This window comes from Candoia aspera, chromosome 7 (genome assembly GCF_035149785.1).
Source record: "Candoia aspera isolate rCanAsp1 chromosome 7, rCanAsp1.hap2, whole genome shotgun sequence".
NCBI classification, from domain to species: domain Eukaryota; kingdom Metazoa; phylum Chordata; class Lepidosauria; order Squamata; family Boidae; genus Candoia; species Candoia aspera.
In genome coordinates, this window is record NC_086159.1 from 76760822 (window position 1) to 76832910 (window position 72089).

The following is a 72089-nucleotide window of genomic DNA, read 5'->3' on the forward strand; positions in this document are numbered from 1 at the left end:
TGTGTGTTGCATGAAGGATTTTCTGTTGTTGTGTCCATTACAAAAGGCACATTTCTCTATCGCAATCATTTCCTGGTACGAAGAGAAATCCATTGCTACTCTCTTGACGTGAAAAGCTGCCACAGCTCTTTCCCATTCACTCTTTTATCTTCTGTTCTTAACACATTCTTTGTTTTTGTCTTTTTAAAAAAAACACGTCCACCCATCGCTCTGGAGGCCCCTGCTTTGCCAGATCTCATTGCAATTTCTACATTTCATTCATTTCTTCAGCCCATTCAACAGCTCCCTATTGAGTGCTAACAGAAATGTGTTTAAGCAGATGAATCAGGCCCTGAAGCTGATTAAGTCATGCTGGGAGCACCAACCTCTTTAACAGCCAGCCAAATGCCAAAGCTGTAGCTGGCAAACAGGCTGGATTTCTTGTTATTCTGGCTTCTGAGCCAGCAGGGGCCCATTTCCACTTAATCAAGGGCACTGTGCCCCAACCTAACACCTTTTTATTTGGGGCTTGTTTTGTTGTTATAAAAAAATGTTCAGCCACCCACACAAACCTCCCAGTGGCTCAGGACCAGCCAGAACTCTGGGAATTCCCATAATGAAGCTTTTTCCAAGGACAGCCAGGGACAAGGGAAGAGACCCTTGCTTCCTGGGGATTCACAAGTGAAAGTCTGCATAGTTGGTGCACAGCTGTGACAGGCTGTAACTCCCAACAGGATCATTCTCCTCGACCTCCACTTCTAGGCTACAGAAGTTCTCTCTTTGACTTGCTCTGCTTGGGATCCCTTTGTTCTGCAAACTTTATGGACCAAGTTCCTGGAAAGACTGTCTTACAACAAGCAAAGCAACCAAGAAACAAACTGATGTCCAACCAGAACCAACATTAAAAATTAAACAACAGTTAAACTTACATGAAAGCAGTAAGATTAATACACAATGTGATATCTGTAACAGCATAGCAAAAATGACCCTTATACAACTACAAAATCCTAAAACTACAGTCCTGATACCCCTGCCATCTCATTTTGCTGATTAGTAACCACCATTCTCAATGTCTGCTTACAGCTGCTTCCTCCTGTCTGATGTATTCCATAAGGACATTTTCAAACCTTTCTGAGATGCATCCAGAGATTCAGGAAGCTAAGGGTTGGGAGGAAGAGAATGTCACAATCAGGGACACTTGTTCTGCCTCTTATGAAGCTGGGAGTGGGGTGGGGAGGAGAAGAGAAGATAAAGTAGGAAATAACTGCTAAGTACATTTGAACTCCAGAACCTCCACTTTTAGAAACTAGTAGTTGTGCAAGAGTGAAACACACAAAATCTCTCTGCAGAGTAGTATCTATTTCTGTCTTGGTTGGCCAGCTGATGTTTCCTGAGGTCTGACCATGTTTCTCCTTTGGGCCTCCCTGCATGGAAATTTCTTTCATATGTTCTTGAATGTAAGGACCAGGAAATGCTTGAAACCTATGTAAGTGAGCGGCAAAACAACAACAACAACAACAAAAACAGCTTAAGGCAACAGGAGAATTCATCCCTGGAGGTCTTCCATCTGAGCACTAACCAAGCCCGCTTAGCTTCTGAGCCCAGACAAGAATTGCCAGGTGCTGTCACCTGCTGAGACACGTCAACAGCTACCGCATGCAGTCTAAGCAGCAAGCTGAAAATCTTTGAAGAGACTTCAAAAGGAACTAGGAAAACAGAAACTATGTCTCATCTTCATACAAATATGCCCAGGGGTCATTGAAGCTCAAAGCTTTCAGAGATTTTAGAATAAATTATCACTTGCCAGGAGCATACTTTTATTCACAGGTAACTGGTACAACAATCACAATCCTTAGGTGTAAATTCATGAAGCTGTTATTAAACTCATTAAAGCTGCAAAAAATACCTGAATTCCCTTTGGTGTGTCTGGGTCCCCCAACACCCTTCCATGTATTTGATGTCAAACTCTGCATCACCTTTAGCTATTTATTAAATTTATATGGTCGCCCATCTCAAATACATGAGTCTGGGCAGCTAGCAATGTTAAAAATAGGTAAAAAACATATACATATACAAAAACAAAAACAAAAACCCACACAGAGCAGCCAGGAGAAATCACAAAAACATCAATTAGTACAACCAAGAAATGGGTTCCATCACACACCCGAGGGCCCACATTCGAGCGTATGAAGCTTCCAAATTTAAAACCCTGGATGGGCTTCAAAATATAAAATGAGAAATGGTGCTTCCTTGATTCTGATGGCTGGCTGGGGAATTCTGGGAGTTGAAATCCACACATCTTAAAATTGGCAGGGTTGAGAAACACTTGAAGCTGTATTTTTTGGAATATCATCTGACAATACAAGCAGAATATCTAGTTGAATAAGCAATCACTGTACCTTTTTCGGCACCATGTACTACGTGCCCAGAAGACCCTGGACACGGCTGATAATGGCAGCCTGGGCGTCTGCTGAACTGAGTATTGAACACCAGTCTACAGAGAAGAAGTTCATGTATGAATCCCTTTCTCCACACTACTGGGGGAGGGGGGGAATCTTGGCTCACAGAAGAACAGCTTGTTGAGTAAAAATGCCAACATGGAAAGGCATTCAAATGTGCAGCAAGCAGATTTCATTTGCAGCTTCCTGTGCCAAGATGCTGGAATGGCCACTCCACCTCAGGTGATTGTCTAAACTGGCATTGGTTCCAATGTGCCTTATTGTGTGTGATTGGCCCTGTCAAAGCCAATCAGGAAAAGCACTCTGGTGTTTGGATCCCCACATCCTCACTAGCCGGCATTCTTGGAAAAGAAGCCCAACAAAAGCAGGGCAATCAGAAGAAATGTTCAGGTTTACTTTGATCTCTTGCTCATTGGATTAGATGTCAGCATCACTCTAGTAGTTCCTAGGGAGACAGTTCTCCATGGCTCTGTAGATGGTTAGGTACCTCCTTCCCTGACTTTTGTAGGTCAATGAGACAGAGTAGAATTAAGGAGGAGCTGGCGTAATTAAACACATGTCAAAAAGGCCTCTACAAATCTTACCTATACTAATTGACATGCTTGGCATTGCATTTTGGGATCATAAATCAGCATGCTTTTACTCTGAAGTAGATCTACAGAGGTGAATAAGATCATGCCCTATTTTTCAGGCAGCTTTTTCCCTCTTCAAGATTATGTCTTCTTAAGGATTTTACTGTTCCTTAATTTTACCAACCTCAGGAGTCCATGTTGATAAAAGCTTATTACTCGGAAGCCACTGCAAATGGGTGTGCAATTCAAAGGGATAGGGAATCCATCAGGAAACTAGATCCTGAGTCTGAATGCCTCCTAAGTTTTATAGGTTAGTTGCAAGGAGTACAACATTTGATTGTCACGTTTGAACCAACAGTAGCTTGTCTGTCTTCAGCTTGGTGCCTTCTGGATGGGTTTAGACTATGAGTCCCAGAATTCCCATGATTAATTCTGGAGTACTATTTATTTATTACATTTATTTGATTAATCTTATATATTTATTTATTTATTTATTTATTTATCACATTTATATGGCTGCCCATCTCACAAGAAGCACCTCTGGACAGCATACAACAATCAGTAAAGCAACAAATATCTAAAAATCAATCATAAAAATATAAAAAGTCATTATTAAAAATGAAAAAAAAACACTATTAAAATTTAAAATATACAAACCACACAGAGGCAGGAAAAAGATCAACCACAATGGAGTCATCTTAGAACATCTCCAGTTCCCTGGGACTCCCAGGCCTGGTGACATAACCAAGTCTTGAGGGACTTCTGGAATAATAACAGGGATGGAGCTAATCTGACTTCAGGGGGGAGAGGGCCCGCCTTCTGGGACCCACTAGATGTATGTCCCTGGCAGATGGTACTGCAACACACCTTCTCTACCAGATCTAATGGGATAGGCTGATCTGATTTAGAAGTTTTCAGGGTCTGGAAGGCTGAGATATTTGAAATTCATATCAGGATATCTGTCCACACATGAGGGGGGTGTTTCCTTTTTTGGGGAACATTTTTTTTTGTGATGTAATCAGTAAAATCAAAGCTAATCATTTCTGGCACTTTGCTGAGGTTCCCAAGACAGCAGAGCCACAGGTGACTGATAGTGCTTTCTCCCTACAAACTGAACCATGTTTTTGGGAGCATTTGTTTGATTAGAGATCGTTGACACAGCTTGTGGGAAATTATTTGGTATGGAAATGGAACCTCGCTGGCTTCCTTGTGTTCCTAGCTTTCATCTTCTTTCCTGCTGAGTTTCATGAATGCCCCACCAAAAATATCTTACAGAAACAAAGGGTTAGGCTAGACAGATGTTTTCCATCAGGATGTTTAGTCCAGAAGAACTAAAGAGTGAAGGAATTTTGGGCTGTAGACTGAATAACTTGGTTTATCCATTGTTCTAAAACTCAGGGTCTTCGAACTTAAAATGAAGTTTTAACCAGGGTGATAATATTTAGATTATCATGAAGCCTTTGGTGGCTTTGCATTTTGGACCACAAGTGATTATTCCCAAGGACTCTCCTATTTCTGAATATCTATTTTTCTAAACCATGTCAGCTGAGAAGTTTGATGTGTTCATTCTCCCCACACCCAAAGAGCTCCAGGTCAACAAAAGCTGTAAGCATTTCCACACCATCAATATGTTCATTTCTCAAATCTTCAGGAGCAGGTTGAAGGCGATCTGGAAACTGAGAAGAAGTAAAAGTCCATGCTGGCTCCAAACCACTTCAGAATTGTCCCTCACCTATCCACCCTGTTGTTTTACACTAATGACAGAGGAAGAGAAGGAAAAAGAAAAAAGGAAGAAGTCTGGCAGCTTAGAGTTACTGTCTTGAAGAGAAGGGAAAAACCGACAATCTTCTTGTTAAGTTCATCTCAGCTTCTTTCATCAGGGCTTGAGAGGGGAAGCTGCAAAGGCAACAGCCCAGCATTGCCCAAACAATCTGAAGTCTGTGAGCCAAGAACTCTCTTCTGTTGGGACATGGAGCCTGATTTCTCTCCTCCCTTCCTCCCTCTCTTGCAGCAATTTCAGCCACACCACAGCTCAGCTCTCTAACACAGCTGATATTAAGGGACACAGGGATCTGACATAACTCTTTAGTAACAGTTCTACATGTTCACCTGCCTTGAAGATGGAAGACTGGATGTTACACCTGCAAGCTTTCCTACTGTAGGCTGTTGTATGATTATGACCCACATTCCTGCCCTGATTTTGCTCAGTGGTCAAGTTTGCTAAAAGCACAAATCAGATAGGTTCCCAAATAATGTAGGATCCCTGTAGTTATTCTGAAGTGATAAAATTCATCTCAATAAACCCAAAGGATTCTACCTGTTCCACCACCCACCAGCCTTCCCCAGTATATTTTGCAGCAGACCTTTATTCTATCAACCTGACACTTCCTGGTTGAAAATCTCTTTGTGGTTTCAAGGTTTACCATCTGAACTGATGCACTGCCAAAGAGGAGTGAAAGCCAAGATGTACGGTAGGAACTCTGGGAGTACCATCTGCCAGCCTTTGAACCTCTTATTTTGCAGGGGAATTCCTGGAAAGAAAAAGAGAGCCTACCACTGTGAACTACATCTTTTCTGGCCTTTCCTGATACTTCAGGGAAATTTAGTTCTGCCGTATGAGAGCAGTGAGTATGTAGCAGGTGTTATCAGGCATATTCCCAGAAGCAGTTAGAACACATATAAGGACAGAAATCACACTCTCCTTCTAGAAATGTCAAACTCCATCAAAGAGCTAAGAAAGTGCATTTTGATTTTAACAATCTCTGTTGAGTTCCTTGGAATAGCTGAAACTGTGATGGATTCAATTACTCTAACTTCTGCTGCTCTCAACCTGGTGTCACTTTGGTTCTTATGACAGAAGTCCTGAGGAAGCAAGGGAGTCCCACAGTTTGTCATTCTTTTTCCAACATAAGACAATTAAGTGCCTCTTGGAAACTCCCTTGATAGATTTGTGCTTTATCATTGGCCATCCAAATGTACTCATTCCAAAAATGGTAGCCCAGCATATCGAAAAGCCCCAAATTGGGGAAGGCTGACCTAATACTTTTTTGTAATCATCCCTGCTCCTTGCCAGTCAATTCTTAACTGATTGTTCCTCCAGGCTTCTTATAATAAAGCAGGAGATGTCCTTCTTCAGATCCAGCTGAGATATGCAATAACATCAGAGCAGGCTGGGAAATGTACAGTTGTCTTGGGCCGGCTGGCACCAACTTATCATTTGTGACCGACCAGGGACATGTATTGTCTGAGCCCTTCTTGTTGTCAAATTTAGCATATCATCATCCTAAACAGCATGGGGCATAATTACAATCAGGGAGGATGGAGAAGCATCTAAAAAAGATGATGAAATTTACCGCTGTTATTTCCCCCCTCCTGCCAACCAACATTAATCTAACTGGTAGAAACAATGCTAGCAGCTCTAAGATGGGTCTAATAACTATAAGGAAATAGGCCAGCTTTTAAAGCCCTGGTGGGATTGCAATGAACTTTTAAAAAAAAAAACTAACCAAACAGTTTAGAAAACTTTATATTCCTTAATTTGGAAAGAACAAATCAAGAGCTAGAGGCTTCTGCTTCTCTTTTTCTACTTCTCACGGTCATCTGGATTTTTGCATGCTCTGATATTACTGGACTCTTGGCTTTTTCAGCAGAAAGCCAATGGTCTTATGTCCCCAACACAAACGATCCTGTCCTGGATGGTAGACTCACACAATTGGCTGAGTTTGTGTCTTGGTGTCTAGTCCTCCCAGAATGGGAGATAGTCACTTCTAGCCCTACTTTCCCTGTCCTTCCTTTCATGGTGGGCCTTACTTAATTCACTGTGGCTTAGTTTTCACCCTTTCACATAGTGCAGTGGAGGGGTGGGGAGAAAAAGCTACCAGGGAAGCCATAGAGATAGGAGTGCCCAGACAGTAGAGCTATGGTCTTTTCTATGACCACTGATGTCTCAATCTTAGGAGAGGTAACCATTAGTTAATGCTATGATGTGGACCAAAGTCATGATGGATTTTCTGTAGGGCTAAATCAATCCCTTGGAGGATTAGTTGGCTGGGTCAATGGCCATTCCCACAAGATGCTAAAACCACACTGATCCAAATAAACATGTGGGCATGGACTCACTGTTTTGCCCTCTTTTTCAAATTCTTGTCCTGAACGCTAAACAAGTGAGAGTTTGTCATTCCTTCCATGTTAAATGGGCTTCTATTCCTACATTCCCAGCATTGGCCATGAAATCTTATGACATCCCAACAGTTTGCCTTTATTCAACTCAGCTAATCATATAAATTGTGCCCAAAACTGACTGCATGTCAAAGATAATACTGTGAAATTATCAATTTGCAATTTTGAATTGCCTTTGAAGATACAGTATATTCCATCTTTCATATTGTTCTACTTGGGACAGAGTTATATTTTCAGAACTATTATGAACATCTTTTTTTTTCTGTAAGAGGAGCTTTTGGGGAAAAAGATCTCATATTTAAGCACTAGCAAGATATCAAATAATCCTATCATAATGTTTCCATGAATAACAGTTCCACTTGTTCACCTGCCTTGAAGGTGGAAGACTGGATGTTAAACCTGCAAGCTTTCCTACTGTAGGCTGTTGTATGATTATGACCCACATTCCTGTCCTGTTTTTGTGCTATTACTTCCTAACATGAAAAATCTGCCCCACTTAAATTTTGTTGGCATTCATACAATATCAGGTGTCTACAGGGGGCCACCATCTTGACATTTTTGATCCCCCCCCAACAATACACTTAATTTGATTGATAAATTAACCTCTTCTCTGAGTTAATTTTTTTTTAATCCATTCAATCAAGACTGCCTGGACAAGTCCCTGCAGTTTTCTTGGTAAGGTTTTTCAGAAGCGGTTTGCCCTTGCCTCCTTCCTAGGGCTGAGAGACAGTGACTGGCCCAAGGTCACCCAGCTGGCTTTGTGTCCAAGGCAATACTAGGACTCATGGCCTCCCAGTTTCTAGCCTGATGCCTTAAGCACTATACCAAACTGGCTCTTGAGTTAATCAGAAACTAATCAAATAGCCTAGGTTCCCACCATGTGCTAAGCCACCAAAAATTAGCCAGGTTAACAGTAATCAAGCGTCACACGTTGAACAAATTCATCTACAAAGCCTTTCCTTGACCAGTCTGTAGGAGTATAGAGCCTGGGCTGCAGAATCTTACTTTTCTGTATCTGTATGTTGCCCTCTAGTGACTGTTTGGGGTTTTGCAACCCAGATTCAACAACCCAAGTATGTTATATGAACATGTGCATCTGTGCTGCAGCATGAATGTCCTGAGTGCAAAGTAAAAAGCCTGCTGAGTTCTTTTTCTCCTGTCTGCAGATGCAAGTTAGGATAAGACAGAGAGGTCTTTAAATGCTTAGAATTGTACCACCGATTAAGAGCTTAGCACTTCATTGGCAGCTTTCTGGTTGAACGGTTGTAGGCTGTTCTCTTGCTACTGCAATGTATAGTTTTGTTCTGTGATCGTGTCATGTTTTGAGACCCTTGAATCTGGCCAGGACATGGGTGGAAGTCCATAAAGGAAAACAGAACAGTTGTAGACCACAGGATTGAGATTACTGCAAAGAAGCGGGGTGATTGTGGCTTAAATTCCAAATGGTTAGATTTGTAACGGGAATGAGCTTCAGTAGTGCATCAGATTCTCATTATATCTTGATCCCAGTTTAGACAAGAGCTAGGCTCTCACAACAGCCAAATCGTGAACTACTCAGCTTGTTTTACCTTAGTTTTGTGTGAACCCAGTCACAAAAACTGTTCTTTGAACTCAGAATTTTTTCTGATTCCACCAAGAACCACATCACAGAAAGAAGAAAAAATGGAGTTTGCTAAGAGGCTAGATGACAGAAACTTATCAGGTAGTTCAGGCAAAATAGGGATAAGATATGCAGGAATTCCCAGCAGTTTTTTAAGGAGGAGGAGAGAAAGTGCACATTGGTTGTTGATTTAGAGAAAGCAACATTTATGAAGACTATCTTTTAATTTGACAAATGTTGACACTCTGGGTTACTGAAGAAGGCACTTTCTTAGTGACCAGCAACCAGGAACCATCACCGAAGGATAACTGTAATAAGAAGTGTAGCTGCAAGGTGAAATCAACTTTAGTCCACCTTTAGATTCTTATGGAAACAACTTTGGTGGAATTTATGAATCATGAAATCTCAGTTCCTACAATCCTATCTCTAAAGGCCTATCGCTAACATCATACAGGGAGCCTGTTATGCATCTCACCATCTAGAGAAGTGATGCTGGCATGTACTAGAAAACAGGACTTTTTGGTAGCAGCACCCCAATTATAAGAAGCCAAAATGGGCTTTTTTTGAACACATTGCTAGGCAAGCATAAAATCTATCCTGCTGTATTAAGCATATTAGCTTAATATGCTTCTTTTTTTAAAAAGCATTTTCTAATTACAGTTTGATTGTGGATCACTCAGAGACCTGGGAGATAGAAGGGGATGTTTAATTAATTATTTGGAATTGAACTCACTGGCTGATGTGGATCAAATGGTTAATTACGGAATTATAGAATGCATGAGTTGAGAGACATCTAGTCCAATCCACCGATAGTATAGGTTGCTATTAAACCATCTCTCTCTTGTTACAGGGAAACAATTGTTTTATCACTTGATTTGCTTCTCCTGTTGAATTCCTACTTGTTGCACAGGAGCCTTGCCAAAAAAGTAAGGTGACAACTCCAGACAAGGGTGGCTAGGAGGCTAAAAATAATGCCATAAACAGTCTCTTTCCCTGGGAATAGCAATGAAAGCCTATGGAACAATTCCTTGGCATAAACTAGAAATTACTCACAAGGGACTATTGATTCTCTTAGTCTCAATATAGTATGTTGCTTCCACTCCTCTGGCTAAAACAACAATTTCTGCTGGGTTTTAAAGCAGCCGATCAGCATGGAGAGGTATTTTACACCCACTTTTAATGAAAGGATTTCGCTCAGCTTCTGCATGAAGCTGCCAGAAGGATGCTGAAGAGTGTTTGCAAAAGCAGAGGACTTTAAAGGCTTCCTCTGTAGGACACAACTAATCTAGCAATTAAAGCCAGCCCACGCAGTATGGAGCAGAGATTTGTAATAACAGAACAGCCAAATAAAGCCATGATTTTCATACTGCTGGCTTCTGAGGGTGACCTAACTTTCTGGGAAAGAACATTTTCCAATTGGATGAAAAAACAGGTGCCACAAAATTGGAAGGGTGGAAGGGTCACAGCCTTGGGCTGGTGTCAGCCCATCCATCCTCAAAAAGGAAGTTCTGGAAAGACCCGGGACTGTGTTCATGCAGTAGGCTTAATCAGTTCAGGCAAAGGTCAAGGAGGTCTAAGCTTTGCTTAGTGTTAACCTTGGCTTGATTTGTTTGTGGCTGGGTTGTGGTACAAACCCAGTCTTCTTGGTTAATTTATGATCCAGTGTATTCCAAGAATGCATCTAGAAGAGGGATGCATTCAGTAACCAAGCTGCACTGTATAAAAACAGTTTTTAAAAGTTTTCAGCTGAAAGCAGGGATATTCTACGATCAGTTTGTCCTATACAACCAGGAATCCTGGTTGCAGGGAAGACTGTCATCATCTTCACTGGATGCAGTTATTATCTCCTTTTGGATTATCCCTTTTCCTTTTCCCAGGAAACAGGCTGGGGTGGATGGAAGCAGCACATGTGTTGGTCCTATCCCATTTACTAATAATCCATGGCCATAGAAGCCACCATGAGATCATTCTTGTCTTGATATCACTCCACAAATGATGCAAATTTGCATAATGACATCATGGAAGGTGTGATGTCATTACCCCCCTACCTTTCCTATGGATATCCATGCACATCACTTCTAGTTTCATCCACAAACTGAAATAATTCAGACATGAATAAAAACAGTTTGAACAGGTTGTGAAATAGGCATCTAAAGACCTATGATTTTCATGCTGCAATCAGATGATTCAATTCAGTCACCCATCTCTAAACAGACTCTCTGTTTTATAGACTCATGTCTCTAATCTCATTTTTTGAGGGAAGACTTTGGATGAAGTTCGATCTCTGATAAAAGAATCCCACTGCTCACATTCTCAGGGGCATTTTCAAAGTTTCTGTTTCTCTGGGCTGGGAAGGGCTGCTCAAGTCTCAAGAGAAGCTTAAGGATATAAGACTAGCTTTGCTTGATCAGGCTAAGACTCATCTTAGTCGAGCATCTTGTTTCCAACCAGAGACCAGCATGACGTGGAGGTATACATCTCTCGCAGACAGGATAACTAAATTAGGTAACACCTGGTTCCAACACTAATTTGTCATACTAGCCTTTCAAAATGAGGAATATCAATGTAATTAATAATCAGGACATACCAAAGGTTTTTTTTAAAAAAAGATGTATTAGTTCAACAAAGATAAAAAGCAATTCCAGTACCACAAGGTTTTTCAAACTTTGTGATAGCATGAAACATTGACATTTCAAGTTGGATAGACCTTTCTCTACTTTGATAACCCAAATTCAGTAATCTGCTCTAAATAATACCATTTAACTAAAGTTGAGAAATGCAGTAGTTGTTGGGATATAAGACTGAGAGAAAAGGCTTCTAAGGACAGAATTTCTTTTGATTAGGATGGCACTTCTTGATGGTTAGAAAACTGGGCACTGCTTGCTTTACTCAGAAAATTAAAGACACAAGAAATACTGTAATGTGAAAGGATGAGTGCTCAGAGAGATTTTTTTCCTCTTGTTTAATTCCTCCCACCCTTTTTAATATTGCTGATATGTACACACTTAGATAATTAAAACCATATTTAAAGCTGTACTAGTTAAGGGGAATCAGCTGCAATCCTGAACTTACTAGCCACACTTTTGCTTGGATGTTGGCTGATGTAATACAGTTTTGTACCCTGGGTTCTATTGACCTTAATAAGCATATGCACTCATAAAAATATGATAGAAATGATAAGCCACAAATCATAAATATGCACTGGAGCTAAGATAAAAACTCACACTTCCCCCAGCTGTGTTTGAACAAAGCCTGATTCCTGTTAGATGTGCTTCAGACTTTTCTTTCTGCTGTGCGTAGATAAGCCAGCTTCTCTGAGCAAAGCAGGAAAAAGGCAGGTTTGGAGTTTAGCTGGAATGTGTGGTTCTCATGAACCAGCTAGATGAGAGCCCAGCCTCTCCTCCGTTGCTTCAATGCATGCTGCCCACAATCTGAAGGCAGCACTGAGCCTTCTGGTCTAATAGTCCTTGATAACTTGCTCTCCATGAATTTGTCTACACTTTTGGCTGGGAACCTGTTTACAGAGAGGCTAACGCTGGGTAAACACTGGTGGAAGAAAACTAAGCAAGATGGTAAGGAAAAATCATCATGATGACGCCCGAGATTCAGTGAAGGACACTATTGGTCCATTATCTGTATTGTCCATTCCAGGAGTGGGCAATCCATGGTCCCTAGGCTTCAAGTAAACCCTGAACTACTGCTTTATGGCTCTTGAAGCTTCTTCTTACCATGTTGCTGAAAATAAGTGGCTCAATTTTCTAACACGTTTAGAGAAGGCACAGTATTAAATTTACATTTCAGTCTTAGGCTTACAGCATTTAATGTTAATAAAGTGTGGTCTCCAGCTGGTGAAAAGTTGCTAACCCTGGCCTACACTGACTCACATCAAGAATTGAAGCTGCCACAGGCAACTCTCTGTATGCTCAGCCACTGATCCTGTTAACTGTAGGGCAATCTGCAAGGCAAGTTTGTCACTCATTGCTGGGGGAAAGCCTAATTGTGCAGATGAACCATCAAAGATTCATCACCTTAGACAGATGTGAACATGAATCAACTTTTCCCTTTAACACCTCAGCAGAAGTGCAATACATGTTGCCACCGACATCAACACAGGTTTGTCAATGCACTGAAGGTGGGTAAAGGCACACACCAAAGTATTTTGAAAATAAATGGAAAACAAAGCCACCTTCCTTCTCTCAAGTTTGTTTGTATCTCATCATCACTATAAATACAGAGGGATGTTTTTCATCTAATATCCAGACTAAAATCAGTCGAGTTCTGTTAAGTTCCATGGGTTTTAACTTTGAAGAACATTTTAAATGTTTCTTTTCTTAAACTGCCTTCCCTAAGGCATATATCTTTACCAGCTTTACCACTTTGGATGATGACTAACGAAGCTCTCAGTTGACACTCTACAGGGACTGAGAGAAGTGTTAATGTGTGAAAGATGGAAAATGCTTTGTGTTTCCATCTTATTGCTCTGCATTGAAACATGTTTGTTCGCTTATAAAGGCTGAGTCAGCAGCTTACCTTTGTCAAAATGGGGTACAATCAAACCTGCAGCCTGGCCTTTTAGTCGGCAGCACATGTTCCATTAAGTTCATGGAGAAGGGGACATGATAACAAGATGGTTGAGAGAGAACGATCATTTGTCCTCAAAATGGCCCCAAGTGTTTTTTTTAATCATCTCCCATGCTTCTCTCTCTCATTTCATGTACCTCAAAGAAGGGCAAACCCTGTTGATGTGATTTCCTAGTTTTTTTTTTAAAATGAGAAATGGAGAAAATCGAATTTTGGGATCTACATCTAGCCTAGAGAATTAACACCTCCAAAATAGGCCCCATAGCTTCCCAGTTTAGATGCCATTATATCATCATCCAGTCCTATTGCTTTTGGGACTGGAACAAGAACACAGAAAGCCATTTGCTGAAATGTCCCACATCTAGGAGCATCTTCTTTTTGAGCCAAAGGCTTAAGCAGAGATGGGCCTCTTATGAGTCAGGAACCCTTTCTCCTGGAGCCCTCTTCTCATTTGTTACTGGAAATTGGAGGTGGTGCATAGGACCACCAGATTAAGTAGCCTATCAGTTGCTGCTGAATGTGTGAGTAAATTACTAGGAGTCTCTCTCTTTCTCTTGCCTCTCACATTTAGGGCTGTTTCTTGAAAGGGATTAGCATTAGAGTTAGAAAGAGAAACTGGCTATTGAAAAAAATCCAGGGTGGTTTGCAAAAGGATCTTTTGAGCTACTCCAATCCATCATGCCTCTACTTAGACCAGAGTTTCTCAACCTTGGCAACTTTAAGATGGGTGGACTTCAGCCTCCAGAATTCCCCAGCCAGCATGTACTACATTTATTTATTTAACTTATTTTGATACTATCTCTCTTTATAAGTTAAACGCATGGATAGAATTCAGACTAAGTTATCACTGCATCTTATTAAAATTAATGGGACTTAGTCATTCTGATTAATTATCTTATTAATTTTAGGACTGCTTCTCATGAGTAACTTAATCTGAATGCTCCCCCATTGGGATGGGGGATGGGTGGGAAACTGTAGGAGCTTCTTCATTGGGACTTTTCTAACTTTTAGCCCCATAATTCAGTTACTGATGTTGGTGCAATTAATGGTGGCTATTAACTGTAGTTTATTAATAATTTTGAAATGCAGGGTTAAAAATAAACAACAGAACAGGATAGCAGTATAACCTCATGCAACTGATAACTGGATGGTAGGTTAAATTAAAGTTATTTTTTGTGGTTTGCAGGGCATCTCTTCTTCATGAATATTTCTGGTTATTCCTTGAAACGGTGAGAAGAGGCTTGTCATTCATGATCATCGTGTGGAAATCAATGTATGACAGATCAAAATTCACCTTTTTTTTTTGGCTGCAGGCTATAAGCAGGCATCATGATGACAACCAGTAGGCAGCCAGGAACTATAAAAATGTTTTGAGATAGACCTCCTTACAATGAACCAAGCTTTTATAAGCCTGGATGTTCTTTGCTGCAAAATGCTTGGTCTCCTTTCTACCTGTGGGAAGGTGAAGTTTTGGATCTGCAAAGAAGATTCATTAGTTATAGCACCTACCTTAGCGCAATGTACTATCAGCACTACATTTTTCAGGAAACAGAACATGATGCTTTCCAGAGCTCTGGAAGGTGACCACTGTTGCCAGTGGCTTTTCTGGACCAGCTCTAAGGCCAAAATAAAAACAAAACAACAACACAAAAAAGCATCACTGCAGTACTTGTTAACTTGAAAATGACCCCTAACTCGATTTCTAAATGAGGAACAGTTCCTTGAAACATGAAACTGAAGGCAAAGCCAGCCAGGTGGGGTGGGAAAAGAGTAGAGATTTCTTCCTTGAGACTTTTCTACCTTTTAGCTCCATAAATCAGTTGCTGATATTAATGGTGGCTATTTACACATATTTACACATTGTTCTCTGGAAAAAAAATACACCTTACACTGTAAATAAAAACCATCTAACAGAGAGTAGCACCTGGCTGACCTCTGAATTGGGAACTTAAGGACTGTACAGTAGTGACAATCCTTGGTTGAGAGACCTCCAGGGAATAATAGGGCTGCAGATTATCTTGGAAGAAGGCAAAGACAAACCATATTTGTCTTGGCTCAAAGGAGAACTTCATTTTAGAACCTGAGCAGTGCCTAGTCTGGGCAATCATTAAAATGCAGAAGAGCTACAGTCTTTTTGCTGCCATCTAGTGGTACTGTTGGTGGGTAGCTTCAAGGCTCTGGCCTTTTGCCTTTGCTACAGTTTTAGATCTTTAAGCCAGGCTGAACTGGAGTATGCTTGTTAAAGGAGGACACGTGGCTCTCCTCCATCCAATAATCGTATTTTCTATTAAAGTTCCCATTTTAGTGTCTAATGAAATCAATCACAATGAATTATGAAAAATGGAAAAGCCCAGGACTGAAGAGTGACAATGCACGTTATTTTGTTTATTTCTCACTCCTATGAATAAAACCTTCAGCAAAGGATCGTTACCTTGTCATGGTGCTGGAGCTTGAGCACCTCAATGATGCCATGAGCTAAACCGTGAAGGGCCACCCAAGACGGGAAGGTCATGACAGAGAGGTCAGACTAAATGCAATCCCTGGGGAAGGTAATGGCAACCCACCCCAGTATTCTTGTCGTGAAAACTAAATGGATCAGTACAACCAGAGATATGCCGGTATACCATCAGAAGATGAGACCCCCAGGTCGGAAGATGGTCAAAATGCTACTGGGGAGGAACAGAGGATGAGTTCAACTAGCCCCAGACGTGATGACGCAGCTAGCTCAAAGCCGAAAGGACGGCTAGTGGCCAATGGTGCTGGTGGTGAACGGCGAATCCGATGTTCTAAGGATCAACACACCATTGGAACCTGGGATGTAAGATCTATGAGCCAGGGCAAATTGGATGTGGTTATTGGTGAGATGTCAAGATTAAAGATAGACATTTTGGGCGTCAGTGAACTGAAATGGACTGGAATGGGCCACTTCACATCAATTGACCACCAGATCTACTACTCTGGACAAGAGGACCACAGAAGAAATGGAGTAGCCTTCATAATTAATAGTAAAGTGGCTAAAGCAGTGCTTGGATACAATCCAAAAAACGATAGAATGATCTCAATTCGAATTCAGGGCAAGCCATCTAACATCACAGTGATCCAAATATACGCCCCAACCACAGATGCTGAAGAAGCTGAAGTAGAGCAGTTCTATGAGGATCTGCAGCACTTACTGGACAACACGCCTAAAAGAGATGTTATTTTCATCATGGGAGACTGGAATGCTAAGGTGGGCAGTCAAATGACACCTGGAATTACAGGTAAGCATGGCCTGGGAGAACAAAACGAAGCAGGACATAGGCTGATAGAATTTTGCCAAGACAACTCACTCTGCATAACAAACACTCTCTTCCAACAACCTAAGAGACGACTTTATACATGGACTTCACCAGATGGACAACACCGAAATCAGATTGACTACATCCTTTGCAGCCAAAGGTGGCGGACATCTATACAGTCAGTAAAAACAAGACCTGGAGCTGACTGTAGTTCAGATCACAAACTTCTTCTTGCACAATTTAGGATCAGACTAAAGAGATTAGGGAAGACCCACAGATCAGCTAGATATGAGCTCACTAATATTCCTAAGGAATATGCGGTGGAGGTGAAGAATAGATTTAAGGGACTGGACTTAGTAGATAGGGTCCCGGAAGAACTCTGGACAGAAGTTCGCAAGATTGTTCAGGAGGTGGCAACAAAATACATCCCAAAAAAGAGAAAACCAAGAAGGCAAAGTGGCTGTCTGCTGAGACACTAGAAGTAGCCCAAGAAAGAAGGAAAGCAAAAGGCAACAGCGATAGGGGGAGATACGCCCAATTAAATGCAAAATTCCAGAGGTTAGCCAGAAGAGATGAGGAATTATTTTTAAACAAGCAATGTGTGGAAGTGGAAGAAGACAATAGAATAGGAAGGACAAGAGACCTCTTCCAGAAAATTAGAAACATTGGAGGTAAATTCCAGGCCAAAATGGGTATGATCAAAAACAAAGATGGCAAGGACCTAACAGAAGAAGAAGAGATCAAGAAAAGGTGGCAAGAATATACAGAAGACCTGTATAGGAAGGATAACAATATCGGGGATAGCTTTGACAGTGTGGTCAGTGAGCTAGAGCCAGACATCCTGAAGAGTGAGGTTGAATGGGCCTTAAGAAGCATTGCTAATAACAAGGCAGCAGGAGATGACGGCATCCCAGCTGAACTGTTCAAAATCTTGCAAGATGATGCTGTCAAGGTAATGCATGCCATATGCCAGCAAATTTGGAAAACACAAGAATGGCCATCAGATTGGAAAAAATCAACTTATATCCCCATACCAAAAAAGGGAAACACTAAAGAATGTTCAAACTATCGAACAGTGGCACTCATTTCACATGCCAGTAAGGTAATGCTCAAGATCCTGCAAGGTAGACATCAGCAATTCATGGAGCAAGAATTGCCAGATGTACAAGCTGGGTTTAGAGAAGGCAGAGAAATTAGGGACCAAATTGCCAATATCTGCTGGATAATGGAAAAAGCCAGGGAGTTTCTGTTTTATTGACTATTCTAAAGCCTTTGACTGTGTGGACCATAACAAATTGTGGCAAGTTCTTAGTGGTATGGGGATACCAAGTCATCTTGTCTGCCTCCTGAAGAATCTGTATAACGACCAAGTAGCAACAGTAAGAACAGACCACGGAACAACGGACTGGTTTAAGATTGGGAAAAGAGTATGGCAGGGCTGTATACTCTCACCCTACCTATTCAACTTGTACGCAGAACACATCATGCGACATGCTGGGCTTGAGGAATCCAAGGCTGGAGTTGAAATCGCTGGAAGAAACATTAACGATCTCAGATATGCAGATGATACCACTTTGATGACTGAAAGCAAAGAGGAACTGAGGAGCCTTATGATGAAGGTGAAAGAAGAAAGTGCAAAAGCTGGCTTGCAGCTAAACCTCAAAAAAACCAAGATTATGGCAACCAGCTTGATTGATAACTGGCAAATAGAGGGAGAAAATGTAGAAGTAGTGAAAGACTTTGTATTTCTAGGTGTGAAGATTACTGCAGATGCTGACTGCAGTCAGGAAATCAGAAGACGCTTAATCCTTGGGAGAAGAGCAATGACAAATCTTGATAAAATAGTTAAGAGCAGAGACATCACACTGACAACTAAGGTCCACATAGTTAAAGCAATGGTGTTCCCCGTAGTAACATATGGCTGCGAGAGCTGGACCATAAGGAAGGCTGAGCGAAGGAAGATCGATGCTTTTGAACTGTGTTGTTGGAGGAAAATTCTGAGAGTGCCTTGGACTGCAAGAAGATCAAACCAGTCCATCCTCCAGGAAATAAAGCCAGACTGCTCACTTGAGGGAATGATATTAAAGGCAAAACTGAAATACTTTGGCCACATAATGAGAAGACAGGACACCCTGGAGAAGATGCTGATGCTGGGGAGAGTGGAAGGCAAAAGGAAGAGGGGCCGACCAAGGGCAAGATGGATGGATGATATTCTAGAGGTGACGGACTCGTCCTTGGGGGAGCTGGGGGTGTTGACGACCGACAGGAAGCTCTGGCGTGGGCTGGTCCATGAAGTCACGAAGAGTCGGAAGCGACTAAACGAATAAACAACAACAACAATGAATAAAACATTTCCTCAGTGCAACGTAATATCCCTTTTTAAAAGAATACCCTTCAATCTCTCAGACCTATTACTGAATTGCTTTGCATTTTATATGAGTTTTTTAAATACAAGAATTGTCTGAACTGCAGTATCATCTCAGGAAGGAAGGAAGGAAGGAAGGAAGGAAGGAAGGAAGGAAGGAAGGAAGGAAGGAAGGAAGGAAGGAAGGAAGGAAGGAAGGAAGGAAGGAAGGAAGGAAGGAAGGAAGGAAGGATAATGTTACACATAATGACACTATTTTTAGTTATTTCTAGGGATTATTTGATGTCTATAACATTAAATTAACAAACAGAACTGAATGTTAATGAATGGCAAGAAGCATATGAATTCCCTCATTTCTGAGCCCCCCCTTGTGCACGTGCACAAATGCATACACACACACACACACGGATCCTGAAATGAAGAACAAGCTCATCGCTATGCCTTGTAAGGGTGGCTTTACAGAATCGTTTAAGTTGGTTTCAAAATTGGGCATCACTTTTAATTGTTGTGAGCTGCCCCATCACATATGTGAGATGGGCAGCTATACAAATTGAATGAGTGAATGAATGAATAAAATAAATCAGAGTGCAAACTTATGGAGAATTTCTGCAGATCAAGACATTGCAAATGGGCACTGTGGCAGGTGCAATATATATTAAAAAATGACTGACCTGGTGGTGAGCAATACCCAATAATAGCAAGGCGTGTATGCTGGCAAATGTTACACTTGCTACACCTAGTTCTTTCTTTCAGGCCAAAGCACACATGCACACATGCCTGTTCAGATGCCCAGCAAGAGATACAATGTGTGTGTGAATGGGATCTTGCATGAATAGAGCTTTTTAATGGGAGTGCAGTTTCCTAGGAGTGCTGGTTTGGGTCAGGAAAGTTAGTTCAACAGCAAGGCACCCATGATCACAGCTTTGTTTATTTTAAGAACATTGGCAGGCATCTTCCCACCTCTTTAGCTTGTCATGATCTCCATGTACCCAATGGCCTTTGAAGTGCCATCTATTTGAAACAATCTGTTTCTTATTAAGCAAACACAATTCATCTGAAATTAGCATCTTTGTTTGATCCAAGAGCCTGGGAAGAGCTTCCCTTCCTCTGGTCTCAGTTGTTACAGGGACCACCCGAGGGCATTTTCTGAACGTGGGATTGGACGCAAACAGGATGAGCTTCCAGAACAGGCTCCATTCATCTTAAAAGGCTTTTGACAAAGAAGGGATTTAACAAAGAACTATGGAGAAGACCTGGGCCAGGTTCCAAGATGGAGAGCAGAGTTTGATTTACATGGCATTGAAAACTTACTAGGAAAACCTGTAGGCCTTCCAATTTAAGGATGCAGATGATTAACAGCTTTTAGGAAGCACAGAGGGACCCCTGGTACAGAGCTTTCTAATAGTAATGGATGCTGATTGTCTAAGGCAGTGTTTTCAAACTTGGCAGTTTTAAGATGTATGGACTTCAACTCCCAGAATTCCCCAGCCAGCATGGTGGGAGTTGAAGTCCACACATCTAAAAGTTGCCAAGGTTGAAAAACGTTGGTCTACAGTAAATCAGAAAACTGAGTATTGTCTGGAAATTGAAGTTCTGACTTCACCCCAAAGGAAGGTGAAGGACACTTCCTCACAGCCTCTGGCTTTAACCCCCACCCCAAACCCTCAGCAGTATTTACACTGCCCCACAAGTATATATTTTTGGAGGGCTCCGTATCCAGTGCTCCAGCAGAAGGATGGAAGAATGCAAAAATCAGCTTCCACTCTCCTCAATTGTTATGTTTTGGCCCCACCAAGCATGTTTTCACCTTAGGAAAACAGTCACGCCATGTAGGAAAGTGGTGACCTGGCACTGGGGCACCTTGGCTTAGCAGGGAGGGAGAGAACTGAGGAACCAGGAGGTGAGATGTTTCAACGATCCAGCAAATGATTCTGTCATGTTGAGTCTGAGCTACAGAATGATATGGGAATGCTGGATTTGTGCAAATGCCATTTATAGAAGCCTTCTGAATTTTTTCAGCAAATTAATTCATCCTGAGAAAGAGAAGGCTGCTTTTTTTTTTTTTTGAGGCTATGGTAATAGAGGCAATTGAGTTTTTTCCATCTAGTGCTCTGTAATAGTCTGTATGTATAATGGTGTGTGGGAATGACTTTGGGAGACAGGGCAATGCGATGCAGCCAAGGGAATAGTCAGATAAAAGGCAGCTTTGCCTGCAGCAGGAATGTGGACAGGGCAAGAGGCTTCGAAGGTGCCCTCCCTAGTTTTTGGGGCTGTAAAGGAGACAGGGGGAGAGATGTACTTTCAGACTTGCAAGATTCTGTTAATGCAACCTTACAATAAAGTAGAATTAGCTCATCTGGTCATGCTTCCTGTCTGGTCTACCTCATAAGGGGTAGTGATGATGGCATGAGTTGTCATCACTAGGTCCTCTTGTTGCAGGTAAGGCTAGTGCTTAGAGCAACAGCCAAAGATGGGTGAAAGTCCCTCTGACCTTTCAAGAAATAGCCATGGATCTGGTTGGATCTGCTCAGAGTAACCACTTGAGCAGACAGATGATCCTTGGACGAAAAGACACACCATCTTGTTTGTGCTCATTTTCAGCTTGTTGCACCCTGTCCAGACTGTCTCAGCTTCCAAGCACTGAGTCAAGACTTTGATGGCACAGCGTTGTGAATGGCTGTGGCCTCATATAGACATTAAATAGCAAGGATGAGGTATTCAATCCCTCTTTCCTCCCACTTTCAGTGAAGGAACTTCACTTAGAAGGGAGCAGAAGCACCATAAAACAGTGCCTCTAATCCTCACTCCTCACAGGTGATCCAAAAGGATATCATGGATAATGCTATCAAAGGCTGCTGAAAGGTCAGGTAGGACCAGTATACTCCTGCTGGTATGGTAGTATACTCCACCATCCAGGTCTGACAAAGGTCACCCACCAGAGTAATCAAAGCTGTCTTGGTCCCCTGACTGGAAGGGCTCTAGATATTCTGTTTCTACTAGGTCACTCCCTTCTCTAAAAAGGGAAGATGGGAGGGTAGAAATATTCATCCAATAATAATCCAAGGGAAAGGGGTGCACCAGGATGACCTTGAAGGCAGCTAGAACAACCTCCACTACCAGAAAGGCACTGACAACTTCCCAGTCCCAGCTACTCACACCTTCCAAAGAAGGTGCCCAGTGAAGAACCAAACTACAGGTGAGAGCTCATGCCAGAGGACACACCTTCCCCTTCACTGGAGTTCACAATCCCAGATAACACTCACCCCAGTCACCATTTCAGATTCTGTTCAGGACGATTCTGGTGAATTTATACTGTATGTGATTAAATTATCACAGACTTCCAGGCAGCTTTAAGTTGAGCTTAACTAAATGATAAAATTAATAATCTGGTTTCCAAGTTGAATACTAAGAAAATAGCTAAAGTTAAGTTAGCAATCAGTGTGGCACCACTGGCTATAATTAATCCCCAAAGACCTTCTGGAAAGGCCATGTTTTCACCTGCTTCTAGAAGGTCAGGAATGTGTGGGCACTATCCTTGTTTCAAGCTATTCCAAAGGACAGGAGCTGATACAGAGAATGCCTGCCATTGAGCCCCTTTCTACTACTTGATCACATTGGATGGGATGGACAGAAACTGTTGGGGAAAGGCAGTCTCTATCAGCAAAATGCTGTCAAAAGCATCCCAGCGACCAGGTGGTAGGAATCACATCTTGATGGACTACTACATTGGACTACTACGTGGGCTGCCCTTGAAGACCACTCACAAACTGCAGTTCGTACAGAGTGCAGCAGCTCCATTATTGGCTGAGACTTGTCATCGGGACCGTATTACACCTATATTACAGGTTCACCCTTGGTTTCCAGTAGGTTTCTAGGCATAATTCAAAGTACTGGTTTTTGCCTTTTAAAGCACTATATAGCTTAGGCCCTAGGTCCAAGGATTGCCTTCTCCAGCCAGAATTGACCCACCCATTATGTTCTTCCTGGAAAAAGGCTACTCGTGGCTCCTCATGGTCATGAAGTGAGGGAGTCTGTTTTTCATTAAGGACACCAGTCCTATGGCCCAGTCTTCCCCTGTCCTCCCCAAGATAGAATAACCCTTCTTTGCTAGCCTTCTGGAAGATGGTTAAAATGGAGCTCTTCTGGAGGGCATTGAGGAATTAATTGGATGACACCATCTGTGTTTTACAGTTCTGATTGTTTTTGCTCAGTTTAATTTAATTTAATGTTTATCATTTGCTGTGACTCTTTTAACTATTATTATGCTTGACTATTTTTTATTGTTGTAACCACCTGGAGTTCTTGAAAATTATGTTGATATGTTGATATACAAATTTAATAAGGAAAATAAAGACATAATAAATACTCCGTGTTGTCCCTCCCTTAACAGGGAATGACAACTGAATGTTACCTCACTGACATCATTAACATGGAAAAGTAGGAATGTTTTGCTTCCCTTATTTCTATGGCATAGGCTCAGATATGGGCTTCTATGCATGTTCTCTATAATTCACTTTTGTTTTTTCAATACAGGTAGTCCTCACTTAACAACCATTCGTTTAGTGATGGTTCAGACTTACGACAGTGCTGAAAAACTGACTTAAAACCAGTTCTCACACAACCATTGCAGCATTCTCATGATCACGTGATCAAGATTTGGGTGCTTGGCAACCAGTTCATATTTATGACGGTTGCAGAGTCCCGGGTCATGTGATCACCATTTTTGACTTTCCCAGCTGGCTTCTGCAAGCAAAATCAATGGGGAACCATGTGATTTGCTTAATGACCATGTGGTTTGCTTAATGCCCACAGTGATTTGCTTAACAGCCACCACAAAAAAGGTTGTAAAATTGGATTCACTTAATGACTGGCTTAGTAACCAAAATTCTGGTCTCAATTGTGGTCCTTAAGTGAGGGCTACTGTAGCAGGGCTCCAGGCATCTTTTTCCTACTTCATTCCCCAAGATGAAGGATCCCCAAGGGTCTACTTGGGAAAATTTCTCTATGCACTTTGGTTGCTTCTTGCCTACAGAACTGCCTATTAGATTATTGGGTAAATCCCCAAGCATCTGCTGGAAATCTTCTGGATTCCAAAGTCACCCAGAGCTTATTGGTCCTCCTACCCTACAAGCATCCTGAGAGGCAACACAACTAATTTGGACCAGAAAGTGATCTAACCAAAGAACAGACCCACTGCCATGTTTTCCATCTCCAGATCACTCAGCAACTGCTCTGTGGTGAAAACAAGCCAGATGGGAGTCAGGCCAGAGAGCCAAGGGTGGACATGGAGGCCAGGACATTCTGAAAATGCCAGATCCTGCCCCCAAGGCATAGACACTGAAGCCCCTCAACACTAACACCTGGAAAACTCCAATGCGAGTCCATCCAGACAATCCAAGAGCTCTGGAAGAGATTCTACAAGGCAACATGGAAGATAGGACCTGAACAGGACCTCCATCCCAGCTCTGAAGCCCAATCTAATACAGAGGCATTCATGTCCCACTAGCTCCAGAGTGGGGACCCTGGTTCATCACCAACCTCTATTTCCTTCCTTGACATCCAGGCAGGACCCAGAAACTGGGACCCAGAACCATCACCACCCTTGCCCAGCCAGACATGCCAAGGATCATGGTATCCCATGGATGACTGTTGCCTTGTTACGGAAGGACCTGGTCAATACCAGCCCCAAGTAATTTTCCCTTTGCAGGAGCACATCTTAAATTCAAGGCTGTCTTCCTTTTGGATGAATACATATTTGGTGATAGTAAGGCTTGGAGATTAGGAAAATATACAAAGGCCTTTCCCCTTGCTTCCATTTTTGTCACATGCGATGGAAGGCTTTCAGGATTTTGAAAGTGGAATAATTGCTTGGCATCGCTATTTTTTTTCTTCAGTAAATACCAAGGAATTAAATCTGGAAGTACAGGTATGTGCCTTAATTAATAGGCAGAGTCTGTTTAAGTGCAGTACATGAAAGGCCACAGGTAGCAGTGATGACAGCGAGCGATTAGCACATTGAACCGACTTTGGCTGGCCTAATGAAGTATTAACATACCGTATAATCTTCCTCTATTCATGTTTCTTCCCTCTCTTGGTACTCATTCTCAGGAGATAAACCTGGCGGATTGTAGTGGGCTGTTATTTTCAAGCGCCCTGAAGCTAAAAAGCAGAATTCAGAGGCAGTGGTGATGTGCATTGCGGACGGGAGGATGACCAGTGTTATTCCCCAAGACGCTAACAGAGATTATGTCATGCAGCTGGTTCCACAGTCATTCCTTGTTACCAGCTAAAGGACGATGATGTATCTATACGGCAACAGTCTGACAGGTGAAGGGAACATCAGACCCACGAGAACCAAGGATAGTTTTGCATCACAGAGGAGAGAAAGGGCTAGAACATGACTGATTGTGGGCAGTTGTGGATTTCATTTTCTTCTGTGGCTGATTTTTAGTTTTGGATACTGATTCTGAACTAGTCATGTCTTATGTTTTATTTTCCCCTTGTTTGAAGTTGTATGCCACCCAAAGTCCTTTCAGATTGGGTTGGATTATAAGTACTGTAAAATAAACATAAATATCTGAGTTGTAGAGGCCAGCTTTTTCAGGTATAGATACCTCCTGAAACCTTCACTGAAGAATTAGGTTATCTTTGAGGTATGTAGGGTGTCTTCAGGGGGTCAAAAGTCAAGATGACAGCCATGACCATGCAGTCACATCCCCACCCCCTTCTTACATGTGTTGTGACCTTCATAAAAAAGAGGTGAGGCTTTGATCACATGTTTTGGCTGCCATCTTGACTTTCTTGACCTCTTCCCTAGTAACTGTCCAGGAAGTATGGATTACCTTTGGACTTTCCACTTAATTGAGAAGGAATGCTGGTTGTCTTTCAGTGACATTTGGAGAGCCACAAAAGATCTCAGGTGGCAGAACAGGCTTGAATCTTCTAACACAAATCCCATAGTTGTGGTATTAGAGAGCAGACTGTTGAGAATAAAGATGTAGAGAACAATCTGATTCCCTGATAAGGTCGCATCACCCTGAAAAGTTGTGGACTCCCCCTCACTGGGCATGTTCAATCACAGGCTGCTGAACATGCTTTAATTTGGATTCCTGAACGGAGCAAGCAAGGCTGGACTTGATGGTCCCAATGACTTTATGATTATTGATAAGTTAATGCATTGGTAGATTATTATGCAGCTTTATGAATGGGTCTTAGTTTTTGTTGTATTTTTCATGCTTTTAAATAAGGGAGGGAGAAACCCACTGCATCCCATCCTGCCTCAGAAGGTTGCTGTGAAGACCAAATGGGACCAGGGAATCATGTTTTGTATCTCAGAGGTTATGAGGTTACATCTATATCATATCTCCCCTTTGTTTTGGCCCCGGTGAGTGGGCCACTGAGTTTTGGCAGTGCAATTTCTAAAATGGCAAATATGATTCCAACTAGCTTGTAGTGGGTCACACTCAAAAAGTATAACTCTTCAGTATTCTAAAATAAGTTTATTGCATTTTCAAAAAGACCCTCCAGTAGAAAAGCATCATAGAAAATCTCAACCTTGCCCAATCAGATAATGTGGCCCCATCCATATTGCACCCCCCACAACTGAGACCCTCATCTTCCCTTCAAATGGTAATTTTTGGTCTGCAGCCACCAACTTATTTTTCATAGATAAAGTGCCATCCTCAGCTTAAACACTTTACCCCTGGGATGCATTCTGTAAACCGAGGTCCGCTTCTCTTATCGCTGCAATGGAATATGCTGGAAATTACTGGGATCCTGGTAAACGATTTTTCTAGGATGCCTCACAAGGACACCACCCTGGCCACCTGAAAGACTGAGTTCTTCCAGAGGGCACTTGAGTTGTGGCACATAGTGGTGTGTGTGTGTGTGTGTGTGTGTCAGTAGTGTATTTTTTGTTGGGTTGCTCATGGTATTATTGCTTCTTTGTATTGTGTTTTATTGTGTTAATAATCTGCTAATACTTAGGAAAATTGCAATGGGAGAGAAATCTAACAAACAAACAAACAATTCTCAGGTCTCTTAATCCTGGGACACCACCCTTCCATAATTCTGGAAATTAAAGAGCAAGAGAAACTGGAATTAAAGAGAAGAGGGTATTAGGAACAGGAGATTGGTGGGTGGCTTGTAGGGTGAAAACAAAAGGGACAGAATTATTCAACTGAATAATTTTTGGAAAACAATGCAACTTTCCAGAGCTGCTTCTGATTCATGCTGAGGAGACATCATCCATGGCTGAAGAGACATAATGCTTATTTCATTAGTGAAGTACATTAGCAAAATCTAAGGCATGATTGCAAAATCTATGAAGGGCTTCACACAGAAGAGGGAGAGGACTTATTTTTTGTTGCCTCAAAGGGCAGGGCCAGAAGCAATGAGTGAAAACTACAAAGAAGAAGGGTCAGGCATCAGGCAGAACTTCCTGACTGTATGAGCTGACAGCCAGTAGAACAGGCTGTCTACAACCCCCATGAAGTGGCGAGTTCTCCATTATCTCCACTGTCAGAGATGGTGTGCAGGCTGGGGAATTCTAGGAGTTGAAGTCCACACATCTTAAAGGTGATAAGGCTGAGAAACACTGCTCGAGTAAATCCTGCACTGAGCTGAGGGTTGGACATGATGGCCTTTAAGATCCCTCCCACCTCCATGATTATATGGTGCCATCTTGGCTGGGAAAACTGTATATTCACCCTTGTGCAGAAATACAGAAATCAGCAGGATTTCAGTCCCACATTTCACTCCTGCTTTTTGTATTCCAAACAGCATCTTCGTAATTAGACGTTTCTTCCCTCCCCAGCACAATGTAACTTGGCATCACATCACATCATTTCTAATCCTCTCTCCCACATCCAAATTTATTTTTTCTTTTCTTTTCCCTCTCCCCCATCTTTGGATGGGGTTTAAAATCTGCTATGTTGTAATCTTGCCATCTTTTACTAGGTGTGCTCCAGTGTTCTTTGCCCAGCTGAAACTACAGCAACACGTGGGGACCAAATGAAGCTTGATTTCCTACAGCAGTGCAACTGGGAGTTCTGAGCCTAAACTGAGAGGCCCTCTGCCAGTGAGCAGTCCAGACATTTGGCAAAAGCAATCTGTTCTTCCCCTTCAAATCTCACTAGGATGGGGAAAAGAGAGAGGAAAAAGAGAAAACAATTCTGAGGATCAGTGAAAGGAGGATAAAATAGATCATTTGGAATATTCCTTGTCGTAGAACTAAAGACTTACCTTAAAAAGAGCCACACTTTGCAGCTGGTAGGTTGCACACCTCCCTCCGTTCTGTAGTTACAACTAAATATCTAAAATGCCTGCAGTCCACCAATGTCAAAGGTCCTCTCCAAAGTGTGGCAAAAAGTTTCAGCCAAGGAGAACAAAAATTTTGAATTGAACCTTGAATATTCTCATACTCCTCATTGATGCTGGTTTTGTGTGCAAAAATCAGCAATACAGGAGTGTGTGTTTTCCCACAAGATACAAGTGAAAAATCAAGTTGAGGCAGGGGTCAAGTCAAGTCAATACAAATCAAGGCAGGGGTGTCTGTACAAAGCAGGACAAGTTATGACCCTGCAGGGTGAGGTCTACGTGCTCAGATGCCACAAAAGTGCATCTTGTTCCTTGTCTGCTGGCAAAAAACAGATATTACGAGCCAAAAACAGACTCGCTACAGCTTGCTGTTGCTGGCCTGTTTTTTGCTGGCAAGCAATAATTAAACTGTCCCCCCCTTTTTTTTGCTGCCCTCTGATTGGATATTTTTTATAAAAAATCTGGGAATCAGATCATTTCAATTGAGTTAACTAGTTATAGTGGGGGAACCCATGAGTCAAAGAGTTAATCTGTATGCAGAATGATGACCCGGTGTGGACCCATGCAGTTACAGCAAATGCCATATCTCTATAACCTGCAGGTATGTAAAACTGACATCAATAACCTTGCTAAAGATTTAGGAATGAATGCAAAACTCTACAAATGGAAGCAGAACCTGTTTCACAAGGAACCGGATTTTTTAAAAAATCGAAGTCTGATCCTCGTCTTTTTAGAGGAGGATCACTGTAGCTGAGAAATCCAGCATCAGTCATGACAGAGGAGCATACCTTTTCCTTGCAAACTGCAACACGTTAGGAGCCAGAAACCACTGGAAATCAACATTTAATCATTTGTGGAATGTTTCAGCTTCTTCGCTGCCTGCCAGGTAAAGCCCAGGGAGTAACACCTGGTCCTCTCAATCCCACCTGCAAATGGATGATATAGCTGGAAAATATAGGTGGCAATAAGATTTGACTGAAGACTCTTGTTATATTGGCCGTAAGTCATAATAGTTGTTGACTGTAGATACAGAATGTTTGTGGAGAACAAAGGAATCTTTGGGGTAGGGGAGTGATTTTGGTGAAAAATAACCGGTTTAGATCAAGGCATTAGGTTACAATCTGAGGCACAAATATCCCGGAGTGGGGTCCACAGGGATTAATGCTCCACGAACAAACAGGACACTGGGTTGCAAAAGTTGGAAAGAATCTGCCAACATCTTTTCCATGTTTTATGAAACGGCATCAGCTTTTGTGAGCTGCAGCTGCTTGCATCAGATGCATAGAGTGGCTTGACTGATGGAGGATTTAAATGAGGGTGGGGTGGGGGAATGGGGAAAGAGGAGGTGGTGGTGGCGGCAGCGGAGGAGGAGGAGGCCAAAGGTGGCCAAAGGCAGGATGGCTATGCAGATGCAGGTTACCCAGGAACCAGATTACAACTTGCATTTCTTTGTATCTGTGCCAGGTTCTTGGTACGTTTTATGGATTTTTACTTGATCTCATAGGTCATCTGTATTTGCATAACTAACCAGCCTTCCCCTCCCTCCCCCCCCACTCCTGATTTAAATCCTCCATCAGTCTAGCCCAGGGTTTCTCAACCTTGGCAACTTTAAGACGGGTGGACTTCAACTCCCAGAATTCCCCAGCCAGCTGGGGAATTCTGGGAGTTGAAGTCCACCCGTCTTAAAGTTGCCAAGGTTGAGAAACTCTAGTCTAGCTGTCCATGCATCCTTTGAAGGGCGCTGCAGTTCTCAAAGGCTTCTGCCTTTTAATAATATTATTAGTCAAAAAGGTGCTACCAGGCTCTTTCTGATTTTTTGCTACTCTAGATTAACGCAGCTCTCCCCCCTACAATATGTTGCAAAAGAGAGAGCATCTTTCTTGTAACTTCTTCCTCTTGTTTATTCAGGGGTTTTTAAACTGCCCTCCTCCCCACTGACTTCAATCGGTCTCTTCGGAAAGCCGAGCTGAGTTAAACTGTGCAATTAATTTGAGATCGTTTCAGAAGAGGAGGGGCCTTTTGGAAAGGTTACATGAAGCTGTGCCACCCTCTTCATGGGGATTTTAGGTTAGCTGTGGTTACTTAATTTATTATTCCATAAAAGGTAGCTGTCCTGATTGGTATTCTGGAAGCACGCACCAATTGGAGAATGCTTTCTTTAAAAAACGGATCTAAATAAATCCATTTGCAAGGTGGGTTTTGTTCTTAGTTTTAGATTCTCTGTGCTTACTGAGGAGTGGAGCCTGGAAGTGGGTATTGGCGAATGCAGCTGACCAAACGTTCAAAGCGTTTTATGATTCCGTTACTTGTCTTCCTGTTGGAAAGTCTGAAGAATAAGCTTTGTGAAGCTAAGACTCGATACTGTAAATGTTCACCCAATTTGTGAATGTACCCAAAGCGTAGCAGAAGCACAATGATTAGGAAGAGAGGGACTTCATTCATCAGTCATCTCACATTCAGTGTTTCTCTGTGCCTTTGCTGCTTTGGAATCTGGGGGGACTGTTATTCCTACGTTGCCTGACTTCCCTTAAGGACAGGGGTGGCCAACGGAGAGCTTATGGGTAACCTGCATTCCATACAGAGGCCCCTGAAGGCAATAAGGAAGGCACCAATATTTGGTGACACAATTTCCTCCATTTCCTAAGGAAAAAGGGTGAGCATTGCTATTTGGGCAAAAGCCAATCAGGGCTTTGAATTGTTGGGATGGTCTCATTTCATTTGGAAACCAAGATGTTGTCCTGCCATCTGCGTTCACTCTGGTCCCCTCTTACCCATTCATCCTAGATTTCACTGCAGTGGGTTATTTATTTATTTACTTGTTTATGAAACACACTTTTGTGGCCATCCATCTAAGCAGTGGAATACTGGGCAGTGAACAAAGGCAAAAAAGATAGTATAGCTCCATCAAAATTAAGCTCCCAGGTAACCCAACACCACTGCCATGTTGTTCTGCATATGATAAGTCTCCTTCAAGTTGAGCTTAACTCACAGTGATTTCAGAAATCCAGACATGTCATTTTTCTTGGCAACAATATGAAAGTGGTTTCCCTCTGCCTTCTTCTGGATTTTCCTTTTTGAAGCTTTATACTCTAGTTTACAGCCTGGGGATTTCCTAGTGGTCTCCCATCCAATTATGACTGAGGTTTGACCCTGCTTAGTATTTGTTATTAGCATATTTCTTGTCTTGTATATTTTGTGTGTGGTATATTCTTAGATATTTCCTGCCATGTGGTTTATGAGTGCATGTAAGATGCCCTATGCAGCTACTGCACAAATTAATAAAACTCTATATGCGCAGTACTGATCTCAAGTCAAACTAGCAATGTCAATGCATGCTGATGAGAACAGAATAAAGTTCTGAATACGACATGAAGCATTCACACACAGATACACAGACCTAGAATATACTAATATTCTCTCAATGTTAGTCAGAAAAAAAGGGGATAGAGTTCTTTGAGCAATTTTAGGTACACCCAAACTCTTATGTATGGCCAAGAAAATGGGGCCTTTTAGCAAAGTTCCTATTTCACAAAACTATTAGAGGCAAAGCAAAGATAGCTTTCTGTGTGGCTGCAACAAAACATCTCTCCAAAATCCCTATCAAACCGACATATTCAGTAGGACAACTCAGTTACAAAACAATAGCAAGTTTTCCAAATATTTTCATCACAAAAGATAGTTACATACACACACAGCGACACACAGACACACAGGCACACACGGAGAATTAGGAAGTGTGAAGGAAGAGGGAGAACGTGGGCTATTTATTCAAGACATGTTTCATCTCACTTGCAATCTTAATGGAATGTGTGAATAATCTGCAGCCAAGTCAGTTATTAGATATTGTCAGGTGCATATTCCCCAAAATGGGGATTCATTTTGTTTTTTGATCTTTATAAGCAAACATATATTTATCTGAAAGACCCAAGTTACATGTGTTCTGGGTACTACCTAAGGTTGTAAATGAGTGCAGGCATGGATTGACAAAACCTCCTTTTTCTTTCTTTAACCCTCTTTTCAATTTTCTTTATGATTTGCTTAATGAAGAATTTCTGGATGACTTGCAAGTCTGCATATTATTGTGAACTCTTGAGCAGCTTTAATATAGATATATCCTTAATATGGATTTTGCTTTCATTACATCTATTTCTGATTGAGATGATAAATGTCATGACTGTAATAAATGCTTTAAATTAGAAAAATATGTAAATATGGAGAACTATTTACACTATAGATGTTGTATTGGGGTTCTGAGGATTACTCTGTGTACAGTTAAAGATGAGCCTGCAATGATTTTGTCACTGATTGGAAAATAAAGATTCATGAAATAAAGACATTGTATTATCTATGGGAAGAGGAAAAAGGGAAGATGGAAGATGTAAAATGCAGACACAATGAATATCTCCTGATCATAGGAACTACCCACTACACGGCTCCAGAGAAACAGTTTACACAAGCTCAACATTGAGAAAGAGTGTACCATGAGGACCAGAAATGTGTTTAGGCAGGAAAAAGGAAGCTTCCTGCCATTCCATATCCCATAGTGTGACTGCGTGAATGCAGGTTTCTTTCTATCTATCTATCTATCTATCTATCTATCTATCTATCTATCTATCTATCTATCTATCTATCTATTTATTTATTTATTTGATCCCTAGGCCTTTATCCTCAGATGCTGGCTGGGGAATTCTGGGAGTTGAACTCCACGCATCTTAAAATTACCAAGTTTGGGAAATACTGCCCTAGATCATCTTCAGGAATGGCTAGCCAAGCTCCCTCAAGCCAAAGTCATGGGGGCATATGGCTATGTCCTTAGTGATGCTGAATGAGATTTAAATCCAGCCAGTGGTAATAACAACTCAATAATGCAAGCAGGGATTGTCCAGATATTTGAGACTCCAGCTTCCATCATCCCTGACCATTAGCTTTACGTCAGCGATATCGATGGGAATTAGAGACCAGCAGTCTCTGCAGGACAGCAGTTCTCCACCTGGAGTGGAGAGATGGAGCTGCATTGATTTAAATGAAACCATGCTGTGTTTTCCCCTCCTTGGATAGTGAGTTTCCAGTGTAAATAGGCATGTTTGAAAAGGTGTTTGGCATACAAAGAAAGAAGAAACATTCCAAGGCCCTCGTGGTGGGATCTGAATCCCTCTCCAGTTATGGTTTTGCTGATGTTATCTATAAGCATAGAAGCAGAGGGAGTTTTGTGTTACGGGATGCATTCAGTGGAGTTTTCCTTGTGCCTGATTACCATGTTACTAGCTGCAACTCCAGCTGTAGCAATGGTCTTGCCAAGTTGTCAGATGTCCATCAAAAAAATCTGGACTTTTTTATCCTATGTCTTTCCAAAAAAATTTGATGATGTAATGTAACACAATGTCATGTCCTGGATATTGTTAAAAACAGTCTGTCCCTTGCAAGACCGTGCATTTCTAACCCATCCTCAAGAAACAAAGCTTCCATACTGTGGGATTTACTGGGTGACTTTGGACCAAGCACCTTCTCTCAGCCCAGGCTACCTGACAGGGTAGTTAGTGTGGGGACAAAATTAGGAGAGACTCTCACTTAATTTATGTTGAAAAAAAAAGGGAGATAAATGCAGTTAACAACAACACCCACGCTTGAAATGAAAAGGCTCCTGCATTATTTCAACTGGCATTTTATGGTCTACAGTGGCAGCTGGATGTATTTGGGACACTAACAAGTTGGACTGGCAAGTGAAAGCCACCGTCACTATTGAAGGCCTACTGGCCAAGATTTGGGTGGGAATCAACAGCTATCATGAATAACAGAAGAGGCTATGATGGCACCCGCCATGATGCAATCGAAGTTCCCCCTATTTGTCTATGTGCATCATGGAGCTTTGACCACGCTGATGCCATTTTGACTTTTTTGACCATACCCTATGGATGCTCCTGATTAGTGGTCATGGGACCTGGTATCCTATGAACTTATCCTGCTTCCTTTTAAATCCATCCAGCTTAGCTGCCATTATCACACAGGCTGGGAGAGAATTAGTTATGCCCCTTGTGGGGAAAAACTCCCTCTATCAGTCCTCAATTTCCCTGCATTTATTTGCCAAGGATGACCTTCACTGAATAATAAGAACAGGAAATGCCTAAAATTTTCTCTGACTGAAATGAACCCCACCCTCCTAGCAGGGACAGTTCTTTAGAGGGGAAAAGGAACTATTGTTTTTTAAAACAAATTCACTAAAATCGTCCATGCCAAAATCACCCAGCTCAGCTCTCCCTTTTGCTCTCACACTATTTTTTGCACTTGCACACTTCCCTTTAATCTCATGGCAGCCTGATGAGAATCCAGAAGGGAAAGTGTTTTATGATATAGAGCTAAATCTTATTACCTCCCAACATCAGCTCTGCAGATCACTTTGGTATTACTGGCACCAATACAGAGGAAACCTAAAAAGTTCTTTCCTTCACTCAGGCTGCAGTTCTAGGTAGACTTTAAGACCCACCTAAGATAATACTGCACTAGGGAACTAATATGCCAAGGACTGGGGTTCACAGATTAAGTTTAGACTTATGCATCCTTACTTAAGAACCAAAATATTAAAGAGCCTTGCCTTCAACAACTAATAGGTTGATGACCAAAGCTTTACTTTATCACATGGACGAAGGGGAAAAAAAAGAAGCTTATGCTATAATTAATTAACGTGTTAATGTGTTACTTTCTTGAGGTTTTTTTTTATTAACTCTTCATTGTTGTGGCTACAAGAAAAATAGTAAATGGATATACTTCTGAATATACATGCTTATAGTTACAATTGGATTAGATCTATTAAAAGTAACCCAGAAAGGAACATTGGTCCATCAAACCCCTTTGAGTGAAGGCTACCTCACATGCTCATCTAGCACTGACTGCAATGTTTGGTCTGTGACTGTGCCAACCCAGGTTTAACATCCTCTAGTCAGAGCATTCACTCCATTTCAAGTGCCAGTTTTATGCATATGCTTGCCAAGAAGCACCACGCTTTAAATACGCGATTTATTTCTTACACTTAGAATGCAATTCTATGTATGACTTCTACTAAGCAGCAAAACTTTGTAGAGGACTTCAAGCTACACTTACATCTAGTTTTCTTGGAAGAGGTAATTTGTCTTTGCTTTCTTCTTATTTTCCGATCTAGCCTGAGATGTCCAGGTGGGTCTTCCACTCAAGAACTAGCAAGCTTTTGCAGATTAACCAAGATCAGGCAAATACATATCATGTAGTACCTTTAGATGTGTTGGTCATACTTATTTCTATGCTGTTCTTTCAGTCTCCATGTAACAGGATTTGAAGGAAGCAAAATCCTACATTTCTCTGTGACAGTTGACCTTAAAATCAAGGATAATTTCTGGGTGCTGGAAGGTATTTTAACAAAGGACTATAAAGAGTTGAAGTATTCCATTATATGCATGAGAAATTTTATGGTTCCGTTCACCAGTTGAAGAAGAATGTTTAAAATGCCTATTTTCTGATCTGCCCTGAATGTGAAAGGTGGTTTTTCTTATTTAAAATTCCTTGTGTTTTTCTTTTTAAAAGGAACAACTGTTTTAAACTTTCTGGTTATTTTATTTTGATTGCCCTAGACTGAAACATGCAGGTAGCATCTTCCATCATATGGAAGAGAGAGGAGTGGGCTCAGAATGTATTGCCATTCTTCTGTGACAAGGTATTTGATTAGGTGACTCCTACATTTGGCAAACAGCTACCATGAATATTTAACCAAGAGGGGAATGTATTTATATGTGTGTAAATTCATGCCAAGGTGCTGTCCCCAGGCTGACTGAATTTCCATTCTGTGAAGGAAGACACTTTAAAAATAAACATTGTGCACCCACTCCCACCCCAGTTCAGTTGATCACACTTGCTAAAAATGAAGAAACAGAAAAGTATAGTTGCTCTCCTGAAATACATTGTGAAGCTAAGAGCTCCCTTTGCCAACAATGGTGTCAATTATTTGAGATGATTTTTAAAAAATAAAATAAAATACACATAGTGAATATAACTTTCATGGAAAAAAATAGCACACAATGTCATGTTCCCCAAGTCCTAAATAAGCCTATATGGATGGTATTTATGTCTTTCAAAGGCAAGCATTCCTTTTCTATATAGCCATGTACATCAAACAGAATATGCATGTATACTATACAGTGGTACAGGCTGTTGTATAATAACAAGAAAAAGTGGCCTTTGAGTCAGGTTCAAAGGCTCATGGCTTCGTGGACACCAGGCAATGCATAAATAATTAGAAATGCATTGAGAACAGTATTGTAACTGAGAACATGCTATGTGGGTTGCACTAGAATATCTGTTGATCTGAAATCATAATGGGAAGCAGAGATCAAATGGGTCTGTCGTTGAAGGACAGACATTTTTACAGGACAGAGGAGACACAGTCTAATGGTGCAATCCACTAGGACGTTCTCCCATACAGGTCCTCCTGGCAGGGACAGGAATCCAATGGTCACCTACAACAGGCCCTCCCAGCGAATTGTTCTTTACATATCAGCTTGATCTAGAAGAAGGGCCACAATCATACAATAGAGGAGGCTTCAAGAAATAATCATGCTGAAAGTATCTATTTAACCATCTCAGTGTTTGATATGCTGTAATGTTATTCTGCCTATAGCAAGCCATGAGGCTGAAAATTCTCACGCAGAAAACCCTACTCTACACTCCTAGCACCTCCCAAATATTTTCCCCTCTACTCTCTCTCTGACCATGTGTGAAAAAGCCAAATCATCCTGATATTCCAAGTCTCCCATTATCTCCACCCTTGGAATATATTCTCCCCCCCCAAAAAAGCACTGTTTATACATGTAAATTTCCAGCCCCTGCTTCTTTCTTGCCTCTTGTCCCTTTCCCCTCTCACAACCTCCACTGCAGAAGTACCTGCTCTCCAGAGATGCTTTGTGCTAAATCTACTGCACTTGCCAACTGCGAAATAAAAACTTTGCACACTTCCTGGCAGGAAGATCCTAGCAGTAATCACCAAAATGGAATTAATCCACATGTGAGTTTAGACAAAATGAGACACCCTTACTTACTCCACAGTAAAACCTGAAATATCATTTCATACTTACTTGACTTATGGTTTATTTCTTCCAAATACTCTGGAAGATAGTATATAATAAAGAATACTGTTTGCAGAAGACAGTAATAAAGTGCTAGTGTGGCCTGAACTTAGCCAAATCATACAGAGTTACTGAATCCACAACAATACTTGAAAGAATATTTCTTTAGAACAAAAAAATGTTTATCTTATTTAGGACTTCTTTCTTCCAAATGAAGAGAGCATATGCGAAATAATTCTGGGGAACAGGACAAATAGGTTAATTCAATACCGCCAGAAGCAAATGTTTGATAACTATCTGCGTATGATCTTAGCCAAAATAATACATTGTTACTTGGTCCACTAGAAAACGTGAGAAAAACAATCGCATATTACGTAATGACACGTATTTGCTTTATGGTTTATTTCCCCAAAGTCGGAGATAGCATGGAATCCTAGTACTAGTAACAGAAAGCCAGAGCCGTAAGAAGAGATGATAGCCACGAAGCGAGTCGAATCGTGCTGCTGCATCCCGCGGGCTAAAACACCCGCGCTGCAGGAGCGTCCGCTCAGCCGGGGGCGAGACAGGTGTCCGCTGCTCAGCCCGGGACGCCCCGCGCCCCGACACCGGTCCGAAGCCTTCCGTCCCCCCCGCCCCCCCGCGCCAAACTTTTCCCCCCGCCGCCGGGAAGAAAGGCGGCGGAGGGGAGTGGGGGTCTGTTTCCTTACCGTGACTGGCCGGCGACGCCGCGGCTGGGCTCCCGGCGGACATCCCCACCGCCGTCATCCCCACCGGCCGCCTTTGGCTGCCTCCGCTCGGACGCTCAGCGGGCGGGGAGCGGGCGCCGTCGAGACCGGCCAGGGGCCCCCCTCCTCGCTGCCCCGGGAAGCTGCTCCGCGGGCTGCCGCGTCTTCGCCTCCTCCCGGCCGGGCTGGGGCGGGCAGCTCATCCAGGCCCCCCGAGCGGCGGGGCGCGGCTGCCCGGCAGGGGCGGTGGGGCAGCGCCGAGCGACTCGCCCTCCGTCCCGCCCGCCCGCTCGCTGGCCGGATCGCCCAGCGGGAGAAGTTTAGCTTCCCGCCCAGGAGGCTCGCTGCTGCAGCCCCGCATTTGCGCGGATGGCTCCCCGCCTCCCCGTCTCCGGAGCCATTTCGGGAGGGGAAGGGGAAGGGGAAAGGGAGGCGGACGCTGCTTCTGCGGGCACTCGCCGCCTGCCCAGTAGGGCTCTTTTCCGAACTTGGGAGGCAGCCGGCACTTGGAGGGAGACGACCTCCCCTCGTGGGCCTGGCGGGACCCACGCGCGCGCACACCCAGCCCGCGCGGTGCACACGGGATGAGCTGGAGCGCCCGCGTCCCTACAGCTGTCGAACTTGCCGTCCGGCGAGAGCAAATTCCCTCTCTGGTCCCTTCTAAAGGGAGACGATGCTGTCTCCTAGCAACCGCTCATCAATCTTCTCGGGATGCTGCCTGATTGGACCGGGCGGAGACTGGAGCCTCGCCCGTTTTCCCAAAGACGGCTGCCTGTTGTTCGCATCCTCCAGAGGTAGACAGAGAAAAATTGGGGTGGCAGGTCAGACATGAGATATTATATGCAGAAAGATCAGGCGAGGCCACTTGGTTAAAAAAAAACAACAGTGCCCACTTTCTCCTTCAATTTCCGGGGAATATAAACTTGGATGCTCTTTCTGTTTCTATTTTAGGATACAATCATGCCTCCAGGCTTTTTATATGTGGTGACATATATCGGTTGGTAACACTGGTCTTAATAATTCATGGACATTTGAAGTTAAAATGTGTATTTTCGTAGTGGCAGTCTTAATAATGGTCAGACATTTGCAATCAAAATGTGCGTTGTCAATAAACAGTAACAATAGGCAGAAGAAAATTACAGGGCCAAGATTTAGAATTATTAGGATCATTTGATGTTACGTACAGCATATTGAAAAGGAAATGATCCTTGCAAACTTTCAATCACATATTGACGGACTTGCAGGAGAAAAAAATGATTCAGTTGTTTAAAAGCTTAATACTTTATAACACATGAAGTGAGTAGAAAGTAGCTTTCATCCAGGATTGTCAAATCTGTTCCACTATAGAATGCGGGTGAGAACTGTGAACAACTCGGCTGCAGGGGAAAAATAAAATTGTCTACTACCACTGATATTATCTGAGAGAGACCTGTGTCATTATCAGGAACCTTTGATTTATTTTTCACAAATGGTTTTTGATTATTTATTTATTTTTTAAATGTAGGACAACAGCCACTGTATGGTAGAACAGAGAAGGAAATGAAGAATGGACTTCTTCATATACAGCATCATTAATCTGCCATGCTATCTCCTTAGGACATCACCTGTGATAATGACCACCAATTTATATAGCTTTATAAGGAGATTTGGTAAATTTATGGAAGATACAGCTGTCAGTCACTGCTAGTGGCAATGGCTGAATTGCAGAGCGACTTGCCTTGGTATTTCCATCTGTTCTTGCCATTCCCCCTGCCACATCAGCTTTTTTGTTTGTTTGTTTGTTTGATGCAGTATTTTTTATTTACAAGAGCACTGTGGGGCTCAGAAATAAGCTGGGGTAGGGTGAAACATCATAGCAGGCCAGATAGCATGCTGGAGATGAACCTCCACAATTTGCTTTCCAGGAGAGAGATGCTTTTACGACTGCCTGTGCTCAAATTAGCAGCCATTTTCTCTGTGCACAAGCCCACTGGCTTGGCAGCAATTTTGTGGGGTTGCTCCACAATACACTCTTAACATTTCCAACTATGTTCACCAACTCAAGACAGTTTCCTCTTTTCGCTCTGCCCTGTTTCCTCACACAGTGGCATCATTCTTTTGAACATCTGATGATGTGAAACAAGAACAGGAGAATTTCTATCCCACTGGTTGACATCTCAGGACATCATGTGGACCACTTTTTTAAAAAAATCATTATTTTAAAAGAATACAAATATAAACAGATTACCAAGATACACAACAATGACAAAATTAAACTAAACAATCCAAAAACTAAAAACGATAATAAAAAAGAAAAATAAACAGAAAAAAGAAGAAAAAAATCTACCTTTTATATTAAACTTATAGATAACCACTGGTTTACAAAAATATACCATATAATACTATATTACAACTGCCAGAGTCGTCGTATATGAGATGGGTGGGGAAGAAATACGATAAATAAATATATCAATATATTACAATCAGATACCAAACATTATAAAGTCATAACGTCTATGCCAAAGAGCATATTGATTCATCCTTTGATTAGTAGAAAATATTGCCTTTTTTAGGACAGATAAGTTAGACATTTCCAAAAGCCAATCCTTAATGACTGGAATTATGTCACTTTTCTAATTTCTCAATATTATTTGCCACCCCATCCCCCATGCACAGTACTACCGTAATTCCTGACAGACAGATTTCAGAACTTTTGGTATATAATTCAACATTTATTTATTTATTTGATTTATATAGCCACCCATCTCTGGGCAGCTTGCAAGGATTAAAACACAGAAAAAAATCACAACATATAATCCTGGGCACCCAAGGATAAACAATAACCCCACTTACAGGAAATAAAAATCAATAACAACATCATGTTAACATCTTGAACATTTAAATATTTACCCATAAATCTACTTATATATAATAAGATACTATTCCAGAAAGTGTCAAAAATTCATGTGACCATATCAAATAGGTCAATAAATCCTCAATGTTTTTATATCTCCAACAGAGAAAATCTGTTGTCCATCCTTTCAAATACCTTTCAGATACAATTTTTTGATGAGTCAACTTTAAACTCAAATCCATCAATGCAATTTTAATGTTTTTAAGACCATGCAGCCATTGGTGAGGCATTATTGGAGATTCCAGTCCTTTGATTCATGTTTGATATATCCCTATATCACTTCAAAAATGTTCTTAAGCTTTTGATAAAGGTATGTTGTGGGTTTAACTTATGTTATGGATTCCATCAAATAAGAAAGTACCTCTCTTACTTGATGGAATCCATAACAGAAGCTAAACCCTCAACATATCTTTGTTGTGGGTTTAACTCAAGTGCCTTTGAAGCAGCAAAAACATCTGGCCTATATTCAGCCTTAAAACATGTTTAAGCTGAAAATACCTCAACTGTTGTGAACTAGGAAGACCAAATTTGATTCAAAGTTGGGAAAAAATCTTAATCATTACATTTTCTTATAATTACATAAATTGATTTAAAGTCACTATTCTGGCTTCCCCCCATATATTCTAATAAAACATCTTGGCACCTATTTTTAAAGTAGAATTTTCCCAAGGGGTTAAATATTTGTGGGTCTCATCATCAAAACCAAATCTATGCCCCAAGATGGCCCAAAGATTTCTCACAGCCTGCACTCCCGAAAATATGTTGACCACCTTCCTTCTTATACTCTGGCATCTTTCAACTGTTAAGAGGCATACCAGTTATGCTATGGATGAATCTTAACCTTGAAATGCATATCACTTTTTTCTTAGCGATCAGAGCTAAGAAAACAAGCAAAAGAAAAAGGGAAAAATGTTGACAAGGAAACTAAGGGGTGGAAGTGTGGAAGCTGAGGTTGGAATGGAGGGGAAGGGCACACCTCTGCTTGGTGCACTGACGTGTTTGATAGATGTTGGTATGAAACTCAAGTTTCAAGACATGAGCTATGTTTCTCCACAGTTCTGCTGGAATGAATAAATACTTCCACTACAATTACTACCATTTCTGCAGGTACACTGAAGTGCTGGAGGCAATCAGATTTATTATTTTGCTTTACAGTTTCCTTTAACTTCAGTTCTGAATAGGGCACTTCATAGTTATTTCTGTTCATCCTTGTCTGTGCACCTGTAATGTCTTCTCTTGCAAAGTGGTTTGCCAGCACAGAAAATATTAGTTTACTGGGTCAGCAACTGACTTGTTTGTGGGTTCACTTTCTCAAGTTGGGTCCCAAATAGCTTGCTGCTGCTTCTTATTCCTTGCTTTTCATGGAATGAAGGATTAGTGTGTGGGTTTTACTGTTGCTTTGATATTGTTGGGCAAAGCCCTGGGATGATGCTGAATCCTGAAAAGGAGACTGTAAGTAGATAAATTGATTGTGTACATTAAACAGGGCAAATGAGGAGTGCTTTTTGCAGCAAAGAGTGAGATTGAATCCTGCTTGGTCAAAAGGTGGATAGTAAATTTATCAAAATAAATGCCCCCCTCTTTACATGGATCTCAAGAAAAAAACTCTTTTAGATCCCTTCAGATGATGATGATGATGATGATGATGATAAATGTAGAGAGTAATGTAAAGTAATTTCTTGGCTTGCTCAGAATTTAAGAGTCAGAGTCTCAGTGCGTTACACTTTGCTAGTTGGCTTAGAAGCTAAGGAGCATCAGGTTTGGTTAGGATGGGAGATCACTGGAAAATCCCAAATAGAGAAGTTGAAAATCATATTGGAAGAAGTCAGTGGCAAACTAATTCTATACTGCATCCGATAAGACAACATGGATGTATCCATGTGGTCACAAGGTGTTCAGTTTTACTGAAGGATATCTTACCCTTGCCTTCCTGAAGTTTGGAACAGTGACCGAAAAATTATGATGACACACAACAGCAGGCAGAAAATAATTCTGGATCTACTGGTGGGTCTTTCCATGATTTGGAACAGATTGGTAAGGTTTATTTATTCTATATTTCTTAGCTTTTTTTTTTAATCTGTTCAATCTTGTTCGATTCTTGGAGACTGCCTGGACAAGTTCCTGCAGTTTTCTTGGCAAGATTACAGAAGTGGTTTGCCATTGCCTCATTCCTAGGGCTGTCAGAGAGGGACTGGCCCAAGGTCACTCAGCTGGTTTTGTACCTAAGGCAGGACTAGAACTCCCGGTCTCCCAGTTTCTAGCCTGGTGCCTTAACTACTACACCAAACTGGCTTTCATATTTCTTACCTACAACAGCAGCAAATGGTTCCCCAAATTTGGCTGTTAAAAAGAGTTGGAGGACTGTTGAAAAGAAGGAGTGGACAGATCTTGGGGGTTTAGTATTCAAAACAAATTCCTGGGCCCAGATCCTGCAAATCTAATATTACTTCTGAAGCATCACCCTTGGTTTATTGGATCTCAGGGTTCTAGTAAATAAAAAAGGCTTTTGCATTAGAACCAATGCTATTCTTCCTCATAGCATTATAAAGTACTAGGTGCATGGATTAAAATTATCATGCTATAGGTCTTAATCCACATTGGCATGGCTGTAGGGATGGTGTTGTTGATCTGCAAGGTAAATATCCTTCTAAGTTGAAGCTGAAATGAATATTCATAAGCAGTCAATTTTAAAATTTCAGCTATTGCCAAGCAGCTCTAAACGTTAAGGTTTTCAAATTCAAAATTGGATTTTGGACGCCATGTTGCATTCATTGCTCTTTCCTTGATTGTTTTGGCCTGTACCAAATGTGACATTTCATAAGCAGCCAACTGTTGTCCAATGTTAACATTGCATGCCATCTATCAGTCCAGTTACAGCTCAGGATTTCTTGGTATATTAGATTTACAGCCTTGCCACCCCTAAATCCTTCCCCTCCTAATGTGAAGTCCGCATGATGGTGTTTTGTACTACTCCAATCATTGCAAATCAACTTGGACATTGGGAAATTATGAAGGTGGAGCATACTTTCATGCTGGGGACCCCAGTCAATTAGCATTTGTTTCTTTTAGGCCAATAGCCAAGCACAGAGAACTGTCAGCCAGCGGGGCTCAGTTGGCAGGCAGAAATGAGCTTTCTGTTCATATCCCTTCAGCTTTGCACCTGAACCTCTTCTGTCCAAACCATGAAAAAAATAAGAACTGCATGTTTACAATTAATGCGCTCACTGTAATATCATGGTGGGTAGGTCTCTGCCTGCGTACCCTGAGTCTAGCATGTGAGTCCTTTTCAAGCCAACATGCCACTAAAGTGTGATAATAGTGTGGGGGAGTGGGGAGAGAAAGTTGTCTCACCTATGCTGTCCTATAACATTTCTACCTACATAGCGACATATACTGTTGGAAAAGGTTTCCCCATTATGGTGTTGTTGCATGGCCCCTGTGATGATGAGATCACAAGGAGGGGAGGGGATCACCTCCCTTGATTGTTGCATTTGCATTCCCATCTGGAAGAGCTCTGAAGCCAACCCTAACCTGAAGAATTATGAGGACCATGAAAGATAGGAGTCCACAATCCATTTGTGGCATTTACATAAGCAGTCACAGGTAATAATATTGTTCTCTGTTTTACAAAGTTATTTTCTGTAATAGAACAATAGAAAATTACCATTTTTACTTGTTGTTGTGAACCATGAAAATCTAGGGCCTAATAATAATACTACTAAATTTTTAAAATACCAAAAGCAAGTTTTGGGGGGGGTACAAAGGAGGATAATGTACTAATATTAGCTAATTAGTGTTCTGAAATTTGAAATTAGTTAAGTACCTAACTCCTTTGAATGTCATCTGTCAAAGACTACAGTTAAATACTTTGCATGCTGTTATCCAACATGTCACCATTTACTGAATACTGAAATAAAATATAATAAAAAATTGCATGGCTGCTCAAGAAATAGCACAGCAGAATTTTTTATTTCTAATAAAAAAATTAATTAAAATGATGCAATGGGAGCCAGTCTGGTGTAGTGCTTAAGGCATCAGACTAGAAACCATGAGTTCTAGTCCCACCTTAGGCACAAAGCCAGCTGGGTGACCTTGGGCCAGTCTCTCTATACCAGCCCTAGGAGGGAGGCAATGGCAAAGCACTTCTGAAAAACCTTGCCAAGAAAACTGCAGGGACTTGTCAGGCAGTCTCTTAGAATCGGACATGACTGAATGGATTTAAAAAAAAGGATGCAATAGGAGAGCAATCAGCTATAGGAGCCCACGTTTACTGATGATACATAGGACTGTGTGAACATTTAATTCAGTGTTATAAATTGAAGATGATACAATCAAATCCCTGAATCAATCAGGTTTGCAAATTGATCAGGAAGTCAATTTGAACTGTTCAATCAAATGAGATATCTTCAAATGTATTTGGCCAAGTTGGAGACCTATAGAAAGTGCAGAAATTGTCTTTACTGAATGAAATTGGAAGGTTAAATTGAATCAGATTTTAAATCTGAATCAAACTGACAATTCTGATCAGATTTTGCCTGACAATGAAAAACAGAAATTGTGTTCTGAATCTCAGTCAGTCCCAATTTTTGGAAGACACGATGACTCAATGACAAAATCCTCCAAATTTTCCTCCATATTTTCATCACTTAGGGTCACCTTGTATCAATGTTTCCCAATCTGGTGCCTACGAGCTCTGTTATATTTCAACTCCGATCACCCCAACATGCTAAGGATTATGGGACTGATAATCCAATCATTGGGAGGCATCTGGTTGGGAAAGTCTGATGTATGGAATCAGCTGAACTGAGAAGAGGTTTTGAAGTTGAAAGACAGAATTGAAAACAAAAGATACATGCATATCTTGAGTAATGTCCAATTTAGGATTTTGCTTTAGCGTGCATTATATTTGCAAAGATTTGAGCATGCATAGTGAAATGACTGAACACCCCTGTGTGCCAATCCATAATGCTGCCATTTATATTTCTGATGAATAGGTGCAGAAAAATTTATGATAAATTTTACTGCAGAAAAATCAATAATTATAAGGTCAGAAAGTTTTCCTCATCTTTGAAGAAGCTAGACCAACTTTTCTTGAAGAGCTCCTTCCATTCAAAATGGATGTTGCACAAATCCATGTATTAAATTGTAGTCTGAACTGAATTCTGTGTCAGATTTACTTTTAAAGTACATAGTTAGTCTAGACATCAAGGCATACTCCCACAATTTAGCTATCCATTCTTCCATGGAGGGCATCAGACAACATTTCCAGTGAATTTTTTTTTTCCAGAAAAAAAATCAGTATACTTTGAAGGATATATGATTTAGAAAAGTTTTATAAGAATATTGCAGGTTGAAATGGGAATTCAACTTTTACAATTTGATTCATTCTAGTACAGATCATTTTCCATAATTGTTGAGCTTTATAGCATTGCCACTACTCATTAAATTTCCAGCAATTCTTAGAAAGCAAACTCTGTTTTAGCAACCAGAAGTGCAATAATATATCAACAATAAGTCATAGCAATTTTATGGTATTGTAAACTGTATAGTTGTAAATTGTAAATGGAGTCATTTTAATGTCTTCCTTCCATTGAAATTCCCATTGTTGCATTTCTACTACTACACTCACATTTTGCATTTTTTAATAATGCAGTCTTTGACTTGTTTGGATTCTGAGTCACACCTCATCAACAATTTATAGGAGAGGTCCAGCAAATGATCCAAATTTCATTATTAACATTTTCAAATTCAGTCAGGTCTCTCAATATTCCCTCCTCTAAGAAACTGTACTTAAATAGGCTTGCAGTACAAGCCAAAGTAAGTACCCTGAAATAAGTTGAATTGAGTTCATTTGAATGTGTTTCTAGAAAATCTGTATAATATTTCAGCCTTACAGTACAATGGTAAACTTATCTACACAGAACAAGTAAGTCCCATTCAGTTTAATGAAACATACTCTCAGAAAAATATGTCTAAGATTGCAGATGTATTAATTTTTTCACATATACTTGAGATAGTATGTTTCTGAGGGTTTAAAAAATGTTTTCAATAGACATTGAAAATGCTTTCAATAGATTATTATAAAACAAAAACAATATAAGAAGTCAACAGAAATGATTTCTTTTCATAAGCTTGTCACAACTGAAATTATGAGTCTCTAATGCAATTGATTAAATATTACATTAGTTTCTAATGTGTTAGTGTAGTTTCATGATAGCATTTTTCATAGTAACCACCAACAGAGGAGATTTTACAGTACTTATCCAAAAAGAGGACAATTCTGATCTTAAGCAAGATTCCCCTAAAGAAAGGATTATACAGGAAAAAAAAAACTTGTTTGCCTCCAGTACCATATTCTCAATTAAACTAAAAAAAGTCTCCCATTTAAAGGTAAAGGGGAGAAATGTACTTCTTTTCAGACAGTATTATAAAGTTCAAAATAATATTCATTGTAATATTTCCACTTTTGAAGTTAGTTGTTCACCAATGTGATTTTAGACTGTTTCATCAAACATTCTTTGCTAGTACCATTCAGTCATTCAATTTTTTCCAACGTTTAATAAGCATATTATTTCACTGTGGCTATTGTTCCATATCATTTGATTTGTACCAGGGTTGCAACCTGATGTACTCCAGCTGTATACAACTCCCAGAATTTCTTGCCAAAGGTTACATGGATTGTGAAGTTGGAGTTGAGTTGCAAATAACTGCGGAACATGGTACCAGATTGCTTTTCCCACACCCTAAAGGCTTCATTTAAATACAAATGTACAGAGTTACTGCACTAGGCCAATCCTCTTTGCTATTTTTTTAACCTGTTTCTCTGTGTTTAGAACAACCATTCCTAGGCTGCAGACATTCAGATGACCAGTTGGTGGAAACAAGGTGTTCCATTGATCTGTATCTTTTTGTTGCCATCTAGTGGTGGAATATTTTTGCAACTCAAATAGGAAAGTCCCAGTGTCAGGATCACACAATCAAGCGAACTCAGTGCATTTGATTGCTGGTTCCTGTCAGTGCTAGACATAACAAGATGGGTGGATGCATGTCAAGATTCTTTGGACTACATGGAGGGAGGGGCTGGATTCCAGCAGGAGCAGAACGCTGGGAACCAAGGTAGAAAGCAACGGCTTCAGCCAGATGTGGGAGGGGGGAGTAGCTCACTGAGAAAAGAATGTTTAATTAGAAAATCGAGCACCAAATTTAACAGTTACAGCTTTTCTTTTGAACTGTGCATTCTATCTCATATTAAAGAGCTTTCTATTTCTATAAAGAGAATGAGGTTTGAGCATACCAGTTCTTACACCCTGTTTAACATTCCATTGAATTATGGGTAATAGGGGTTTCACCTGGGCAGGTAGTTATGTTGCTGCCATCTGTTCATGAACTGGGAGATGCCCCCATCATTTGGAATCTGTATGGGCAGGAATGTCCACAGGGTATGGTCAAAAATTCAAAATGGCAGCTGTGATGGCGCAATCAAAGTTCTGCCTGTTTTTTATGTGCATGAAAACCAGGTGGAACTTCAACTGCATCGTCACAGTTGCCATTTTGACTTTTTTGACCATTCCTTGTAGATGCCCATGCAGAACAGGAAAAACCTCTTCCCTATGAATGAATGAATGAATGAATGAATGAATGTATATACACACACACACACACACACACTGTATATATTTATACAATATAAATACAATATATATACTGTATATATATGTGAGTATATTGTATATTGTATATTGTGTGTGTATGTGTATAAATAAAAATAATAGTTTTAGTTTCCCTTCTTTTTAACGAGGCTTCCCAAGGTAGTGTTTTTTGGAAAGTGTAGGGCCAAGGACACAGTCCTACCTCGGAGTGAGAAAGAAAAATATTTTTATTAGTATTTAGTTTTGGAACAGTGGTTTAGCTGACTGAGGTCTGCACAGCTAGCAATAATTAACCTGAGCAAATAAAAAAAGAGAGGAACAGAAAACTGGGAGCAAAAATAAAGCTATAGAGTTTGAGCAAAGCAGGACAGAAAAGAAATGTTTACAAACCCTTGTCCTTACTTTCCTTGACAACTTTTGTTTAATGGTTCAAGTTCTCCTAGAATGTTTTAGATGCTGGGACTGAATTTCTAGGCCGGTCAGACAAAATTTGTTTCTCAAGGGCGTTGCTTGTCTGGGACTTGCAGCCGAAAATGCTCTGAGAAAAAGAAACTTCTCATTCCTTCTTTCCCTGGATCTCACCTTCCGTATGTGTCTGAAGGTGACAACGGCTATTTTTATGGAATAATCAACATTTAGCATTTAGACCCTTGGATCTGCTACATGCAGGAAGAAGTACTTTCTTTAATGTCACCCACGGTAGCCAAAGGCAGGGTTATCACAGAAATGAAAGATGTTGGCAGCAATTGCTCTCTTGACTTTTAAAACCAACCCCGCATCCCACAGACGCCCCTGGATAAAAGGGTAGTTAGATCTGTGCTATTCTACACTCTCATATTGCTTTGGAGCTCTTGAAATAGTCCTAGGTCAGAATTTGATAACCTTAGACATTGCTCTGAGGCAGACTTTCAGAATCTGTTGTCCTTCAAGTGTTTACTACTACGGGTGCTACCATACCAAGCCATCATATTTCTTCTGCTGTTGTACAACATACTACAGGGGAGGACAGCAGACTGAAGAAGACTGATTTATGGTAACCAGCTGAAATGGACACACATTATATTTGCACCTTCTCTGAATATGTACATGTGTGTGGAGGGAGAGGAGGAAGAGTAAGAGTCCTTCATCAGAAGTCATGAAGGAATCTACGTATATACAAATTAATTGTGCTGACATCCTCTCTTTGCATGACAGGAAACCTGGTAAAAGTCAGAGTCCCTGATGGTATACCCAACGTCTTTGTTTATATGTTGCTAGTCACATGCTGTATTTGAAGGAATAGGTTTGGGTGGCACAGAATGTCATTCCTGTCCTTCCTGCCATCCATCCATGTTCTCACTGAGTGGAGTTTGTTTGTCCTCTAAATAGGGTAGAGAATAATTGATAAACAACTTCCATCAGGGCTGGAGCTTTCCTGCATGGGGAAATCATCCAGTCTATGTTTAGAACCCAGAGATTGATTGATTTGATTGATTAATTGATTTAAACAGCCCTGTTTCCAGCTGGAGTTATGCTTTGCAACTATTACCATATAGAAGCAGGAGGCAACATTCCCACATTTCAAAAGTCTCTGTAATTATGCCAGACCAACATCTGACTAAACTTTGCTATCAGGCACAACATTGTTTCCAAATTCTTAATGATCATTCCGTTTCAGCAGACCTGATTGATTTAGAGTTAAACTTCAAGACAGATGAGATTGATAGGATGCAATTAATGATGTCTTTTCAAATCCAAGTGATTTTGTCTGATTGGATCCAAAAACGTATACCCACAGTATAACTTTTAAGATAAAGCATTTATGGATCCATGGAGATCCCCCATCAGAAGGCTACACAATACTGTACATCTTTGACACCTGTACACAAAATCTTAGGCATTGGCTGGGCAGCCACACCAGGCTTTCCGAGGCATGTTGAGGAGCCATATCACCTCAAGTGGGCCCATTGGTGATGGTGATTCAGGAGTTTTAAAGGATGAAAGGAGAGCCTTAAACATGTGCAAAGCCAGAGGTGAGAGAAACAGAAAGCCTGTACCAGACTGGCCAGAGGGAAGCCCAGGGAATGGGGTAGCAGGATAGTTTGAATCTGTTGTGTGTGTTTTTTCTCTATTTTCTATTCTATTCTCTATTAGTCAGCACTGTTTGGTTGTCTTTAATTGGCCACTAATCTGCTTGCATAAAGCTTAGTGGTAGCTGTGTCTTGACTGGTTGATAAAACACTGCAGCTGAGTTCCTGAATGGAGTGCCTGACAGCCAATATCTAATGAATGCACTTCATGAAGAGCACAATCATTTCTACAGAAGCACACATATAATCACGTTATACCCACAGGCACCAGCTTTGCTGCATGGGGAGGAGATTCAGTGTCTCAGTGCTTATCCAGGTATGGCTGCTTTTTGAAAGGATATCAGAGTTTATTTTACAAACAGACAAGTCGAACTTTGTCAGTGTAGTACAAAACAAGGGTGCCTGTTGGCACATAAGAAAGTACCTTAACATGTTTACTGGTTCCAAATTATTTTTTCTGGAATCCTGTCTCTTTCTATGCAAAGGATAAATGCACCATTCTTCACTAGGCATTGCTAGCCTAACTCAGCTCTTGCTTCATTGCTAGAACAGCATGCCATAAAAGCGATAGACGGCCATGACTCTTATTCCTGTCCTAGATGGATGACAAAACGTGTGCCCTGAGATAGGAAGCTTATTATTTTCTGGAACTTGAAAGATTGCTGTAAGACAGTTGAAATCTTGCTCCAGAGATGAGATATGGACAACACCTCCCAGGAGGGGCTTTTGCAGTTGCTAAGATATTCTGGTGCTGGGGTAAACTGTAGGTGAGGAAAGAGTCATAGATGTCTCTTAGCTGCAAGGAAGCAAGAGACATCTTTTTGCTATTTCTAGGTTTTTCAGAAGACTTGAGGAAAAGACTTTACCAATTAGTTCCCACGGAAACACATTGCCAGGCTATTAACAAGACCAAGACATTGTCAAATATTGCCTTCAGTCAACCCACACTAATAACCCAACTCATAGAAATTGGACAGGGATCTCCATAATGATTTGTGAACATTAAATGATACAGAATCATTTGCTGATTAGTGAGTGTTGCACCGAGAATTACATTTGATAAACATGGAAGTCCTCCAGTGCCTCCTTCATTCTCCTTCCTTTGTTCCATGAGGGCCATTTCAGTCAAAGGATTTTGGTGGATTCATAGAATCACAGATCTGTAGGATCAATGAGTTGGAAGGGACATTTTAGGCCATTAAGTCTACTCACTGCAGGAATTCACATTCAAGCAGCCCTGACAGATGGCTCTCTAGCCGCTGCTTGAACATATCAAGTGAAGGGAGGCCAATGCCTCTGCAGTGATTTAGTCTACTGTGACTGTTCTTACTATTAGAAAATTTCTTCTACTGTTCAAGTGGAATTTGCTTTTCCATAATTTAAATCATCATTCCATGTTCTGCACCCTGGAATGACAGAGGACAGATCTTGACCTTCTGTGTGACATCCTTTCCAGGATTTGAAATGCACTATTATATCCCTCCCACATCCTCTTTCCCAGATTGTTCCCTCTCTCGTCATAGGACTTAGTTCCCATTTCCCCTGATTATCCTTGTTTTTGCTTCTCTGAACCTGTTACAGTTTCTCTGAATCCTTCCTAGACTTTGATGCCCAGAACTGGACACATAATATCCAAGGTAGAGTATCACCAACAAATAATAAAATGAAATGGTTACTTTCTGTGACTTGGAAGTTATCTTTTCCAAATTGCTGCAGCCTAAAATTACAATCTCATTTTTGCTGCCACATTACATTATTGGTTCATGTTCAATTTGCAATCAACTACTATTAGTCCAAGACATTTTTCAAAAGTACCATTTTCAGATCTGCCACCCTATGTCTATATTCTTGATTTACACTTTCTAAGTGAAGAACTTTCATTTGGCTTAAATTTCAATATGTTACTTTCAGCATATTTCTCTAATTTATAAGAAGCATTTTGGATTTTATTTCTGCCTTGGAGGGTATTAGCTATCACACCCAATTTTGTCTCATTTGCCAATCTGATAATCTTTACCTCTCCATTACAAATATTAATACAAATGTTAAAAGGAGAGGGCCCAGTACTGAAAATTGTAGCATAGTCCTTGATTCTTTACTTCATTGTGATGAGGAACCATTGGTAATCACTCTTTGATATGATTTTGGAAAAGCTATGTATTCCTTAATGGTCTTGCATCTAGCCTACTCTAAACAAGCTTGAGAATCAGAATGAAGTAGGGAACTTTGTTAGATGCTTTGCTCAAATCAAGATATATTATGTCTTCAGAATTCCCCCAATCCACACAAGTTCTGCCCTGTATTCAAGATGCTCACAGATCAATCTCTTCGTGATCTGCTCTAAAATCTTCCCAAGTGCTGGTGTCAAATGACTGGTTTGTAATTTCCCAATCCTTCTGTTTCCTCTTCCTATATGATCTAAGGACCCTATTACTCTGTACACTGCAGGATTGTTGTTTTTGCTGATCTGCGATCCTCTGCTGGGATACAGCCAAGTGAGCCACGCCAATGTACAGCATTATTATTACAGTGTGAGCCTTTGAAAAGGGCTTTGTGTTTTCAATTGTGTTCACCATGGAAGTGTATCCTACACACCACAACTGTAATGCTGCAGTTGCAAGAGAAACAAGAGCTCTGGTGAGCCATTTCGTGGTGCTTTTTCTTTTAAATCATGGGCACCAGTGTGGCTGTGCAGGAATGCAGGTTTCAGAATAAAAGATCACAGCTGTCAGAGCCAAGCTTGCCTCTGACTTGGAAAGTGAAACTATTTCTGAGTCAGAGGAGGAATTGGAAGCTTACCTGGCTGGAATCAGAGAAGTGAAACTCCAGCATGACTCAGCAGAGTGGGAAGAATCCACAACGCTGAGATCCAGAGGAGGATTGGAATACACCAATCAGCGCGTGCCAGAGATGGGCTGAAAAGCATGCAAAGGAGAAGGCAGCCCGATTGGCTGCAGGAGACTCCAAGCACACCAACGATCGGGATAAAAGGCAGCCACGCAGAGAGCAAGCTGCCAGAGACAACCAATCCTCTAAGCCTGCAGCTTTGGGAGAAGAGTCCTTACTGGTGTCGGAGTCAGCATCTGTGGCCAAAGAGGAACCAGTGTTCAAGCTCCACTCCAAAGGTGAATTGAATCCTGCATCTGCTGCCAACGAGGAATCAGTGTCAGCCGTGCCCAGCAGCTTTCGCCTTGCTTCCAGCCATGATACTCCACGATTTCCTCAGTAGAGTTGGCAAGCCTTGACATTCCAGCACTGCCATTTGCCTTCAGTCCTGCGCACCCATACTTTGTATGCTCTGTTGTGTCTGGGAATTTCACACTTATCGTGTGCAGGATCTGGGTGCCAGCTTAGGCCGGGGCTTCCAGCTGAGTCCAGCCAAGTTCCAAGTTCCAAGCCTTGCTTTAAGTCTCCAGTCCAGAGAATCCAGCCTAGTCTGGGGCTTCCAGCTGAGTCCAGCCTTGCTCCAGTTTCAAACCTTGTCTTCAAGTCTTCAGTTCAGAGTACCCAGCCTAGTCCAGAACCCTCAGCTGAGTCTAACCTTGCTCTGGGTTGGAGTCCTGCTCCAAGTCTTCAGTTCATCCCTGTCTGTTGTGCATAGTCCTGTTTCCAGGTCCAGTGAGTCAGAGATTCAGTGCCAGTGCCGTTCCAGTACTGTGCCAGTTTGAGAACTGTTGCCTCCAGCCCTCTTGTTCCAGTCAGATCCAGTCGGCTCATTTGGGCTTGATTAACCCAGTCTCGCATATCAAGGACTTAATTATTGTAAATAATTCTTTGAGAACCTGTCTGGTGCTTAGTCTGAACAGGATAACAGCTGCACAGTGGTGGCACAGTATGCTTTGACAAATTGTTTGCAGGAAAAGGAAAGCAAAACGAAAAGCTGTTCAACCAGTTTGGGATGGAACTACATGGTACTGTTTCACATCAGTGTGTCAACAGCCACCCTGACAGAACACACATCACAGGCACCAATCTGTCCTCTTGGCACCATTGTCCTTTGGAAATATATTTTTCACTTGATGGGTTTTATGACAGTTCAATCAAGTGCTCACAGCTTCCATGTGGTGCTAAGTATAATAGGTTTCAAAGTAGGGCGGTATAAATTTAATGTGACAGCAATCAGTAGAGTTGCTTCCTGGAGCCCTAAAAGGGGGCTAAAGGCAAGGATTTGGCAGGGGGAGCTGATTTCTAAAGGTCAAAATGGTGGTCACAACCATGCAATTGAAACTCTGCCCTTTTTGATGGGATGCAGGCGTGATATGCTTAAAAAATAATCCTGTTTTCTTCTTTTCTCCCATTCAGATGCAACAAGCTGACTATCTCTATTTCCCTCCTTGATTTCATCAAACTTTCAAATGGCTGACTTACCTTGCATATTTATTTTAAAGGTACTTGCAGATTTATCGACAACCCTGGGTAGGTTAATAGGGTTACACAACAATTGCCCATAGCCACTTCATAGCTATCAGCAGGGTTACACAACAATCATCCATAGCTACTTCATAGCTATCAGCATAGCTAGGCCTCAAGGCCTTTCTGCTGTTTTGAAAATAAGTAGTACCATAACACGTGGTGCACTGCTATCACAGCTAATGACAGCTGCCCAGGACATCTGCAGTCAAAAAGGTCAGGAGAGTGGCTGAAACTGTGTGATTGAAGCCCCATCTCTTTTCTACATGTGTCATGTGTAAGGGGGTGGGGCTTCAATTGCACACTTGCCACTGCAGTTTTGAGTTTTTGGTTCCTTCCCTGTCAACTCTCTGCATGTGCAGCTCTTTCCTTTATAAGCATATCATATTGATCACCCCCCCCCCCAATATGCTAAGCAAGGTGAAAGAGCAACATTTCCTCCTTAATGGCAGAGACAATGTTTTTGCAAAAATGAGAATAGCCCCAGCTCACAGGCACCAACATTTGCAAGTCTAGAAGCTTAAGCTTCTTTTTTATTATGTTGATAAATGTATTTCAGCTTCACCACACACTGAGACTCTGTCTGGTTTTTTTTCCCCTCACTGTTCTAAACTCTTCCATGGTGTTAAAATTCAAAAGGTTCCATTTGCAAAGAGAAACTTCACCATTTCCTTTATCAGAATCATATCCTTGGTTGAGGATGCAGTAGCATCCTTGGTTGAGGATGCAGTAGCAATGGTAGATGGGCAGTGTTTGCTGAGATACCTATGAATTGGTCAGGCTAGTTAAAAGTATTACATATCCCATGTTTCTGATACTTATTCCTGATCTCTGAGACCTGATAGCCTCCCATACCATTCTGCTGGCTTGTGAAGATCACAAGGAAAGTTTCATTTCTGTGGCTCAGTTGATGATAAGGAGTGAAAAGATCTTTTCACTGGCCGCATCCATATTCTTCCTTTCTTTCTCCATCCGATAAACGTGTTTGACTCCAGCAGGATTTTGCTTGCTCCCTTTGTCTGTGATCTCTCCTATCTTTGTCTATGGTCTCTGCCTTTGTTGTATTCTTATAGAGAAACCCAACTGGGAACCCAAAGCTTTGCTGGGATGATGATTCTGTTGTAGGAATTAGATGCAGACCTGTGAATAATCTCTAAGCAAGCTACAGGTAGCTATGGTTATTTTTCTTAGAATTTGTCTCACATGACTACAGAGTCTGCTTGTTGTTGTGCTAAGTCCTTACAGTGAAGCTATCAATGTATGATGTGAGGAGGGGTTTTCTTCATTAGACAGCTTGTTGCAAAGCCTGAGACTGTTCTAAGTAAATGAATAAATAAAACAGATATTTTCCTTTTGGCAAGATAAAGGATCACCTACATACTTTATCTATACAGTAGAAAGTGATGTGTCCTTTAAGCTTAGCTTGACTCCCACTGACTTAATGGAAAAGTCCATGCACTTTTCTTTGCAATAATATGGAACTGGTTGGCCATTGCCTTCTCGTGGGATTTATTAATTGTTTTGACATCTCAGTCTAGTCTACTGCCCTGGTATTTCTTAATTATCTCCCATCCAACTACTAATAATGCCTGATGCTTTTTGACTTCTGAACCAAGAGTAAACTGGCTAAAAGCTGCTACCTACTGAACACTGATACTGACTGGTATCAGATAGAAACAGTAGAAACAGAAATGGACTTCACCAGATGGACAACACCGAAATCAGATTGACTACATCCTTTGCAGCCAAAGGTGGCGGAAATCTATACAGTCGGTAAAAACAAGACCTGGAGCTGACTGTAGTTCAGATCACGAACTTCTTATTGCACAATTTAGGATCAGACTGAAGCGATTAGGGAAGACCCACAGATCAGCGAGATATGAGCTCACTAATATTCCTAAGGAATATGCAGTGGAGGTGAAGAATAGATTTAAGGGACTGGACTTAGTAGATAGGGTCCCGGAAGAACTATGGACAGAAGTTTGCAACATTGCTCAGGAGGTGGCAACAAAATACATCCCAAAGAAAGAGAAAACCAAGAAGGCAAAATGGCTGTCTGCTGAGACACTAGAAGTAGCCCAAGAAAGAAGGAAAGCAAAAGGCAACAGTGATAGGGGGAGATACGCCCAGTTAAATGCAAAATTCCAGAGGTTAGCCAGAAGAGATAAGGAATTATTTTTAAACAAACAATGCATGGAAGTGGAAGAAGACAATAGAATAGGAAGGACAAGAGACCTCTTCCAGAAAATTAGAAACATTGGAGGTAAATTCCAGGCCAAAATGGGTATGATCAAAAACAAAGATGGCAAGGACCTAACAGAAGAAGAAGAGATCAAGAAAAGGTGGCAAGAATATATGGAAGACCTGTATAGGAAGGATAACAATATCGGGGATAGCTTTGATGGTGTGGTCAGTGAGCTAGAGCCAGACATCCTGAAGAGTGAGGTTGAATGGGCCTTCAGAAGCATTGCTAATAACAAGGCAGCGGGAGACGACGGCATCCCAGCTGAACTGTTCAAAATCTTGCAAGATGATGCTGTCAAGGTAATGCATGCTATATGCCAGCAAATTTGGGAAACACAAGAATGGCCATCAGACTGGAAAAAATCAACTTATATCCCCATACCAAAAAAGGGAAACACTAAAGAATGTTCAAACTATCAAACAGTAGCACTCATTTCACATGCCAGTAAGGTAATGCTCAAGATCCTGCAAGGTAGACTTCAGCAGTTCATGGAGCGAGAATTGCCAGATGTACAAGCTGGGTTTAGAAAAGGCAGAGGAACTAGGGACCAAATTGCCAATATCCGCTGGATAATGGAAAAAGCCAGGGAGTTTCAGAAAAACATCTATTTCTGTTTTATTGACTATTCTAAAGCCTTTGACTGTGTGGACCATAACAAATTGTGGCAAGTTCTTAGCGGTATGGGGATACCAAGTCATCTTGTCTGCCTCCTGAAGAATCTGTATAACAACCAAGTAGCAACAGTAAGAACAGACCACGGAACAACAGACTGGTTTAAGATTGGGAAAGGAGTACGGCAGGGCTGTATACTCTCACCCTACCTATTCAACTTGTATGCAGAACACATCATGTAACATGCTGGGCTTGAGGAATCCAAGGCTGGAATTAAAATCGCTGGAAGAAACATTAACAGTCTTAGATATGCAGATGATACCACTTTGATGGCTGAAAGTGAAGAGGAACTGAGGAGCCTTATGATGAAGGTGAAAGAAGAAAGTGCAAAAGCTGGCTTGCAGCTAAACCTCAAAAAAACCAAGATTATGGCAACCAGCTTGATTGATAACTGGCAAATAGAGGGAGAAAATGTAGAAGCAGTGAAAGACTTTGTATTTCTAGGTGCGAAGATTACTGCAGATGCTGACTGCAGTCAGGAAATCAGAAGATGCTTAATCCTTGGGAGAAGAGCAATGACAAATCTCGATAAAATAGTTAAGAGCAGAGACATCACACTGACAACAAAGGTCCGCATAGTTAAAGCAATGGTGTTCCCCGTAGTAACATATGGCTGCGAGAGCTGGACCATAAGGAAGGCTGAGAGAAGGAAGATCGATGCTTTTGAACTGTGGTGTTGGAGGAAAATTCTGAGAATGCCTTGGACTGCAAGAAGATCAAACCAGTCCATCCTCCAGGAAATAAAGCCAGACTGCTCACTTGAGGGAATGATATTAAAGGCAAAACTGAAATACTTTGGCCACATAATGAGAAGACAGGACACCCTGGAGAAGATGCTGATGCTAGGGAGAGTGGAAGGCAAAAGGAAGAGGGGCCGACCAAGGGCAAGATGGATGGATGATATTCTAGAGGTGACGGACTCGTCCCTGGGGGAGCTGGGGGTGTTGACGACCAACAGGAAGCTCTGGCGTGTGCTGGTCCATGAAGTCATGAAGAGTCGGAAGTGACTAAACGAATAAACAACAAAACAAATTACAGAGGCAGTGAATACAGTGGCACAAGAGTATCTCTGAGCCTACATCTGTCTCCCGTGTTATAGTGCAAAGAAGTGCAAAGAAGTGAAGTAATACACACAGGCCAGACACAATGGACTTCTATGAGTCAGCTGTAAAGAATGTTGGTGAACCTCACTCCCACAGATCCTAGTCTTTCAAACCTCATGAACTGCAGTCAGTTAAGAGATGTTACTAACTCCCAGCACTGGTAACATACATTACACTCCACCTCTATCTATCAGCAAAGAGGTGTTGGTGTTTGTTTTTTTCTGCCAGAAATTTGGCTGTAGAGAAATTAAAGTTACTATGGTAACAAATCACTCTGGCAGGGTGAACAGGTCAAACATAAGTATCCTCAGTTTTGGGTGTGAAAAGAATGACCATATAAGGAAATTGCCTGGAAGGAATTTGCCTGGGCTTGTTACAGTTTCAGTTTTCCTTTTACACAGCCTCTCCTTCCAGTCACAGCTCTGCACGTGTGAATGCATGAGCTTGTAAATATGTTTTTGTGCTTTCTGTAAATACATTTATTTTTATAGAAATGCCTGGTGTGTGTATTTTCTGATCTCTGGGGCCAAATGCTTTCCAGCACACTCTGACAAGAGGGGTGGGGTGGGGATTTGATGCAGATAATTTGGGGTGGGGTAAATCCCCCTTCCACTCAGGATCAGCCAGTTTTTTTAGCTAGAGTATGCAATTTGCTCAGTTATGAAAACTGGCTATAATGAAAGGTCTCTAAAATACCACCTACTTCCTTGTATTGTATTTTTATTACCCAAACCAGTATTTATATTGTTTTTTAAAATGTGATTTAGCAAGCAGGAGACTCAAGCTGCAAAAGCAGACCTTGTTCTCTGCTGCATAAAAGGGTGATTTAAACTGGGAAAGACAGTTTTCTATTCTGTCTTTCTTTTCTGTAGCAGTGCGAGTTGAGGATGCAGCTCATTTGGTATCAATTATTCCTTCGGCCTGCACCCTGCCTCTATTCCTGCAACCTCTCAGTCAGGTTATTTTTGGGTTTAGTGCTCTTTCAGAAGAGCACTAGATCTGTGTTCAGAGATAGCCTGACAGACAAGTGGCAGGCATGGGTATTTCCATGCAAACTGGTAACCTGTTAGTTGGGCATTTTGGCGGGTGGCTAAGACAGTAAGGAGAACATCCCTTGTCGATCTTGTTACTGAGGCAGAACTGGGATCAGCAATAAGAACAGAGCAATCAGTAGTGGTGTAGTTTTTTGGTGGCTCATGGGCTGGAGAATAGGACGGTAATGCAGCCATCTGCTTGTGTTCTTAAAAAAGGCATGGATGCCTTGCCTTGAGCTGAGCTTAACTCCTAGTGACTGCATGGACATATCCATGCAATTCTCATGGCAACAGTACAGAAATGGTTTGACACCACTTTCTGTTGGGATGTTCTATGGGGTCATAATCTAGTCACCTGCCATGGAATTCACTGCTTATCTCTTATCCACGTACTAAGCAGACTTAACCTTGTTTACCTTCCAAGCTTAGAACCAGTTTTCCAGCCATAAAACTATACTGAACTCAGTGGAATTATTCTGTTAACTGATTAATTGTGGGAATCAAGCACTGTCTTAAAATAATACTTCTTTCATCCTGCTCTTTCATCTAGTGGGAACTAATATGGTTATAATGTGTATGTGCCCTTTAAACATAAAACAAAAAAATGATTGCTACAAAAATATTGCATTCATTCAGAGGCAAATCTATGCAAATTTAACACCTAGATTAATGGAATTAAAGCAGTTAAATATTTGTAATCTAGTTGCAGTCTGAAGCATGATGGTATTTATAAGTATTAATGTATAAAATGTTTTCAAGCTTTGGAACATCTCTGCTTCTATCTGGAAAATATTGGACAGCATGGAATATTAGAGGTCTAGCTTTCTGTTCAGCGGATCTGTCCTTTCTGCTTCATGCCCTCAGAACTCCAGATTTTAGCTCAGCAGCACAGGCAGATAATTTTAGATTCTTGCCATAGGGATCTCCTGCATTTGACTGGAAATGTACAATACTTCACTTATTTCATAATACAGTCGAATTTCATAAAGGTTCTACCTTGACTCTACTGAAGTTTTCAAGGAGTCTAAGCTGAGGTTATATAAGCCCCTGGTCCAAGTATGTCTCTGATATCCAGACATAGCAGACACCTGTACATGATGGATTGGCTATCTTAGTCCACAGTAATGCTTAGAAGGAACACATGGTGGTTTCTCCCCAAGAGGAATTTGTCTCCTGACAGCACCTAAGGTAAGTCATCCCCAGTTGTCCTGTTCCCCAACACAATCATGGTCCAAAAAAGCCAACTCAAGCTCTGCTAGGTTGGCTGCCATGAGAACAATTTAAATATCTGTGGAGGGGCAGACTTTGTGTATTTGTGGGCACAAGGAGATTTTTATACATAGACAGGTAGAATGTAACTGAACATTGAGATGGGGAGGAAATGAATGTACCAGAGCTGTGAAGCAACTTGGATTTCTGCACACATGTTGGATATATATGTATGTTTGACTGTGTCTCTGACTTGCCATCCAATGCTTCATGTGACTTTCAGGGACAAAGAATTTGCCCACCCTTGCTGTAGGTGCTAGCTATTTTTCATGTGGAATAAGTGGTCTAGACATTCAATGTCCCTCCCATGGACTGAACAAGTTTGCCAAGGCACTTAGTGTAGAAGGATCTTTTGGGGAGATTTTCAAAAATGGAAATCACCATTGTACTAAAACTGAAAGTGATTCTTTTCCAAGCAAATTTTTCACAGAGTTCTCTTTGCCAAGATTGACTGAGATGAACGGGATGGAGTTACAAAAATTCCGTCAACTGAATTATTTTCAATTTAGAACCACTACTATCTCCATGTAGAGAGCCACTTTGGTGTAGTGGTTAAGACATTGGGCTAGAAACTGGAAGACCATGAGTTCTAGTCCCACATTAGGCACAAAGCCAGCTCGGTGACCTTCGGCCAGTCATTCACTCTCAGCCCTAGGACGGAGGCAATGGCAAACTGCTTTCGAAGACCCTTGCCAAGAAAACTGCAGGGACTTGTCTAGGCAGTCACCAGGAGTCAACAATGTCTGGAAGGCACCCAAACAAACAAACAAAAAATTATCTCCATGTACTTAAGGTGGAGACTTTGTAACCTTATGATCTGGGTAGGAGGCAGATCTTTTCACTGATAATGGGGAAGCTTGCAGTTGGCTGGCTCAGCTGTGGTGCATCTCAAATTGCACTTTAAATTATTTCCAATTTGAAACACTGAACCTCTGAAGAATGTCTGCTTTGGCCCTTCATTCATGTCGTTCCTGGGATCAGCACAGCTTTTTCACTCCTTCCACCAAGCACTCCTTCTACTTATTATTTCCCAGGTGTTTTAAAAAGTAGAGAGCATAATGGCAGCTTGGCACTTACCTTTGTAGCAACCCCTTGGGGGAAATAACATAGAACATAAAATCAAAACAAGGTTGAAGGGAACATGGATTCAGTGTCAGTTTTTACATTCCCCATTTGGTGATCTTAAGGGAGCATTGATTGGTTCATGGTATTCTCAGCATTTCAGGGCTTGGTAGCAATGAAGATGGGCATGAGCTGGCTTCAATCTACCTTTAAGGAATTGGGGAGTAGAGGTAGGGATGGTGTGGAATTGCCCTAAATTTGTTGATGTTGGTGTAATGAACCAAGTGATTGCTAGCTAAGAAGCAATTTTGTGCAATGTTTTGAAACTAGCAATCTCCAAACTAAGCGATGATTCCAGCATGAATATTCTAAACTAACATTTGTTTGTTTTTAAAGTCGGTTTTGTTTCCTGTATTGAAAAAAAAAACACCATTTTTAAAAAAAAAATATAGCCAAGCTGCAAGCATTTATTCCAAATAAAAGTGAAACTCACATGCTCAGATGGGGGAAATAAAACGCTTGCTCGCTCATCACACCACAGACTCATGTATGCAATTAGTTCCAATGTTTGCAGTGCTGATCTTATGGCATGGGGAGCATTCATCCTGTAGGAGAAATGTTAATGAAACAGCTCAGAAAAGAACTGCAGCATGAAAATCTGCTCAAGGATATATTATAGGCTTAAGAAAAAGAAGCCCACGAGTTTTTTAAAAATCTTCCTAGAGGATTTTTAATTTTCACTGACCACTCCCTTATGAATAAAAGCACTGTCTTTATAATATAAGCTCAGAAATAGATACTGACTTTTTAAATGAAGGTAGTGTATTTTGCAGGGATGCCTAATCATTGCTCAACTGCATTTTCAGTTTTTTAGATTGGCAGTTCCAGAAATATGAAGTGGACACAATGCTATCAACTGATCCCTCATGCAGCTATATTTTTTATGTCCTGTTGTTCATTGGATCTTGGATTATATATTCACTGGGCAGAATTTCAATGAGAGTGTGTTGTAGCACAACCTCCATTTTGATGAGGGCCAGATACACCACCCAAAATTTGATATCTATCAATACCTACCTACCTATCTACCTACCTATCTCAATCATCTAATTAATATATCCATCTATCTACCAAAGGAACTCTGGGGGGTGAGCAGAAATAAAAACATCACACATCAATTAAAGAAAAACTAGCATATGAGAGACACACATGCCCATGCCACAGCTCTGCTAACATCTTGGCCCCAGGTCTTCATGGCCTTCCCAATGGCCAGCAGAGTCAGAGCCATGCGTTAAGAAGGCCTTCTTCCTTCAGGCAGGGATGCAGTTCCCTGAGACTTCCAGTAATGAATATTGACTTGTAACTTTCAGTGTGAGAGAAAGGGGAAGTCATTTTATGACTGCAGTGTAATCACTGCACTTCTTTAATCAAAGACCAAGTGGGGCTATCAGCTCCCCTTAAGAGAAATGAGAAGAGTTCTCTCAAAGCCGTTCCTTCTGATTCTTGCTCGCTATGAATTCCAAATCCTTATATTGATCATGGTATTCTTCTGGACCGACAGCAAGAATTAGGAGTGGAAGGCAAAGTTTTGAGGTGGTTCTCCTAATTTTCATGGCTTATTTATTTATTTATTTATTTTCTAGCCCACCTTTATTATTTTTATAAATAACTCAAGGTGGCGAACATACCTAATACTCCTTCCTCCTCCTATTTTCCCCACAACAGCAACCCTGTGAGGTGAGTTGGGATGAGAGAGAGTGACTGGCCCAAGGTCACCCAGCTGGTTTTCATGCCTAAGGCGGGACTCGAACTCTCAGTCTCCTGGTTTCTAGCCTGTTACCTTAACCACCAGACCAAACTGGGTCTAATTCCAGTCAGTGTGGACCATGGCGGCCAGGGGGAGAGCTGACGCCCCTGAATGGAATGTGCCACAGCACTTTTTGTTGTTATCCCTCCTGTTTAACATCTACATGAAGCCTCTGGTGAAGTCTTCTGTCTCCTGATGATACCCAGTTGGGTACGTCAACCCTGGTCAACCAAGTGATGCTGTTGTAGTCTTGTCTCAGTGCCTGGAGGCTGTTGAGGTTTGGATGGGGAGGTATAGGCTTAGAATAGCTGCCTATTTCTGGTTCTTCTGGTGGGTGAATTTTCCTCCTTTAATTCTGAATGGGCTGTCTTCTCCCAGAGAGAACTGATATACAACTTGGGAGTCCTGCTGAACTCACAGCTTCTGCTCAAAGAGTAGGTGGAGCTGTGGCCAGGAAGATCCTTATCAGGATTCATCTGGCATGCCAATCACACCCATTTCTGGGCTGGAAGTTCCTTCCCATGGTACCTTCTTGCAGTCATTCATTTTTTTTTAAATCGTATGGCATAGCAGTTTGGTGTTCATGCTGCTTTTTCTTGCTGGGAAATCCTTGTGAGGTCCATCAGCCAGATCTGTAGACTATTTAGCTGTGACAAGTCACATTGCCCAGGGTGCACCACGAGAAGGCTAGTCTGCATTGCACCGAGTTGGGTTGAGAGAAAGTGACTGGCCCAAGGTCACCCAGCTGGCTTTCGTGCCTAAGGCGGGACTAGAACTACAGACTCCTGGTTTCCAGCCCAGCACCTTAGCCACTAGACCAAACTGGCTCTGCAGTCATTCATGCCTTAGGTTCATACCTAATGGACCTTGGGAACACAGACAAGTCATCAAGACAGTTAAGAGAGGAAACAGTGCTGTTACAGAAGAGATTCTTGAATTGAGCAGATGGGGGAGTGTGAAAAAGAGACTCAAGAGTATAACTCTGCCTTAATTACACTAGTCATAAGTTTCACTGTAGAATTACTTTGGTAGGCTTTCAAGATTCTGTTACATTACTGTAGTAGCAGTAAAAAACTTTCCAGAAATCCAAATGATTTTTGTTTCTGGATTTGCCAGCTTTTCGAGGCTTGACATTAATCTTGAAAACCTACCAAACTCACCTTGTGTGGGCACTGCACTATTTCCATGTGCTCTATATGGGGCTGCCCTTGAAGACTACTTGGAAGGTTCAACTGCTCCAGAATGCAGCCATGCAAGTGGTTGTAGGCATGCCGCAGTTTGCCCATGTAACATCTCTGCTGTGTGAGCTAAACTGGTTACCAGTAAGTTTCTGGGTGCAATTCAAAATGATGGTTGTTACTGTTGGAATTCTATAGTAAAAAGTCATTCATGTCATAGGGGCCACCTTTCTCCCATTGTTTCTGCCCATCTGGTAAGATTTAAGAGAGTGGGCATGCTCTGGATCCCATCTTTAAAGAAGTGGCATCTAATGGGATCCAGGAGGCACGCCTTCTCTTCTCTGTTCACTTGCCCTCTGGAGCAGTATCACCCTTGGGGTTTGAGAAGCTCCAACTCTTCTGTCCTTGAATAGCTGGCTTCTGCCCTAGACCCCATTCAAGCAGACACACATATTCTGAGCCCACACCACTGAAATTTAGCTGTAAAATGGTGGTGGTGCCAAGTTTTGGCTTCACGTCCTCAACATAAAGATGTAGGCCTTTAGAAGAGAAAGCCCTTCAGGTTCCCAGAACAGTCCAAAATTGTGCCATCACAATGCAATGTAGTTGGCATAATTTGGGGGCATTTGAGGGGTGGGTGAGGATGGAAATGGGGATAGTACCTCCCAGGACCTTCCATTACCTATCAACTCTTTATCTCCCCAAAAGAAAAAAGCAAAAACAAAACAAAACAAAAACTCTGTTCCAACCCTTTACAGTGATGCCACCACCTTAGAAGTTCTGTGTCCTTCAAAAAGTCATCTTCTCCTTTTCTAACACACAGTGTGGCTTGTTTGCATTTGGTTTCATGTAATGAATTAATTCAGCCCCTGCAGTTTGTGAAGGTTAAGAGCGATATGAAATCCAGACAAGTACAGCTTGCATGCATGGGGTGGGCCTCAAGGTTTGATTGAGCCTCACTTCTCCCCTGGATAAAATAGTAATTGCCTGGCAGGATTGATGGTGTCTCAGAAAGACTGAATCAAATTCTGAGCCTCCATCTCCAATATTTGCTTCTTTATTAGCCCAACCTGCCATGCAATAGGGGACCAGCCCAAAATATATGTTGCTACTAATTGCAAGTAGAATGCTCAACTTTCTAAAAATGTTGAGTTGCACCCTCTATTTATGAGCCCATCATTTGGAAACTCAAGCTATATCTCCACTAAATGGCTTGAGTAGCTTATGATCCATCAGCTAGGGACACAATTTGGTTATTTGCATTGCAGGAAAGGGGAAAGGCATCCATACCACTTTTTTTATCAGCCAAAATTTGTTGCAGGTCAGGCAAGTAAGACATGGGTCTTTGAGTCACAATTACTGGCCTTTCTGTGGCAAAACCAAGCACCTACATCTGTTTTCCTTTGTACCACTTTTCCTTATCCTGGCGCCTTGGAAACAAGAAGTTTCAGAATTCCCAGGGAACACGTTCATTTTTGATGCTGGGAACTGTAGTCCTAGCCTATCTGAAGAATACCAGCTTGCCCAAGTTTTATGATCTGATGGGAAGTTGCTACTTTTGTGAGAACTTTGAATTAAAAAGTAGCTGATTTCCCAGAGAAATACTCAGGCTTTTTCCTTTTTAATAGAGGAAACAAGTCTGCTTTTCAACACTGCCATGATCACCCCATCAGTTTTATTGTCTATTTAAGTGATAAACTCTGCTGCCTTGCAAGACACCAAATAACGAACAGCTGCTCTGACTGATCAAATGCAGAACCAAAGGTGAGATGTTAATTTGTTGCAGAAACTTTTTATTGCTCTTTATGCTGGTACATGAAATGACAGGGGGGTTCTTCGCACCCCATAATTAGCTAGAATAAGTAGGGAGGGAAAGGAAACAAGGTGTCTTCTATTTTTAGAGATGTACATTCTGAAGTTTTTTTAAAATGGTGTTTCTGGCATTATTAAGTATCTTAGAAACCAAGGGAACAAGCTGTCATTATTCCTTCCTTCCTTCCTTCCTTCCTTCCTTCCTTCCTTCCTTCCTTCCTTCCTTCCTTCCTTCCTTCCTTCCTTTTCTAGCAAGGCTTGTGACTGCTTTACCTTAGTAGATCCTATGCAAGTAAACAAGCAGATTTCTTTTTTAAAATTTTACTAATATGCTCAAATTGTTTTCCTGTGAGCCCAAAAGAGGAAGGATGGGCACATCATGGTCTAGCATATACACAAAACCACAGGATGACCTTGCTTTCTTCCATCTCTAAAGCAGGGAGAGGGGGTAAATTCCTGTTGTAACAGGTTAATGATGCACATGAGAAAAAGACAGGGGTTTGGTCATTCAGTCAAGGCCACCATCTTTGGTCAAGGCCACCATCTTGACTTTTTTTGACATCCCCTGTTCCCAAAGGTCTCTCTGGCTGCTTATGGAGTGTCCTTTGCTTAGGAAATAGAGGCTGAAGAATGATGGCCAAGGACAAACCCTTTATGGACTTTTTGCTGAAAATGGAAAACAAAATGAAATGATGGTTTCTGGATTTGCTGATTAAAAAGTCTTGAATACGAGATAGAGGGGAGCTATGTAATGTAAACTTGGAGTGGGAGAAGGGATAATAAGCTTGTCTGTAACTGCTGTAAAGAAGATTGGAAGTTGCTTCTTTAACTATCTTTTTCTTTTTTTCTTTCTTTATCTATATTATTTCTCACACTTTTTCTTTTACCTTTTATCTTTTGGTTAACTTTCCTTTATATGTTTTCATGTTTGTATGTTTATCTTTTATTTATATAGCAAAATGATGACCAAGGACTTACATTTAATTCAGGCAGTTTTGACATTTTGCATGATTTGCCTTTTCCAGCTCTTCCCAAAAGATGGTCATGGATGACTTCATTGCACTTGTGTTATGTGATGGGAACCTTACATCATATGACTTTGGATTTTCTATTAAAACAGTCTACTCCTTGAGTGTTTTTTCAAATGCAAGTTGGCCTAATATCCATTAGAAAGAAGAGATGATGATGATGATGCTTTATTGTTTGCCTGAAACAGTTTTGCAGAATGAAATGGGCTTTCAAAATTCAAACTTAGAAAATACATCAGATATTACTGTTCTGGAAAAGAAGAAGGTGTTGTTTATTGATGTAGCAATACCTGGATACAGTTGAATTAATCAAAAATAACTGAAGAAAATAACACAATCTCATGATTTACAAATTGAGGTTGAAAGATTATGGACAGAAAAAAAATTAATTGTAGTACCAATTGTAACTGGAGCTCTTGAGACAATATCAAAAAGTATTAACAAAATATTAAGACATTTTAAATTTACTTGACTTGATACTACTAATTTTGCAAAAGACTGCTCTTCCTGGGGCAGCAAAGATTTAATGATGAGACTTCCGTGATTCTTAGGTGAGGACCTGAATAATTAGAGTCAACATCCAATTGTTTAGACTGTGATATTCATTTGGAATAACAATAATAATAAAATTAGACTTGAGCATAACGATTTTGCTTGGCTCAGGTCCTTGTACTCTCTATTGCTATTTTATTGTCCATGAATATTTTTCTTTTTCTTTTGTTTCTGAGTTTATTTTACTATTGTGAAATACTGGCAGGGAGTTGCTATTTCTCTCATACATCTCTAGGTCATTCAGCAGCCTCCCATGCTGCACTTGATCAGCTGAAGTTTTATTTACAGATCAAATATTTCACCTTTCCTCTTCATTCCTATTCCTTTTCCCCTATTATCCCAAGACTGTGAGCAAGGGCAATCATATCTGTCATTGTCTAACCCAGAAAAGGGAAGCGGATTTCTGCACATCCAACTGCAGACGGTTTATTCCCAAGCCCGAAGAGAGCCAGAAGGCCTTTGAAAACCCAGTTGCATGCACAAAGGATCCTTCAACCCTTATTATAAATGTTTGTCGGTCAAGTATCAACAATGTACTTTCTGTCCCATGGAATGCTACAGTGTCTGAAAGGGCTTCAGAACCTGTGGATGATAGACAGGATGGGGCAGCACCCATAAGAAAATTATTGTAGACCAATACATGTAGGGTTTAAAACCAGAGTTCTTTAATTTTAGATTAAAAAAAAAACACTATACCTACATCTTTTGAAGGCTTGCAAAATAAAATCAGACAGTATTTCCAAGAATAGTTTCAGCTTCTGAAAATTGCAAAAATGGATAATTGCGGGCTGGTTTTGTCTGACTGTTTGTTTTTCATGTGGAAACAGTTTTGGTATGGTGGAAAACAATGGTTTGGTAACCTCCCCTCATATTTTGTGGATTTTTAAAAGGAAAACAGCATTCTACTTTTGTGGTAAGGTTTGGGCTGGGCAATCAGTGAAATGCAATCCACAAATCGCTCAGTACATTATAAGACAGAAAATAATAGAATAGAAAGAACTGTATGAATTTCTAAAAACCGGAAACCTTATCCAGTCTATGCATAATTGCATGTAAACCTCCAGGAGTAGGGAAGCAATGGCTGTTTACTTTAGGAATACTATATCTCGACTGCAGAAATTTGGACAGACACAAGGAGGCAGCAAACATCTCCAGCAGAGATACTGTATAGAAATCTGTAACTTGTTGCCATCTTGTGGGCATCTTGAGGATTGCAATCCTTATATGGTAGCGCTATCTACTGTACTTGCTTTGGAGCTTTTGCTGCTCTTCCCAAATGTCCACCATTAGGAAATGTCTTCCCCTCTTGGACCACCATCAAGTCACAATTTCTTGGGAATCATTACGCCTGCAAATTTTCCTCTGGTTAGAACTTTTGGGGCCAGAAATTTAATATTTTTGTGGCTGCCCCTTCTACAAAAAAGAATCACTTATCATCAGTGAGAGTACATGTGTTTGTGTGTGTGTGTGGAATGAATAGAGCAACAAATAGAAGAAATAACAACAATGACAATGTATACAGTACACACATTAGTGAAATAATTAAAGAATAAATGTAGACTTAGATTCAAAGTAACGTTTTACTAAGTAACTAGGGCCAAAATTTAGGCAGACATAGAAGGAAAAGGGAAGTGACATTGCCTCTGCACTTAAAATCAAGCAAAACTGGCTAAAAAACAATAAGATGGAAAAGGAACAATTGTGATGATACCCATGAGTAGAAGCATATAGAGATGGCCTTGAAGAAGGAATTCCACAGCTATGATTAGCTTAGTCTGGATGAACAGGGGAGCCAAGCCGGGAGGGGGACTCAAGATTGCCATACCTAGATTCTCTCTGGTATAAAAGGGAGAGAGGGAATTAGGCTTTCAAGATTCTGTTACTCTAGCCTATACTTATTTATGTATTTAGAAACTTATATGGCCACCTATCTTACACAAGATAATGCTAGGTGGCGCACAATGATAATATATAAATAAGTTAGAGTTCCAATAATTCTTGCCGTGTCTGTTTCGTCACCTGGTCTCTCTTGAAGAGCTGATACCATGATACTCCCTTATAATGCCAACATTTCAACCAGTTCCCAATGTGTTAGAATGCCCTAACTTAATCTGTTGTTTTAGTTGAGTTGAATACTGATAAGGCATTCCATGATGACTTCCATACATTATTTTAATCTTTTAAAAATCATATTTATTAAAAAAAAATACATAAAAGACAAATCTAAAGAGAAAGAAAGAAATGAAAAAAATGGAAAAAAGGAAGAAACTAAAGTTATGAAATATAATGACTTCCAACCTCTTCAACAGATACTTACAATCTTATAATCCTTCCTCCCTCTTAGATGTTATACAAGTCCCTTCAGTCTCTCACTTAATCCACATCTTTTTAAATCTTTGAACTATAAATCATCATATTATTTTTTTCTTCTTTCAGCAAAAAGTCCATATGAGGTGTCTAGTCTTTCAGAAAAAAATTGTTGTTTTCCCTCTGACCAAACAGGTCAGCTTTGCCATCTCAGCAAATTCTGACATCTTCACAATCCATTCCTCCACTGTGGGATTTGTCATGAGCACTGATGGTGAGCAGGAGGTGGCCCCTATCCAGGGGGGGAAATGCATGCGTAGTACTGAGGAGTTGAGCAGCCATTCAAAGAGACACAGATCAGACCCGCCTTAGCTTTTGGGGTTTATCTGTCTGGGTTTTTCCCACACTTCTTCAGTTTGTTAGGATTTTCTGTCTAATGTAGCAGTAATAAAACACTAGAGACCTACTCCTCATCTCAGTGTGGTTCCTGACTGTTAGGACATCAATCCTAACAAACTCAACTACTTCCATTGAAAGAGGGAGGAACAAAAAAAAAAAAAAGGAAGAGACATTTGGGAAAATGTCTTTGGAAAACCAGGAAATTCGGCAAGCCATCCAACAACTGGCAGCAGCATTGCAACAACATCAACAAGTAGATCTCCAGATCAACACATTACAAGCAGCCATGCTACAGCAGTTACAACAACCAGCTCCGATTAACCCACAACTGGTGCCAGCAGCAGCAGCAGCAGCTCCGCCAGTAGTCTTGAGATCCCAGGGCAGTCTACCAGAGAAGTTTGGAGGAGAAGCAGGACAGTTGAGAACCTTTCTCACACAGTGCACAATATTTTTCAACA